Below are 72,089 nucleotides of genomic sequence, written 5' to 3' on the forward strand. Positions count from 1 at the left end.
ATAGACAACCGCCAACATCTCCTTCTCGGTGGTGTCATAATTCCGTTGGGCTTGATTCAGGGTTTTTGATACATAGAATATCACGTACCTTTTCCCATCTATCTTCTGACCCAATACGGCCCCCACTGCATAGTCACTAGCATCGCACATCACCTCGAAGGGGTGATCCCAGTCAGGAGCCTGAATGATCGGTGCAGAAATCAATTTTTCCTTAAGGAGGTTGAAAGCAGCCTTGCAATGCTCATCGAAGACGTACTCCACCTCGTTCTGGAGAAGCCTGGTAAGAGGTTGGGCAATCTTGGCGAAATCTTTGATAAATCTTCGATAAAATCCAGCATGGCCAAGGAAACCTCTTATTCCTTTCTGATCAGTAGGAAAGGGTAGTTTGGATATGACATCCACTTTAGCTTGATCCACCTGGATTCCCTTTTCTGACACCACGTGTCCTAGTACAATTCCTTCTGTAACCATAAAGTGGTATTTCTCAAAGTTCAAGACCAGACTCTTTGCTTGACACCTTCCTAGCACCATGATAAGTCGTATTCTAAGCCTTGGTTACTAGTCAGTATGTCGTGAAATGCATGTATTATCTGCAAAACAGTTGCTCAAGTGTGCAGGATTGAAGGATCCAAGTCAGTAGGAGACGATTCAGGTGACGCAAGTGAAAAGGGCGCCAGAAGGGTGCGATACTGACCAGGATGCATGCCAGAGAAAAGGCTCGAGATGGAGAAGGAGGATAGCTGGGATGATCATTGACAAGGGCAAAAAGGTCAAAACGCGAGAGAAGTCTACCCTAAAAGCAAGGGCAAGCCTCCCTATAAAAGAAGCCACTTGGAGAGAGAGAAGGAGTTTTTTAGTTAGTTCGACAATCACACTTAGTAGAATTCTCTCTAGAAGATCAGTTCCTTCAGCATTATCCTACCTCTCGTTCCTCGTTACAGCCATGGTCACTTGACGTCCAGAGTTTGCCGGGGAAGTCATTAGTCCGTCGTTCCAGCCAGTTATCGTAGCAGTGTAGTAGTATCATCGCCCGGAGTGGCACAAACAATCTTAATCGCTTTCTTAGTTTAAAGTTTACTTGTTTTCATCATTTAAGTTATTTGCAAACACTCATCGCTGTTGCTCTTTTGAAGTACTTGTTATTTTCCAACGTTTACATTATGAAGTTTCTATTTCGCATGTCACTTTGGTTCGAGTTTGCTTCATTCTGCCTAGGAAAGTTAGATTTAGTTATTGCTTTCAATTTCTAAGTGTTTTCTTATCGAGAGTTGTTGATTCAAAGTGTAGCTATGCTTAGTCAAGTTTCGTGCATGAGTTTCTTTTCTGCGTTGTGATTACTACCTTGCATGTCAGTCAGTAGAAGTTAAGTTGCAGTTTCACCGTTTAATTTAAGTTTGAGCATTTAAATCGATGGATCTTAAGTTTGAATTTGTGAATCTGAAGTTCAGTCATGGTGTTTGTGTTTATCTGAATTCTGTTAATACTTGGTGAAGAAGAAAACGTCAAAATCAACTTTATTAGACCACTTTTACTTTTAAGTTACTTTTGCTTTTGTTCCCTACTTTCAGATGTACTTTCAGATGTACTATCCAGACCACTTTTTCTTTTCTTTTTGTTTTCAGTTTATGAGAAGTGGCTCGGCTCCTGGCCAGTGGAGACCAAGGATACTTCCCCGAGGAACAATACTCGTTACCACTCGTTCTGGCCTGTCGACAGCACTGTCCGACCTAGGCACGAGTAGCGACGAAGAAAAGGAGGAGCTAGAGTACCAACTTCCGGAGCTTCCACCCCAACCAGTAAGAACACTAGTAAGGATGGCTGACCAAGGTGAGGACGATCCCGAGCTCGCAACACTTACCGCACACGCCGACGGAGATCCCCCACAAGCCATAGTGGTCAACCCAGGCTAGACCGCCTGTGATGTGAAACCCCACGTAATTGCAATCCTACCGACGTACTGTGGGAAGAGTTATGAAGGACCCTACGAGTTCTTAAATGATTTCTGCAAGATCTGTAAGGCGCAGAGGCGGCCAGCAGGAGCGAGCGAGGATAATTACAGACTGAAGGCCCTACCTTTTGTCCTAAAGGGAGAGGCCAACACTTGGTTCATGCGCCTGCCAGCCGACTCTATCAATACATGGGCCGATTTCAAGTCAGTTTTCTTAGCCGAGTTCTTCCCGTCTTCAAAGACAAGCGCATTGAAGTGGAAAATATCGTGCATAAGGCAAGAATATGATGAAACCCTGAGCGAGTACTGGGAGAAGTACATGAGCCTTCTGGAGTCATGTCCCAACCATCGCATGAAGGAGATAGAGGTGCACCACACCTTCTATGAGGGGATGAACAAGGAAACCAAGGATCTGGCGAATTCATCATCTGGAGGTGATTTCACCCAGTTGAGAGTAAGTGAAGCCAAAAAGGTGTTACGCAAGCTGTTGAATGCGAAGAAGACGTACGACAATGCGAGAGATGGGTACAGCAGAGAAAGGGTAGCGAGTGCTTCGGTTACTGACCAGGAGGAACGGATGGACTTGAAGATGGAGGAATTAAAGAAGGAATTGCTGACTGCAATCAAACAGAACACTCCACCACCTTCTCCAACTGGAGGCCAAGAAGCCCCAGCACTACCATATGATCAGCCGGACAACTCACTGGATGTGGAGCAAGCAAATGCCGCAGGATACTACAATTCCAACGACAATTGGATTCCGGGAAAACAAAGAGATGCACCATGGCGGGACCACCAAAATTTCCGATGGGGAGATGGAAATCAGAATCAGAACCAAAATCAGGCTCCAAATCAACCCAACCCCCAACCGAACCAACATCCCAACCGCGGACCAACAAACCCTGACTACCAGTCTAACTGGGTAGGAAGGAACCAGCATCCTCAGAACCAAAATTCTCAAAACCAGAACCCGAACCCTACCTATGTGCCACCCCATCAGCTAAAACTCACCAAACCAAAACCAGAACCAGAACCAATTTAACCCAGGGCCTCACATAACACCCACCACCAAAACCAAAATCAGTACCAGCACAACCACGATCAGTATAACCCTCCTGCCCAGTATAACCAGTACCCACCAAACCAAAACCAACAAAATTTCTCAGGCTACCAGTCAAACCCACCACCTTAGTATAACCAGCATCAGAGCTCGAACCAATTCCATCACCCAAACAGGTCGAGGAGGTCCATGGAGGACATGATGGGAGAGATGCTTGCCTCGCAGCAAAGCATTAAAAATGACTTGCAGTCCAGTAATGAAACAATGCAAGGAATGCAAAGTGCCCAGAAGGAGCATAGGGAAAATATGAATATGATGAACAGGCAGTTGGCCCAGCTTGCTAACTCGGTGGGCGAAATGAAAGGGAACTCAGGGAAACTCCCATCTACAGTCCATATACCTGAAAAGGCAAATGTGAGCAAGATTACACTGCGGTCCGGAACAGCTTACAATGGACCTCAACTCAAGAATCCTGTTGGGGAGTCTAATAGAGAAAGGGTGCTGAGCGACACCATCTCAGTGGAAGAGCTCAAGAGGCCTCTGCCTCATATGGAGGATCCGTTTTTTCTAAACGAGGGGCCTACCGTGGAAGGAAAGGAGGAAGGAACACAACCTGGAAATGAGCAACCGGAAAGAACATTGCCCACGTCGGAATCTCAAACCCAGGGGGTACAAAAGGAAAGTCCACAAGGACTAACTGGAGAGGCTAAGGGAGAAAAACCGTTTCCATATCGGTTTGTGACGAAGAGGAAGAAAGAAAACCCTGTGGATTTCATGTCGATCTTTGGGAAGTTGGGTCACCATACCATTCCTCCAAGCCGTGAGACTGCCCCCTCTGGGGAAGTTTATAAAAGAGTTCATAGCCGGGAAGGCCCAGGAGGATGGAAAGATCATGGTGGAGGGAATAGCGTCAGCCATTGTACAGGAGAAGCTACCACCCAAGAGAGCCGACCCAGGTATGTTTACCCTACCCATAATGATTGGAGATGTGAAAATCGAGCATGCAATGTGTGATTTGGGAGCATCTATCAATGTTATGCCGTTATCCATTTATAATCGGTTAAAGGGGGTAAAATTGTCGAATACTAGGGTGTTGATCCAACTGGCTGATAGGTCATGTATCAATCCTGAGGGTGTGTTAGAAAATGTATTGGTCAGGATACAGAACTTTACTTATCCCGCTGATTTTTATGTCATTAAAATGAGTGAACCAGAAGCTAGGGAGTCTAGCGGGATATTGTTAGGAAGACCATTTTTAAGAACGGCTAAGACAATTGTGGATATGGCCGAGGGGACAATATGCATTGACTTCAATGGTGAGAAATTTGTCTTTGACATTAATGAAGCCATGAAAAGACCAATAGATTCTGAAAATCTATGTTATGTTGATGTAATTGACCCCCTAGTCCAAGAATTTCGTGAGACCGAATTATTGCAGGAAAAGCTCCAAGCCTTGGATGTGTATGCCCAGGCTGATGTGGAAGCAGCCGCATGGTGTGATCTGATCAGTAGCCGAGGGTTGACTGACGAAGAGATCGAAGAAGCAATTACGGAATTCTGTCAGAAGTCAGAACTAGCAGGATCCGTAGGGGCCGTGGTACCGGCCAGTATGGAGGAAAAATCAGATGCTGAACAGGAACAAGAGGAGGATTCAAAGATGAACCCTCTACCTACGGACACACTACCCCCGCAAGTGGAGTTGAAAAAGTTGCCAGCAACCCTTAAGTATGCCTACCTAGGGGAGGAAGACTCATTCCCTGTAATCATCAACAGCGGATTGACTGAAGAGCAGGAGGCAAGACTACTAACTGTGCTGAGCAAAAACAAGAAGGCTATTGGATGGAGCCTTACGGACCTGGTAGGTATAAGCCCGGACGTCTGCATGCACTACATTAGGCTAGAGGATGGAGCCAAGGCGCATAGGGACTCCCAAAGAAAGGTGAACCCAAACATGCGAGAAGAGATACTGAAGGAAATCTTGAAGTTGCTCTCACTGGGCATTATATACTTTGTGCCAGACAGTGAATGGGTTAGCCCAATCCATATGGTCCCCAAGAAGTCAGGGATCCAGGTGATTAAGAATGAGAGGAATGAACTAGTGCCCACCAGACTAGTTACTGGGTGGCGAATGTGTATAGATTACCGAAAGCTGAACACTACAACCAGGAAGGACCACTTCCCCCTGCCATTCATCGATCAAATGCTGGAGCGACTGGCTGGGAGGAAGTACTTCTGCTTTTTCGATGGGTACAGTGGATACTTTCAAATTTATGTGAACCCGGAGGACCAGGATAAGACCACGTTCACGTGCCCGTTTGGAACCTATGCGTATAGGCGTATGCCATTTGGCCTATGCAACGCCCCCGGTACTTTCCAACGGTGCATGATGAGCATATTCTCGGACTTGATTGAAGATTGTATAGAGATCTTTATGGATGATTTCACTGTCTATGGAGACTCTTTCGACTCGTGCTTGCAACATTTGGATGTGCTGCTAGAAAGGTGTCAAGCAAAGAGTCTGGATTTAAATTTTGAGAAATGTCACTTCATGGTTACAGAAGGAATTGTTTTAGGACACGTGGTGTCAGAAAACGGGATCCAGGTGGATCAAGCTAAAGTGGATGTCATATCCAAACTACCCTTCCCTACTGATCAGAAAGGAATAAGAGGTTTCCTTGGCCATGCTGGATTTTATCGAAGATTTATCAAGGATTTCGCCAAGATTGCCCAACCACTTACCAGGCTTCTCCAGAACGAGGTGGAGTTCGTCTTCGATGACCATTGCAAGGCTGCTTTCAACCTCCTTAAGGAAAAATTGATTTCTGCACCGATCATTCAGGCTCCTGACTGGGATCACCCCTTCGAAGTAATGTGCGATGCTAGTGACTATGCAGTGGGGGCCGTACTGGGTCAGAAGATCGATGGGAAAAGGTACGTGATATTCTATGCATAAAAAACCTTGAATCGAGCCCAACGGAATTATGACACCACCGAGAAGGAGATGTTGGCGGTTGTCTATTCATTCGAGAAGTTCAGGCAGTACCTACTGGGATCCAGAGTCATCGTCTATACTGATCATGCGGCGATCAAGTATCTCATTGCGAAGAAGGAGTCAAAGCCCCGACTGATCAGATGGGTGCTGCTTTTACAAGAATTCGACTGGGAGGTAGAAGACAAGAAGGGAGTTGAGAACAAGGTAGCGGACCACTTGAGCAGAATAATACAAGAAGGAAACATTGAAGATGTAAGGGATCGATTCCCGGAAGAGCATTTATGTGAAGTAATTTTCTCCGCAAGGAAGATCGATTGTGAAGAAGTGATGAGACTCACTGGTCAGGACGCAACAACCAAGGGCAAGGAGAAAGTGGGACAGGAACCCTGGTATGCGGACTTGGCAAACTACCTAGTAACAGGAGAGCTGCCAATGGTGCCAAACGTGACAAAGGCTCAGAGGATGAAGATCAAGAGCGAAGCAAAGTATTATTTCTGGGACGACCCATACTTGTGGAAGGCAGGAGCAGACCAGGTCATTAGAAGATGTGTTCCTGACTGGGAGCAACGGGATGTACTGACGCACTGCCACTCCTTGGCATGTGGAGGATATTTCGGGCTAAGGAAGACTGCCAGAAAAGTGTTAGATAGCAGATTCTACTGGCCGACCCTGAATAGAGATGCATACGAGTTCTGTAAGGGCTGTGACCGTTGCCAACTGACTGGTGGGATCTCCGCGAGAGATGAAATGCCGGAAGTTCCAGTAATAGTTTGTGAGGTGTTCGATATCTGGGGTATGGACTTCATGGGTCCTTTTCCTTCATCTTATGGGAACTCCTACATCCTGGTGGCAGTTGACTACGTGTCAAAATGGATAGAAGCCAAGGCCACAAGCACTTGTGAATCGAAAGAAGTCACCAAGTTCCTCAAGAGTCATATATTCAGCCGATTTGGGATACCAAGGGCAATCATCTCCGATCAAGGGACTCACTTCTGCAACCGAACGGTCGAAGCATTGATGAAGAAGTACGGAGTTCATCACCGCCTATCCAGTCCTTACCACCCTCAAGCCAACGGGCAAGCAGAGATCTCAAACAGGGAAATAAAAAGCAGTTTATAGAAGACAGTCAACCCCTCCAGGAAAGATTGGAGCACAAGGTTGGAAGATGCTCTGTGGGCATATCGGACAGCCTATAAAACTCCTATAGGGATGTCCCCCTATCGCATCATCTTTGGGAAGATGTGTCACTTGCCAGTGGGAATTGAACACCGAGCATACTGGGCAGTACAACAAGTTAATGTGGATGCTAAGGCCTGTGAAGAGGAAAGGAAGCTACAACTTCAAGAGCTGGAAGAACTCAGATTGGAGTCGTTCGACTCAGCCATGTGGTACAAGATGAAAACAAAGATGTGGCACGACAAAAATCTGAGAACCAAGGATCTCCAAGTTGGTCAGAAAGTACTATTCTTCCAGTCAAGATTGAAACTAATGCCTGGGAAGCTCAAGTCCAAATGGGCAGGACCTTACATTATCACTGCGTTACGTGCTAATGGAGCGGTCGAGATTTCAGGGAGTATCCCTAACTCTGAACCTTTTGTCATTAATGGACATAGATTGAAAATATATAGGGAAAACGAAGTGCAGAGGCTGGGAGGCGCGTGAAGCAGGGACGTGACGAGCAACGTCCAATCAACTGCCAGCACTCGCAACCGCCTTCCACACGAAGCGTCTCAACCGAGCGACCGCCTACAACCGGTCAAAACCCTCAACTACCCACCCATCTATAAAACACCCCACCGCCTAATTCCCTTCATTTTACAAACCCTTACCTGCACTCTCTTTCTCTCACAACCACCACCCCACACCGAAAACCACCACCCACTACAGAAACCACCGCAAACCACCACCGGTACAGTCATGGGAAAGAGATAGGCAACCAACAACCCGGCATCTACCACCGGCGAAGCCTCGTCAGAAGTCCAGCCAGCAGCCGAGTCGCGGCCGCCAAGCCCACAACGATCACAACCACCGCCGACGACACAAATTCCGGCGATGGTTCCTTTAGACGCACTGGCGGCGTTTCTAAGGCAACAAGACCCCAACAGAGACTGGGCAACAACCCTAGCCGGATTTAGCCTAACCGGAGGAATGCCGGCGACATCAAACCCTACTCCAACTGCCACCACAGAAAACCCACCCACCACCACCCCAAAAACCTCAATTCCGACGTCCGAAAATATTTCCTCAACAATTGCTGCACAATCAGAACCCTCCCACCCTTTTCCCATACACCAACAAACAGAGCCGCTGGACGTCAGCCCTTTTTCCGCCTATCAAGATCCCAACTGGGGAGAAACAGAAGATAAGGAAAGTGAAAGGAGAGCAAGCGAGAGCGATAAAGGTGAAGCAGAGGAGATTAGGGCCGCCGAAACAAAAATCGATGAAGCGGAGAAGGAGAAGATAGATCTGAACGAGACGGCCAGGAAACAAGGGTTAATGATGGATGATGAATTCCAAGCGGTTTTGGGCAAACGGGATAGGATCGTGGTAAACCCTGAAGGGGTGGCTGAGGTACTGGACCTCGCATCCCAGGCAGTAGGGAATGGGGAAGCAACAGAAGAAGCGGAACAGTCAGAAGAGGTAGTCCACCAATCAGTGGAGGAGAGGACAGACAAACAACCGGAAAAGGCAGAACAACCTGAGGAGGAGGGGCAAGAGCCAGACACACATCAAGGGGAAGCCTCAGTGGTAACTAAACCCAAGCCAGTAAAGAGGAGGCTAGTATTGAAAAACGACCCCAAGGCAGAAAGGCAGAAACTCCAAAGAGTGTCACAGAGATGTTTAGGAAAGTGGACGTCCAACAAGGCAGGAGCAAACACCGCAGCAGATGCAGTGGAGGTTTCGAGTGATGACGAGAAGACTACTCCTACAAAACCTGGGGAGGAGCCCTCGAATGCTAGCCAGGAGGACACCCAAATGGCAACAGGGACAGTATCAGCAACGCCGACTGACCAGGAGGAAAATACTGACAAGGTGGCTGAGGGTCTGGACCTCGCATCAGAGTCAGTAGGTTGGGAGAAGGCAGCAAGAAGTGATACTAGTGCCCGCATGGTGGCCGAGCCTACCGCCCAGGAGGACACTTAAACACAAGCCGACAAGGAAGCAGAGACAATGGATTTCGAAGAAACCAAGCACATTCAAGAAAGGAAGAGGAAGGGGAAAGCCCCTGTCAAGAAGAAACAGGTCATGAAGAAACAGCGCACTGCCAATGCAAGCATAGTGATCAGAGAGCCGGAAGAGAAAGAGAGATCAAGCGACACCGACTACACTTCCAGCGAGGATTCTGACTAAGAGAGTGATATCTCTCTGGAAAGAGAAGACTATCATGAGCAGAAGCTCCCCGACAACCACCTTGAACTAGTCCATCCTCCGGTAGAGAGGATCGTGTACCGGCAGTGGAGGGTAACGCTCACTGATGAGCTTATGGAGGACATGAAGCACTACGACACCAAAAAGCTTCAAGATGCATTTGACGACTAGGATGACAGTAGCAAGCAAGTCAAATGCGGAAAGGTACTCCATATACCCTCTTTGGATGAGTTGTCTGTTCGTGATTCCTTCCTGGCTAGTATGGAAGCATTGGGTTTTGAATGGCTGTTAGAGAATAGGGACCCAGAGATATCTGTGAGATTAGCGAAGGAGTTCTTCACCACTTTTAGGTTCCAACTCACTACGAACCTAGACGAGGTGTCGATTTCCTTTAGGATATTCGGTGGAGAACTGTCGATGAGTCTGATAGAGTGGACTGTGCGATTGGGTATGTGTAGCCTGGAGGAGGCTATAGGTCCGGACTGGAGAAGCCGTGAGAGGGGGGGTACCGAGGCGACATATAGAATTTGAGCCCCAGGAAGCCTGGGAGGAGCTAACACGCCCCAATGCTGGCCAGTTCGCCTCCACTAAATCCAGATCCACCCACTTCAACAATTCCATGCTACGATTGGTGCAGCTCTACTTAGGCTATAACCTACTGGGGCAGAGCAACTCCGCTGCAAGAACGTCCATGACCGAATTGTACTTGGTATGGTGCGCTAAGCATGGAAGGAAATTGCACCTAGGGTTTTGGACAGCCTACCAATGCTACCTGATAGCCACCTACCCAGCCAGAAACTTGTCGCTCTGCCACATACTAGGAGCCTTCGTGCTCAACAACATCATCATAACAGAGGCAGAGGACCTGTCTCCAATGTACATGGTCGACGCTCCTGGCCTATTTGATATACCCTTCTTCGTCCGCACCAATTTGGTATACTACAGAGAAGGTGTACCCCAGTTCTACCCAATGGGAGAAGCCCCTGGAGGAAGGGCACAACAAGGCCAAGAGGTGCAAGTTGCCCAGATCGACCAAGCGCAGAGGCTGAGGCAAGAAAATTTGGAGCGGGCAGTGACTGAGCTGGCTGAGGAGAATAGACAATCGCGGGCAGAAATGGCAAAACTGACAGCCCTAATGGAGAGCGTCCTAAAGGAGTTGGCAAGAGGGAAGGAAAGCAACGGAGCTGGAACAAGCGAACATGGAGGACAGGAAGAAGAACCCACCGGACCTGAGGAAGAAGACGGCGACGGACAACAGGAGGATGATGACAACCAAACCGGACCTACTGAAGAAAGACCAACGGACCCACATGCACAGAACCCTGCCTCAAGAAGGAGCAGGAGGAACATCTGACCGAACCACCCCCAACTGACCAGTTAGTTTTCTTTTTAATTTTTAAGTTTTTCTTTTGTTTATATTTTCGTACTTTTATTAAATAGGTAGATTTATGTGTTTTAATTGTATGCAAACCCCATTCATAACACTTAGCCTATTTAATAGTTTAAGTGTGAGAAGTAAAGGGTTTGCTACTTTGGTGCATGTATGTTTATTATGTTTTTCTTAGTGTTTTTTCGTGGGCATGTTACCTCACACTTAGCCTACTGCGTAGTCTAAGTATGAGGAGTTTATATGTTTATAGTTCATGTTTGTCAATATTTTGCTCTGTTTTGTTTATAATATATCTGAAACTCTCCCACTTAACCTATTTAATAGTCTAAGTGTGAGAAGTTTTTAGATATAATATGTGTTTGTTATAAACGTGTGTCTGACATACTAGCCATTCCCAATTTTCACTTCACAGCCCGTATCTGGGGCAGACACTTGTGAAGTGAGAGGGGGGAGCAAATAGCCAGTATGACATGTATATATGTGTTATTTGAGTCAGTGCATGTTAGTTTTTTTTTAGGGTTTGTTTAGGTCTAGGAATTATGTGTTATGTTTTATGAATGGGCTTAAAACTCAACTGCCTCGAACTGACGATGAGGGGAATTGAGGGAGATAAGGCATGCCAAAAAACAGAAACCACCCCCTCCAGTAACCCCTAGTCAGTATAGATGATGCAAGTATGAAGGAAAAACCCATCCCTTAGGTCAGACACGAAAGCCCTCTTAAAAGGTGAGTTAGAAACCCCAAAGTGGAACTACTTTCCACTAAATACTGAAAAAAAAAAAAAAGAAGAGAGGCTACCACATGATGTCTAGGGCAAGGTGACCGCGTGTAGCAAACCCTGAAGGCAGTAGGGAACCCCCTTGAAAAAGAGATAAAAAAAAAAAAAAAAAACCTACCCTTAGAAAAGTGTGCGTGCAAGGCATGAGGCAAGAAAGCAACTGCTCAGGAGGACATACAAAAGGGACCAACTGAAGAAAAGAAAAGCAAAGAAGAAGGAGAAAATCGATCTGAGATTTCCAGATCCAAAAAATAGAAGAAGGAATAAGGGTGGCGAAGCCACAGAAAAGGAAATTGAAGAAAATGGTCGCAGATACTTGAACACAAAAAGAGGAAGGAGAAGAAGAAATAAGGGTGGCGAAGCCACAAAGAAGCTACTGACCAGTTGGAAGCCGATGTCAGAAATTGTCCAGCCGAAGAAAAAGCCCCAGCCAGAAGCCCGAATGCACACAGTTCTCCCTCATCAAATAAGTAGTTATTGTTGGACCTTAGAGCCTTAGGGACAACTACCCCAAACATTACAAGCCACTAGCCCCATTACAAGCCTTAAAGACCTTCGGGAGCTGCATGTGAGATCTGAGTCTGAAAAATCTGTGGTTTAGCATTGAGAGAAAACAGTCCTAACATCCCCTGTGAGGAATGAGTGACTGAGTGAACCCAGTGTTTAGCATAGAATATCACGTACCTTTTCCCATCTATCTTCTGACCCAGTACGGCCCCCGCTGCATAGTCACTAGCATCGCACATCACCTCGAAGGGGTGATCCCAGTCAGGAGCCTGAATGATTGGTGCAGAAATCAATTTTTCCTTAAGGAGGTTGAACGCAGCCTTGCAATGCTCATCGAAGACGAACTCCACCTCGTTCTGGAGAAGCCTGGTAAGAGGTTGGGCAATCTTGGCGAAATCCTTGATAAATCTTCGATAAAATCCAGCATGGCCAAGGAAACCTCTTATTCCTTTCTGATCAGTAGGGAAGGGTAGTTTGGATATGACATCCACTTTAGCTTGATCCACCTGGATTCCCTTTTATGACACCACGTGTCCTAGAACAATTCCTTCTGTAACCATAAAGTGGCATTTCTCAAAGTTCAAGTCTTTGCTTGACACCTTCCTAGCACCATGATAAGTCGTATTCTAAGCCTTGGTTACTGGTCAGTATGTCGTGAAATGCATGTATTATCTGCAAAACAGTTGCTCAAGTGTGCAGGATTGAAGGATCCAAGTCAGTAGGTGACGATTCAGGTGACGCAAGTGAAAAGGGCGCCAGAAGGGTGCGATACTGCTCAGGATGCATGCCAGAGAAAAGGCTCGAGATGGAGAAGGAGGATAGCTGGGATGATCATTGACAAGGGCAAAAAGGTCAAAACGCGGGAGAAGTCTACCCTAAAAGCAAGGGCAAGTCTCCCTATAAAAGAAGCCACTTGGAGAGAGAGAAGGAGTTTTTTAGTTAGTTCGACAATCACACTTAGTAGAATTCTCTCTAGAAGATCAGTTCCTTTAGCATTATCCTACTTCTCGTTCCTCGTTACAGCCATGGTCACTTGACGTCCAGAGTTTGCCGGGGAAGTCATTAGTCCGTCGTTCCAGCCAGTTATCATAGCAGTGTAGTAGTATCATCGCCCGGAGTGGCACAAACAATCTTAATCGCTTTCTTAGTTTAAAGTTTACTTGTTTTCATCATTTAAGTTATTTGCAAACACTCATCGCTGTTGCTCTTTTGAAGTACTTGTTATTTTCCAACGTTTACATTATGAAGTTTCTATTTCGCATGTCACTTTGGTTCGAGTTTGCTTCATTCTGCCTAGGAAAGTTAGATTTAGTTATTGCTTTCAATTTCTAAGTGTTTTCTTATCGAGAGTTGTTGATTCAAAGTGTAGCTATGATTAGTCAAGTTTCGTGCATTAGTTTCTTTTTTGCGTTGTGATTACTACCTTGCATGTCAGTCAGTAGAAGTTAAGTTGCAGTTTCACCGTTTAATTTAAGTTTGAGCATTTAAATCGATGGATCTTAAGTTTGAATTTGTGAATCTGAAGTTCAGTCATGGTGTTTGTGTTTATCTGAATTCTGTTAATACTCGGTGAAGAAGAAAACGTCAAAATCAACTTTATTAGACCACTTTTACTTTTAAGTTACTTTTGCTTTTGTTCCCTACTTTTCAGATGTACTATCCAGACCTGTCAGAAAGCACCCAGCCAACAGATATACCTTGTAGTCTAAATTTCCTCTTTTAGTAACTGTCCACTTTCCATGTCTCTGATACACCTTGTCCCCTATTTTCACGAACAATCCCACATGTCTGTTATTTTCTCGCCTACTAGTCAGTAGAGTACTACCTTTATTTCCTGTCTAGGTAAAATCTCAACCCAAGCGTGGTAGCTAACCGAACACCCAGGAAAGTCACCGCAGTTATCAAAACGTGTCCATCCTCGTGGGATTCGACCCTTACCTCCATTATACTAACCAGTAGAAGTGGTTTGAGGAAATTTGTTTGAAGTCAGGTCCCGGTTATCGTACCAACGACTCAGCTAGGTCGGGAATCTCTTCCTGATTATTTGGATACACTCCAATTCACATACGAAAAACCAAAAAGGGGGAACAAACCTGACCGTTCACACCACATCCAAATGTTGCAAGCACGAGTCGAAAGAGTCTCCATAGACAGTGAAATCATCCATAAAGATCTCTATACAATCTTCAATCAAGTCCGAGAATATGCTCATCATGCACCGTTGGAAAGTACCGGGGGCATTGCATAGGCCAAATGGCATACGCCTATACGCATAGGTTCCAAACGGGCACGTGAGTGTGGTCTTATCCTGGTCCTCCGGGTTCACATAAATTTGAAAGTATCCACTGTACCCATTCAAAAAGCAGAAGTACTTCCTCCCAGCCAGTCGCTCCAGCATTTGATCGATGAATGGCAGGGGGAAGTGGTCCTTCCTGGTTGCAGTGTTCAGCTTTCGGTAATCTATACACATTCGCCACCCAGTAACTAGTCTGGTGGGCACTAGTTCATTCCTCTCATTCTTGATCACCTGGATCCCTGACTTCTTGGGGACCATATGGATTGGGCTAACCCATTCACTGTCTGGCACCGAGTATATAATGCCCAATGAAAGCAACTTCAAGATTTCTTTCAGTATCTCTTCTCGCATGTTTGGGTTCACCTTTCTTTGAGAATCTCTATGCGCCTTGGCTCCATCCTTTAGCCTAATGTGGTGCATGCAGACATCCGGGCTTATACCTACCAAGTCCGTAAGGCTCCATCCAATAGCCTTCTTGTTTTTGCCCAGCACAGTGAGTAGCCTTGCCTCTTGCTCTTCAGTCAGCCCGCTATTGATTATTACAGGGAATGAGTCTTCATCCCCTAGGTAGGCATACTTAAGATTCGCTGGCAACTTTTTCAACTCCACTTGCGGGGGTAGTGTGTCTGTAGGTAGAGGGTTCTTCTTTGAATCCTCCTCTTGTTCCTGTTCAGCATCTGATTTTTCCTCCATACTGGCCGGTACCACGGCCCCTACGGATCCTGCTAGTTCTGACTTCTGACAGAATTCCGTAATTGCTTCTCGATCTCTTCATCAGTCAACCCTCGGCTACTGATCAGATCACACCATGCGGCTGCCTCCACATCAGCCTGGGCATACACATCCAAGGCTTGGAGTTTTTCCTGCAATAATTCGGTCTCAAGAAATTCTTGGACTAAGGGGTCAATTACATCAACATAACATAGATTTTCAGAATATATTGGTCTTTTCATGGCTTCGTTGATGTCAAAGACAAATTTCTCACCATTAAAATCAATGCATATTGTCCCCTCGGCCATATCCACAATTGTCTTAGCCGTTCTTAAAAATGGTCTTCCTAACAATATCCCGCTAGACTCCCTAGCTTCTGGTTCACTCATTTTAATGACATAAAAATCAGCGGGATAAGTAAAGTTCTGTATCCTGACCAACACATTTTCTAACACACCCTCAGGATTGATACATGACCTATCAGCCAGTTGGATCAACACCCTAGTATTCGACAATTTTACCCCCTTTAGCCGATTATAAATGGATAACGGCATAACATTGATAGATGCTCCTAAATCACACATTGCATGCTCAATTTTCACATCTCCAATTGTTATGGGTAGGGTAAACATACCTGGATCGGCTCTCTTGGATGGTAGCTTCTCCTGTACAATGGCTGACGCTATTCCCTCCACCATGATCTTTCCATCCTCCTGGGCCTTCCCGGCTATGAACTCTTTTATAAACTTCCCCAGAGGGGGCAGTCTCACGGCTTGGAGGAATGGTATGGTGACATCCAACTTCCCAAAGATCGACATGAAATCCACAGGGTTTTCCTTCTTCCTCTTCGTCACAAACCGATATGGAAACGGTTTTTCTCCCTTAGCTTCTCCAGTCAGTCCTTGTGGAATTCCCTTTGGCTCCTCTTGGGCTTGGGGTTCCGATGTGGGTATTACTCCTCCCGGTTGCTCATTCCCAGGTTGTGTTTCTCCCTCCTTTTCTTCCACGGTAGGCTCCTTGTTTAGAAAAAACGGATCCTCCATCTGAGGTAGAGGCCTTTTGAGTTCTTCCGCTGAGATGACGTTGCTCAGCACCTCTTCTCTACTAGACTCCCCAACAGGATTCTTGAGCTGAGGTCCATTATAGGCTGTCCCAGACAACAGTGTAATTTTGCTCACATTTGCCTTTTCAGGTACATGGACTGTAGATTGGAGTTTCCCTGAGTTCCCTTTCATTTCGCCCACCGAGTTAGCGAGTTGGGCCAACTGCCTGTTCATCATGTCCATATTTTCCCTATGCTCCTTCTGGGCACTTTGCATCCCTTGCATTGTTTCATTACTGGACTGCAAGTCATTTTTAATGCTTTGCTGCGAGACAAGCATCTCCCCCATCATGTCCTCTATAGACCTCCTCGACCTTTTTGGCTGATGGAATTGGTTTGAGTTCTGGTGCTGGTTATACTGAGGTGGTGGGTTTGACTAGTAGCCTGAGAAATTTTATTGGTTTTGGTTCGGTGGGTACTGGTTATACTGGTCGTGGTTGTGCTGGTACTGACTTTGGTTTTGGTGGTGGGTGTTATGTTGAGGCCCTGGGTTAAATTGGTTTTGGTTCTGGTTTTGAGAGTTTCGCTGATGGGGTGGCACATAGGTAGGGTTCGGGTTCTGGTTTTGAGAGCTTTGGTTCTGAGGATGCTGGTTTCTTCCTACCCAGTTAGACTGGTAGTCAGGGTTTGTTGGGCCACGGTTGGGATATTGGTTCGGTTGGGGGTTGGGTTGATTTGGAGCCTGATTTTGGTTCTGATTCTGATTTCCATCTCCCCATCGGAAATTTTGGTGGTCCCTCCATGGTGCATCTCTTTGTTTCCCCGGAATCCAATTGCCGTTGGAATTGTAGTATCCTGCGGCGTTTGCTTGCTCCACATCCAGCGAGTTGTCCGGCTGATCATATGGTAGTGCTGGGGCTTCTTGGCCTCCAGTTGGAGAAGGTGGTGGAGTGTTCTGCTGGATTGCAGTCAGCAATTCCTTCTTTAATTCCTCCATCTTCAAGTCCATCCGTTCCTCCTGGTCAATAGCCAAAGCACTCGCTACCCTTTCTCTGCTGTACCCATCTCTAGCGTTGTCGTATGTCTTCTTTGCATTCAACAGCTTACGTAACACCTTCTTGGCTTCACTTACTCTCAACTGGGTGAAATCGCCTCCAGATGATGAATTCGCCAGATCCTTGGTTTCCTTGTTCATCCCTTCATAGAAGGTGTGGTGCACCTCTATCTCCTTCATGCGATGGTTGGGACATGACTCCAGAAGGCTCATGTACTTCTCCCAATACTCGCGCAGGGTTTCATCATACTCTTGCCTTATGCACGATATTTTCCTCTTCAATGCACTCGTCTTCGAAGACGGGAAAAACTCGGCTAGGAAAACTGACTTGAAATCAGCCCATGTATTGATAGAGTCGGCTGACAGGCGCATGAACCAAGTGTTGGCCTCTCCCTTCAGGACAAAAGGCAGGGCTTTCAGTCTGTAATCGTCCTCGCTCGCTCCTGCTGGCCACCTCTGTGCCTTACAGATTTTGCAGAACTCATTTAAGAATTCGTATGGTCCCTCGTAGCTCTTCCCACAGTAAGTCGGTAAGATTGCGATAACGTGGGGTTTCACATCACAGGCGGTTTGGCCTGGGGTGACCACTATGGCTTGTGGGGGATCTCCGTCGGCGTGTGCGGTAAGTGTTGCGAGCTCGGGATCGTCCTCACCATGGTCAGCCATCCTCACTAGTGTTCTTACTGGCTGGGGTGGAAGCTCCGGGAGTTGGTACTCTAGCTCCTCCTTTTCTTCGTCGCTACTCGTGCCTAGGTCGGACAGTGCTGTCGACAGGCCAGAACGAGTGGTAACGAGTATTGTTCCTCGGAGAAGTATCCTTGGTCTCCACTGGCCAGGAGCCGAGCCACTTCTCATAAACTGAAAACAAAAAGAAAAGAAAAATTATAAACAGTATGTACACCAAAAAGATCACACACAATAACAGGTATGAACGCCATCCATCCCCGGCAACGGCGCCATTTTGAAGGGTTTCTTTTCAGGTTTGTTTCCCTACGGTTTTCGTATGTAATTGGAGTGTATCCAACTGATCCGGAAGAGATTCCCGACCTAGCTGAGTCGTTGGTACGATAACTGGGACCTGGCTTCAAACAAATTTCCTCAACCCACTTCTACTGATAGTATAGTGGAGGTAAGGGTCGAATCCCACGAGGATGGATACGTTTAGATAACTGTGGTGACTTTCCTGGGTGTTTGGTTAGCTACCACGCTTGGGTTGAGATTTTACCTAGACAGGAAATAAAGGTAGTACTCTACTGACTAGTAGGCGGGAAAATAACAGACATGTGGGAGTGTTCGTGAAAATAGGGGACAAGGTGTATCGGAGACATATGGAAAGTAGACAGTTACTAAAAGATGAAAATTAGACAACAAGGTATATCTGATGGCTGGGGGCTTTCTGACAGGTCTGGGCAGTACATCTGAAAAGTAGGGAACAAAAGCAAAAGTAACTTAAAAGTAAAGTGGTTCAAACTAAAGTTGATTTTGACGTTTTCTTCCTCACCAAGTATTGACAAAAATCATATGAACACAGAAACCATAACTAAAACTTCAGATTCATAAATTCAAACTCAAGATCCATCGATTAAAATGCTTAAACTTAAATTAAACGGTAAAACTGCAACTTTACTTCTACTGACTGACATGCAAGGTGGTAATCACGGCGCAGAAAAGAAACTCATGCACGAAAACTTGACTAAACATAGCTACAACTTCGAATCAACAACTCCAGATAAGAAAGCACTCAGAAATTAAAAGCAATCACTAGATCTAACTTTCCTAGGCAGAATGAAGCAAACTCGAACCAAAGCGACATGCGAAATAGAAACTTCATAACGTGGATGTTGGAAAATAACAAAGTACTTCAAAAGTGCAACAGCGATGAGTGTTTGCAAATAACCAACGATGAAAACAAGTAAACTTTAAACTAAGAAAACGATTAAGATTGTTTGTGCCACTCCGGGCGATGATACTACTACACTGCTACGATAACTGGCTGGAACGGCGGACTGATGACTTCTCCGGCAGACTCTTGGACGTCAAGTGACCATGGCTGTGGCGAGGAACGAGAGGTAGGATAATGCTGAAGGATTGATCTTCTAGAGAGAATTCTACTAAGTGTGATTGTCGAACTCTCGAACCCTCTCTCCAAGTGGCTTCTTTTATAGGGAGGCTTGCCCTTGCTTTTAGGGTAGACTTCTCCCGCGTTTTGACCTTTTTGCCCTTGTCAATGATCATCCCAACTATCCTCCTTCTCCATCTTGAGCCTTTTCTCTGGCATGCATCCTGGTCAGTATCGCACCCTTCTGGCGCCCTTTTCACTTGCGTCACCTGAATCGTCTCGTACTGACTTGGATCCTTTAATCTTGCACACTTAAGCAACTGTTTTGCAGATAATACATGCATTTCACGACATACTGACCAGTAACCAAGGCTTAGAATACGACTTATCAAACTGCTCACACTTACCACATGCTTGTCCTCAAGTGTGAAGACAAACAAAAAGAAATAAGTCGAATTCGAGCCTGGTTACTCCCTGACCAACTCTACCTAGCTAGACTCAAGACTCTGACGAAAAAGAAAAGAAAACAAAATAACGACACAAACACATAACACATATAGTTAACTTAAACACATAGAACAGGCTATATTTTCAACCACCCTTCCCCTCGAGATCAGGTGCAATCCGGCCTTAGGCAGCCTTGAACTTCTGCCGCCCCCCTTTTCTTCCCCAGTCAGTATATCTGCTTGTCAGGATCACCCAATCCTAGGCCAAACACTGGGTTCACTCAGTCACTCATTCCTCACAGGGGATGTTAGGACTGTTTTCTCTCAATTCTAAACCACAGATGTTTCGGACTCATATCTCACATGCAGCTCCTGAAGGTCTTTAAGGCTTGTAATGGGGCTAGTGGTTTGTAGTGTTTGGGGTAGTTGTCCCTAAGGCTCTAGGGTTCAAAAACTAACTACTTATTTTATGAGGGAGAACTGTGTGCATTCGGGCTTCTGGCTAGGGCTTCTTCTTCGGCTGGACAATTTCTGACATTGGCTTCCAACTGGTCAGTAGCTTCTTTGTGGCTTCGCCACCCTTATTCCTTCTTCCTCCTTTCTCTTTTTGTGGTCAAGTATCTGCGACCATTTTCTTCAATTTTCCTTTCTGTGGCTTTGCCACCCTTATTCCTTCTTCTATTTTTTTGGATCTGGAAACTTCAGATCGATTTTCTCCTTCTTTCTTTGTTTTTCTTTTCTTCAGCTGGTTCCTTTTGTATGTCCTCCTGGGCAGTTGCTTCCTTGCCTCACGCCTTGCACGCACACAGTTCCAGTGGCTGATGGGTTATTTCGGGGTATAAGTTAGGCTAGAAAATGGGGTTCTAAGGGTAGGTTTCTCTTTCTTTTTTTTTTCTTTTTTTTTCAAGGGGGTTTCCTACTGCCTTCAGGGTTTGCTACACGCGGTCACCTTGCCCTAGACATCATGTGGTAGCCTCTCTTCTTCTTTTTTTTTTCCAGTATTTAGTGGAAAGTAGTTCCACTTTGGGGTTTCTAACTCACCTTTTAAGAGGGCTTTCGTGTCTGGCCTAAGGGATGGGTTTTTCCTTCATACTTGCATCATCTATACTGACTAGGGGTTACTGGAGGGGGTGGTTTCTGTTTTCCGGCATGCCTTATCTCCCTCAATTCCCTTTACCGTCAGTTCGAAGCAGTTGAGTTTTAAGCCCATTCATAAAACATAACACATAATTTCTAGACCTAAACAAACCCTAAAAAAAACTAACATGCACTGACTCAAATAACACATATATACATGTCATACTGGCCATTTGCTCCCCCTCTCACTTCACAAGTGTCTGCCCCAGATACGGGCTGTGAAGTGAAAATTGGGAATGGCTAGTATGACAGACACACACTTATAACAAACACATATTATATCTAAAAACTTCTCACACTTAGAATTAATTCGCGCACATACTCACACTTTTAGAATCGAGGGTTGTGGACGGGAAGCATGAACAAGTGCTCGGCTAGAAAATTACCTTGTCGTAATCAGGTGTGTATATATCACACTTTTAATTTTACATATTTTATGTGATTGATTGATATGTGTTAAATTGGAGTAGATTTAAATTATATGATGTGAGACTGGTTATGTGTTATTTAATATTGATGGTGCATTATGATGTGGATATGTGATTTGTGTAACAAATATGTTTATCTATAGTATTGAAGTTAATTGATGGAATATATGGATACGTAATTGATGCAATAGATATGTTTTGCATATGGTATTGGAATTAGCTGAATCATTTGATTAAAGAGGATCTGTGATAGTCATATCTTGGATCTGAAATCATAGTGGACATATTGGGACCTTCGGGTCAATCATAGTGGGACCTTCAGGTCAATCATAGCGGGACCTTCGGGTCAAATCATATTGGGACCTACGGGTCAGTTCACAGTGGGACCTACGTGTCAAATCATAGTGGGACCTTCGGGTCAAATCATATTGGCATATTGAAAATCTCGGGCAGATACCAGGCTTGAACTATCACAGAATAATAAACTGAACAGAGTGGCATATGCATATGTACATGAAATTGTTTTTAACATTTGTTGATTATTGTTGTATATATTGGTTAAAGAATATGTTTGATTGTTTGGGCTGTGGAATTAAAGGTAATATTTATATACACTGAGTTGTGGCTCATATAAACCACTAATATTTTTCAGGAATAAGATATCAATGATGCGTGGGTTGATGTGAGTTACAGTTATTATAAGGGTCGGCGGCTGACGCGTTTTTAGCAACCTTCTCCTCCTCATCATTTTTGCATGTAGATAAATGTATAGTATACAGAGTGGTGAGAGAATCTCACTACCGTTTAGAATGTTGTGAAATATGTACTTGATAAATGTTGGCTTTTGATATTATATAATATGGGTGGATTATTTATTTTAAAATTTTAAAATTTTGAATTTATTTATAGTAAGTGCATAAGTCATAAGGGTTGGAGTGTGACAGTAGGTGGTTGGAGGCATGAAGTCCTTTTAGACTAATGGGTGTCAGCCCCTCTGGTGTCTAAAGGCAACCTAGTGGTTCCCAAAATGCTTGTGGACTTTGGTCCTTTGGTGCTGAGGGATCTGCCTTGTAGGCTGTTGATGTGTAAATTTAGGTCTATCAAAACAAAATAATTTTTCACTCAAGTTCAATTAATTAACCCAAATAGTACCACTTTACTGCAAGATTACAGCTTCGTGTGTAGTAATTTAAGGTGTCGATCCACAGGGAAGGCAAGTTTGTCTAACTCACAAAAAATAAAAGACATTTAAGATGTAGGTTTTTGATTGGAGAAAGATTTTAAGACAAAAGAAACAAAGTTTAAATTTCAAATTACACAAGAGAGAGACGAAAGTTACTCCAAACAATTGTAGACAACAAGAGGATTTATCTTTTATATTCGATTCTATCCCATAACATTCGGGACAATTAAGAGCAAACTATAGTGTAGTCACTAAACATGCTAAACACAAATGGTCAAAGAATAGCTAGACACATATTCTTAAAACCAAGTTCCACAATTCTAAAAAATCCTACGGAAGCGCGAGATTCAAAGAACGATTTCAAAAATGCTCAACAACCAATATCAATTTGTCATCTAAACGTATCCAATTGAAAATCCAAGACTACTTTGATCCATCTTATTTCAAGCTAAAGAGGCATTTAAATAAGATTGCAAGACTATCACTAAAGATGCACCTTAAGAGATAGATTAATTCAAAGAACAAGTAGTAAAAGCGAGTATGAAATAGAAACGAACATAGGATAAATCACAAAATTACATTGTCTAACACATGTTTGGAGCAACACAATATTCTTAGCCTAACATGATCAAACTAAGAACAAAGATAATGGAGATGGAAATCCTTGAAACCATGGAACTTGAAGATGATGATTTTGACTTTGGAGAATTCTTCTTTTTCCAACTTCACCAACAATACACGTAACAATTCCACTCCAAATTCTAACCAATTCTTTTTCTCCCCTAAAATCATACACCACTTAATCTCCCAAACATGATGTGTCGAAAAATCTCCAAATTCGTTCCCCCACTTTTGTCCAATTTCCTCTCTCCTTTTTATCTCCAAATCAACCGCCCCTGCTGTGCGAGAAACTGCTATTTTTCAGTTGAAATTACTCTACCCGGCCGGGTGGATTTTTAAGCTATAAAATCACCCGGCTGAGTGACATAAAATCTACCCTCTCTGGACTCCGAACGCGTTCCGGAACTGACCCGGGCGGGTGTTAAACTGTGCTAAATTGACCCGGGCGGGTGTTGAGCATTGAAATCCTTATGCATTCTGAAACTGACCCGTTCGAGTGGTCGTTGGTGCAAAATCTCGCCCGGGCGGGTTCAATACGCCCACGCCTTGAAGAAATGGCCCGAGTGGCGGTGCGATGGCTGCCTGGACGAGAGGTTGCTGCTGCTTCAGCTCTGAATTTGGAACTCTTTCGCAGTGCACGCCAACTGTTTGGTGAAATGACACAATGAGAAAATATACTTGTCTTTTACATAGCACACCAAGTGTTTGATGGAATGTTTAAGTGAGCTCCAGTCAGCTTTTTACATCCTAAACTTCAATAAAAACATGATTTGATGAGTTATAATTTACATAATAATGTGTATTCCAAGGGGAAAGATATAGAAAATATGCTTCGCATCAAATACCCCCAAACTTGAGCTCTTGCTCGCCCTCGAGCAAGATTAACTTTAAGCACAATAACTCAACAAAGTTTAACCCAAAAGTTTTCATCACAAAGAATCATGTAGGGACGTGAATGACAAAATCTAAAACCCCAACTATTCCAATCAAGATTTCTCATTCTCAAGAACAATCTCTCATCAACCTAGAACTTCAAGTCAAGGTGCACTTCAAAGTAAGTTCAAGCATAAGATCTTACAACTCAAACCGTCGTCGTTGACTCGTCAAGCATTATTCATCACATAGACTCGCGGATTTCAAATCAAACTTCTTTAACTCTACCAAGTTATTTACAAAACATCCACAGTGTATCAACAATAAGGTCCAAGGTCTTAAATTATAGGTTGTAATGGGGCTAGGGATGAGGTAGGATAAATATGGATAGTGAGCTCAAAAGCTACACATTTGAGTGCCAAATTCTTCCCTCCTACAACTTCCTTCCAAAGAATCAAATAACAAGACTTTACAACCAAATATTCACTCCCCCAAACTTGAGATCATTCAAGACAAGATTACATCTATAAAAAAAATAGAAGTTCTATCTTTATTTCATCAAACTTTTTTTTTTCTCTTTTGATTTTCTTCTTTTTTTTTTCTTTTTTTCTCTTTTTTTTTTCTCAAAAAACCTCGACTTTTGCAATTTTGGAGGCCGTCTTTTTCATTTCTACTAAGAACTTTATATTACATCGAGTCTCAAAATCTCTACACTTTTATAGAACACCACCCAACACTCACAACTTAATCAACAAAGCACAAGACTTGTAATTAGCACTCAAAAAGTAGCAAAGATCAATGACGAGGCTAAAGTGTGGCTTATTTTAGTGGCTAAGTGATTGGCTAAGTGTTTGCACAAACAATAGAGATTAAGCTCAAAGTGGCTTCTAAGGGAGCATATGTTGGACTAGACATGTGATCATTTGGCCATGGAGTTCATCCTAGTGCCTTATATTCCCCTATCATTGACACACATGAATGCAAGCACGAAACTCAATAAAGCAAATCGATCCAAGATAATTTCCACAAGACATGTGACTTTCATACTCTCCTCAACTCAAGAAATCGGTTGTAGTCACAAAATGCTCTTTCAAATAAATCAATGCACAAATTCCATTCATCCTAAGCTTCAAAGATCAAGTAAAATCAAGCAAGATTTCCCAACTAGAAAGCCGAAGATAAAGCATGCACCCGTCAATTACATTGATTCAAAAACACATTTGGCAAAGAATACACCTCACAAACATGCTTCATGCATAGAAACTCATTCAAACTCATTCAACCCCCCCAAACTTGAATGCTTCATTGTCCTCAATGCAAGTAAAAAGAACATAAAAAGTAAAGGGAGGAGAAGACTCCCCCAAACTTGGCATGATATCCATAGTGCATTCGGGTGGGTGTATATTGCTTTGCAAGTGTGCTCCCTCACAAGCTCCAATGTGAGTTCTATCTCCATGTTGCTCCTACACACAACAAACAACAACAAAAAAAAACACACAAAAAGAAACACTCAATTCAAAGTAAATGTTAGAGGAAAGAATTGAGCAAACAAAACCTCCAACATATGAAAATAAAAATAAAAGAAAAATTAAAAACTTGGGTTGCCTCCCAATCAGCGCCTTTGTTTATAGTCGTTGGCTCGACTTTCTTCATCCTTGATCTACACTTTCGGTTCCACTAGTGCAGCCACTTCTCTTACTTCCATACCACTTTCACCTCCAACATATGCCTTCAAGCGTTGGCCATTCACCTTCCAAAGATTGTGATTTTTCTGATCTCGGATATCAACAGCACCATAGGGATACACCTTGTGCACTACATAAGGACCCCACCATCTTGACTTAAGCTTGCCCGGAAAGAGTTTTAGCCGAGAGTTGTATAATAGGACCAACTTTCCTTCATGGAAATGACGAGGCTTAACGGCTGCATCATGTATCTTTTTAGCGCGCTCCTTGTAGAGATCAACACTCTCATATGCACGAAGCCTAAACTCATCCATTTCATTCATGTCAAACATTCTCTTCTCGGCTGCAGCATCATAGTCCAAATTAAGCTTTTGCAAAGCCCAATAAGCTTTATGCTCAAGTTCTACCGGCAAATGACAAGCTTTTCCAAACACCAACTTGTAAGGCGAAGTTCCAATCGGGGTCTTATATGCCGTTCGATATGCCCACAAAGCATCATCTAGCTTTTGAGCCCAATCCTTCCGAGACGGCTTTACAACTTTCTCAAGCGCCCGCTTTATCTCTCGATTGGACCACTAGTTTGGGGATGATAAGGGGTAGCAACCTTGTGTTGGACACCATATTTTCCTAGGAGATTTTCGAATAGCTTGTTGCAAAAATGAGTTCCTCCATCACTGATTATAGCTCGTGGTGTCCCAAAGCGGTTAAAGATATGATTCTTGATGAACTTCAACACAACTTTGGCATCATTTGTTGCCGAAGCCACTGCCTCTACCCACTTAGAGACATAATCAACAGCTACAAGTATGTATTGCTGCCCATTAGACTTGGGAAACGGTCCCATGAAGTCTATTCCCCAAACATCAAAAAGTTCTACCTCGTGAATATTATTCATTGGCATTTCATTTCTCCACGAGATATTGCCGGTTCTTTGGCAACTGTCACATCTCTCTACATAGGCTTTTGCTTCCTTGAAGATAGATAGCCAAAAGAATCCGGACTGAAGCACTTTAAATGCAGTTTGACGTGCTCCAAAATGGCCGCCATACTCAGAATCATGGCAAGCCGACAAAATCTGAAGGTGCTCATGCTCTCCAACACACCTTCGAATGACTCCATCACTACAAATACGGAAGAGAAATGGATCTTCCCAAACATACATGCGAGTGTCACTAAAAAATTTCTTCTTTTGGTTAGAAGACAACCCTTCAGGTATAATGCCCGTAACAATGTAGTTTGCCAAGTTAGCAAACCACGGCACATATGTTTCCCGAGCCTCCACTTGCAACACTTGTTCATCGGGAAATTTTTCATTGATCCTTTTCTTTTTCTCATCTTCCGTCTCTTCCATGCCTTCTAATCTAGAAAGATGATCAGCTACCAAATTCTCGGTCCCCTTTTTTATCTTTGATTTCCACATCAAATTCTTGTAATAATAGGACCCATCTCACCAAACGAGGTTTTGCATCTTTCTTGTTCATCAAATATTTGATAACTGAATGGTCCGTGAACACTACCACCTTCGTGCCAAGTAAATATGCACGAAACTTCTCAAAAGCATACACAACTGCTAACATTTCCTTCTCCGTCGTGGTGTAGTTCAATTGGGCATCGTTGAGTACTTTGCTAGCATAGTAGATGGCATGTAGGACCTTCTCTCTTCTTTGGCCTAAAACGGCTCCCACGGCGTAGTCCGAAGCATCACACATCAATTCAAATGGTTTCGACCAATCAGGTGTGATAATAATAGGAGCTTCGACTAGCTTCTTCTTGAGCAAATCAAATGCCTCAAGGCATTTATCATCAAAGACGAACTTGGCATCCTTCTCAAGTAGATTGCAAAGAGGTTTTGCAATCTTTGAAAAATCTTTTATGAATTTTCGGTAGAATCCCGCATGACCAAGGAAACTACGAATGCCCTTCACATTTGTTGGAGGAGGTAACTTGGAATTCACTTCAATCTTAGCTTTATCCATCTCCAATCCCAAGTCCGACACCTTGTGTCCCAAAACAATACCTTCCTTCACCATAAATTGACATTTCTCCCAATTAAGCACTAGGTTCGACTCTTCACATCTTTGTAGCACACGGCCCAAGTTGTGTAAACAACAGTCAAAAGTTGAGCCAAACACGGAGAAATCATCCATGAAGATCTCCATAATGTCCTCATTCATGTCGGAGAATATTGCCATCATACAACGTTGAAATGTAGCCGGGGCATTGCACAAACCAAATGGCATCCGGCGGAAGGCATAAGTACCAATAGGGCAAGTGAATGTCGTCTTTTCTTGATCTTCCGGGGCAATTGCAATCTGATTATACCCCGAATATCCATCCAAAAAACAGTAATGAGAATAACCCGCAATCCTATCAAGCAACTGATCCAAAAATGGCAACGGAAAATGATCTTTTCTTGTCGCCTTATTCAATCTTCTGTAGTCCATACAAACTCTCCATGAGTTCACCAATTGAGTTGCTAAGACTTCATTCTTTTCATTGACTGTCACGGTTATTCCTCCTTTCTTGGGTACACATTGCACCGGGCTAACCCACTCACTATCGGATATGGGATAGATCATCCCAAATTTCAATAATTTCTTCACTTCTTTTTCCACCACTTCTTGCATAAGTGGGTTCAACCTTCTTTGTCTCTTTCTTACCGGTTTAGCTCCATTTTCCATCAAAATTTTATGCATACATATCGCCACGTGGTCACTCACCCGGATTATGGCTTTGAGTCGTTGGATTGTGGAGTGTGTTAGTTATGTGAGTGGAGAGACTCTTGAGTCTCTCATTCAATCTATCTCTCTCTCTCATCTCTCGCTAGACCTAAATCTCTCTCTCTGAATTCCCTTTCTTCTCCGATTGATCTTCCACTGTTCTTGGGTAATCTCTCACGGTTTCTTCAGTGAGTGGACAAGTGTGAGTGGTGTGAAGGCAACTGCTTTGGTTGCTGAGAGTTGTGAAAGACTAGGGTTTCTGTGTGAGGTTTTTCTGTGTGAGTTGGTGTTCGGTGCTTCCAGATCCTGTGTGGTTGAGTTGTGTGGTGTTGACTTCTGCGGTGAGAGGTTGATCTCTAGTCAGATTCAACGGTGCTCCCTTGGATTGGTTTCTGGTTGAATAGATCTGGTTATTGGCGGGTTTCTGAGCCATCTTTTGATCTATTCAGTTTCTCTCTTGTTTCTTGTGTTTACCGGAGTGTGCATATCTCTTTTGGTTCGAGAGGATCTTGTTTGTTATCACTAATCCGTTTATTCAGTGTGCAGGCTTCTTAGGAGAACTTTGTTGATACTTCAAGAACCCTAGCTTAGCATATTGACTACAGTTGTAATAGTTGATAGTTCTTTGGTTGTAATCTTGATAACTCAACAAAATCAGTCGCGTGGTTAGAGTTTGACTGAGCGCTCCTAATGAAGAACAAAGAGTTCTTGGTAAATAGTGAATCCGCACCTAATCTGATCCCTACAGGACGAATGAAAATGGAAAGTGCATATATTTTTACGGGACGAAAGGAATATATATTATCATATCTATATTATTTAGTCTATTAGTATTATATATTTCCCATATACTATTGTTTTCTTGTTCATTAGTTATGACTAGTATTAGAGCATCTCCAAGGGAAGAGGTAAATGGAGAGGTAAACTAATATAACTACCATATTTACCTTTTCTTCATGAAAAATCATTCTCCAAGGAGAGAGGTATTTGAGAAGGTATTATACCTTTTTTCCATTTTGAAGAGGTATCTTTACCTCTCCATCGATGGAGAGGTAAAATCATATAACCACCACATTTATCTTCTTTTCATAAAAAATAATTCTCCAAGGGGGAAGGTATTTGAGGATGTATTAACACTTTATATTTTTTTAATGCTTTTGTACTATTATTTTATATTTTTTAAGCGATATACCTTTCTATATACCTTTATAAAAGGTATATTGCACTTTTTGAGAAGGTATAAACATGCTATACCCTTTTAATTTACCTTCTCCTCTTGGAGTTGCTCTTATAGGAGACATTGTTATTCTTTTCAAACAATCTAGAAATATAATTATCATTATTTTGTATTCAATCATTTATTTCAATTCTGTAACTTTCTGGCAAACATCTACAACAAAACATCCCCAACTACCTTTTATCTCTCCACCAATCAAAATCGCGACGCCAGAATCTTATTAAAGGAATTAGTATCACTTCACAACTTTCTTCTCTTAAGTTCAAATATTTTTGTATCCTAACTTATCGCATTATTAATTTAAAGAAATAATAAAAATAAGACTTGATAGTTTATAATTTTCCATTCTTTTCATGTATTGTGAATAAAATATAAACAGTGAGAAAAATATATGAGTTATCATTTAAAACTAACAAGACAAAAAAAAGTGTTTCCATTAAAAACAAGACATAAACTATAAACGAGTTGATGGGTAAGGGGCTAGGAATTGGAAATGGAATCAGAGGCAGAGAGATAGGATTAATGAAGGGTAAGGGGCTAGGAATTGGAAATGGAATCAGAGGAAGATCAATCAACAATCGAAAATGCTTGATTAGCACATCACTTGAATGGTATCGCTCATTTGATTCAACTCTTGAATGTACAGGCCTCCACACCAAAAATACAACACATTCAGATTATTACATAAAAAAATATTGGCTTCCCTCTCCAGATACGCTGCTAGCAGCACACTTGATAATCTCGCTAGCGATCAATAAACGACTTGTTCATAAGATCAACGGCTGAATCCATGAACTGCCATCACCATAACAAATAACTCTATTAATAACAAACATGGCACACTAGTTTTAAGGTGTTTTTTGTTGAAAAAAGCAGATATCAACACATCCATTTTTCCAGAATAGAAAAGGCTTTATTTTGACATCATGTCATGGCTTCACTAGACAATTAGCAGACACTGGGAGAGCCAACTCATTCACTAATTTCCTCAATTTTATCCATTCTTCTACAAGCTAATCTATGTACTATATAGCACAAAATATGATCTAGTACACATCTTCAGCTTAAATTTTTTACTTTGTGAGGTACACAAATAATCAACAAAAACACTTTTTCTTTTCTTTTTTGTTCATGTTATAATAAAATGTTTGTTGGAACTTACTTTGCCAATTGATTTGAGTTCCCGCCCAACAGGTTCCATAAACTTCAAGTCCACTTCTATTGGCCATACCTACAAAAGTGATAACAAACGAGACTAACATATCAATATATAAGTTCGAATGAGGCGTTCAAACTTCATGAAGTTGACTTAATAACAAAAGCAGTCCCACGGATCATGCAGACTTTGCATGACCATAAATGGATCTAGAGTGAAAGTATAGAAAGTGAAATAATCAAATCAGCCAATAATAGAGCATTCTCCATGATAGTTTATAACAGCATGCGAAAGGGATAGAGTGATGAATATATTCATAGACTGCAAGGTTCTAGCATTATAATTTTGCCTCTTCAACAATCATCTGATAGAAGCCTAACTGCAGACCACAGTGCCTAGAAATTTGTTTGCTACTGGACAATAAACATATTTATTGCAGTAGAAGTTTTAGCTATCCAAAAGGTCAATATTCATAATGTTACTATCGAACATTAAGATATCCCCAGCCAGGAGAATCTGGAGATATTCTATCCACCCAAATCTTTGACTCTACAGCAAAAAGCTATGCATAAAGAGCAGATAAAATTTACTTCATTTAATAGAATGCATGTCTTTTCAACTTAGAAAATCTACTTATCCCTCTTTTCCTCAGCATATGTCCATTTTCCATGTTAGCATTTAGGACTGTCAGGGAAACTTGAGTTAGGAGTAGAAGAGGATGAGTAACACATGCATCAAGGCCCTTTGATACTCTTATGCTTTTAATCGACATTATCCTAAGATATATCAGTCACAGCATAAGAAATATATTCTGAGGCATAGACATAGCACTGCTATATTGTCCATGGCTCCTTCGATTAATTCATGAACAAGATGAGCATGTCCCAGTTCACTGCAAGATATTCAGTCACATTTACACCTATATCAAACAACACACCTATATCAAACAACACACCTTGTTACTGCAATTATGTCATTTTATGCAACAATATGATTTTCCCCCATGGTTTATGTAAAGGCAAGTCTCAGCAATAACAGGTAGAATTACTTAGGATCTTCTATTTAATCTAATACAATCCCACATCAATTAGGCCACACATATGCATGCAAAATGAACAATGAAGATATGAATTCCAAGTTTTAACTTGTACAAGAAAAAGCAGATGGAGAAGGGGGCACCTTGAGACCAAGTAACTTGATGGGTACAGTTTGCCCAGGCACAATGCAGTCTGGCCCTGCAGCTTCAACCACAGCCTCTTTCCCTAGGCCACTCCCAATTGGATCATCATGCTGAGAAATGATATCCAAAATAACGAGGTGTTTATATAAATGTAGAAGCTACCACACCTTTAAGATTATCAAGGAGAACATACAAAGTAAAAATACTTCAGATAAAATAAATCACCAGCATTGCAAATTGGCATAATCTCGAAACATTATCCCCTTCCCCATCCCAAAACAAGGTTGTTAAACAGCATATTGATGAATGTCTAATAGAAAAACTGTAGAGCCCCGCCTCTGGATAAAGATGAATTAGAAAGTTTGGATCTTTCCCATCATCCCTGCTTGTGTTATAATAAGAGTTCCAATGAACATATATAGGGCATACAGGATTGTATTAAAGAATGAATTTTAGGAAAGAAGACCACACAACACAGCTAAACTTGAAGAAAGGGAAAATTAAAATATTAATTAGGCAGCAAAAGAAACCTTCATAACAGAAAGGGCAAATTGAGAATAAGGATTCTGAGGGAGGCGGAGAATGGGAGAGTGGTGAATTTTAGGAATAGGTTTTGCAGCCGTCGACGCCCTCCACGGAACATCTTTCTGCAGGGCTGCTCCTTTCACCGACATCTTTTTGCGTATTGCGAATTTGTGATGAGAAATTACTGGTTTTTCTTGGAGTATGAATTCACGAATAAGATTATCCTCCTAATGTGTTGTGGTTGAAGAGATAAGAATTTGAGTTTTGATTTAGTTGAAGAAGAGTGTCCAATACCGATGGATTGGATTGGATTGGATTGGATTGGATTGGATATGATTTTTTGGTGAGGAAGAAGAAACGGCCTATATCGAATGATTTATGTTTAGTACTAACATAATTTGGGCTTTGTGATAAAACATTTTATATGGTTATTCGGTCCTTATGAAAAGATTATTTTTTAATTAATTTTATTATTAACTTAATCATGTCAAATGAATTAGGATAAAAATATAAATTGAAAACAAGATGAATCTAGTGAATACAAAAATCTAGGTTTAAAATTTGAAAATTAGATGAATTAAATCAAACAAGAAACTTCCAATCGAAAAACAGAAAAGAAAATATTTGGCTTCTTCAATGGAGCCAAGAAGGTGATGAAACTGAAACTGCGTCTCCTCATTTTACTTCTCATAGACATTTCTGGAACACCTCTAACAGATGGATAAATAGTTGAAGAACTTGTTAGTACATTACATAGGCTACTACTAGTTTAATTACAATACAAAAATATGAAAATTCTGCTGCCTTTGGGATCCCCCTTTAGTCGTATTCATTTATCAAAATTCAAGGAGATGCTTCCTTCCATAGTAGATCTTCACTATCAAAGGATTTAAAATATTTAAGCACTTCCTTTATTTGTAGTTGGATTATTGATTTTTTCCGCATAGGAAGTTGTATTGTTATTGCTGCTTAACTCCACACCCTTAAATTTGATCTAATTTTATGCAAATTCACTCAAACAATAAGGAAATAACAAGTTCTATACGTTATTCATCAAACACGTAACTCCCTACAAAATTGATGTAAAAATCATTTGAGTTTGAATTTCATTAAATACAAAAATCTATGTTTTGTTCATGTAACTTTTGTTAACTAACTTTACGTGGAACTACTTGTTAATTAATTTTTAACGAAAAATCTAATTATGTGTGTTTGTGTGTCCCTAGTCCCTACCAATGATTCCATAATTCCATTGAAGTTAGATCTCGTTAGAATATTTCTACATGATGGGCTTAAGTGCGTTATTTATAATACTAATACAGCCTAAGATCACATCTATTTGCTTCATTAGGTACGAGACCTACCGAAAATTGGGTACAACTATGGTAATTTCGTATGATATGCAATTATTGCAATCTTATTTTTGTGGGGGTCTTTAAATTGATTATCGTAATCTTATTTATAGTAATAAAATAGTCTATTAAAGTGCAATACATCACAATTACTATATTTGTTTAAAAAACTAGAATTAAAAAATTATATAGTACACCTTATTTTTGAATCAACTATACTCCATATAATTTTTATTTAATAAAAGTGCCAATAAACTTTAAAAATAAGAGTGAACTACAAAAATAGTCCCTGGACTATGCGTTTATCACGCCAATGAACCCTGGACTTTAAAAATATCCCCAGACAATCCTGGACTAAGCGTTTATCTCGAAAATGATCCCTTTTCACTGTTTCGTGACAAAAATACCCTTTTGGAGGGTTTTGGGAGGTTTGGGCAATTTGGTCTTTTTACATTTTAAATCTGATATTATTTTTGTGATGTACTAAATATAATATTATTTCAATATTTTCATTCTTCTTTCCTTTTGTCATCCTTCACCTTGTTTCTTTATTTCAATATTAGATTTATTTTTATAAAATTAAATTTTAAATTTCAATTTTTAAATATAAATAAATTTTTTAATTATTAAAATTACTATTAAATAACAAATTAATAGTTTTAATCAATATTTGATAGTGTCTAATATTTAATCAATAAAGTACGCAGCCGCCTTAGTTTTAATCAATAATTAATAGTTTTAATAATAAATAGATCATATAACACGATATATTCTGAAATAAATATGCATCTAATGTATAGGAGAATTTGACTAAAAATATTATGAAGTTGACTAAAAATTTGATACTACTGAAATTTGATATAGGAGAACTTTTGTTGAAATTTTCTAGTTAATTTTGATTGTTTTCAAATTAATAAACGAAAATTATATTAGTCTTACATTAGATGCATATTTATTCGGAATAAATCGTGTTATATGATCTATTTATGATTAAAACTAAGGTGTCGTCGTATCTTATTGATTAAATATTAGACGCTATCAAATATTGATTAAAACTATTAATCTGTTATTTAATAGTAATTTTAATAATTAAAAAAATTTATTGATATTTAAGAATCGAAATTTAAAATTTAATTTTATAAAATTAAATCTAATATTGAAATAAAGAAACAAAGTGAAGGATGACAAAATGGAAGAAGAATGATAATTTTGAAATAATATCAGATTTAGTACTATTAACTGAAATAATATCAGATTTAAAATGTAAAAAGACCAAATTGCCCAAACCACCAAAACCCCCCAAAAGGGTATTTTTGTCAAGAAACAGTGAAAAATGACCATTTTTGAGATAAACGTTTAGTCCAGGGACTATTTTTGTAGTTCACTCTAGAAACAATTATATACTAATAAATTCTTGATTCCAACTACAAAGTTGAAATAAAGTAGTACTGTATATAAGATTAAAATTAAAGAAACAGAGAATATGTGAAACAATAAAAATGATACTACATGAAATGGAGCACCAAAATTGGATTCTGATTCTGATTAATTGAACACAAAAATAAAGCAAATATGATTTTTTAAATTTTCTGTCTTCGATTCTGATTATGTATGCTTTACTCTAATTTTCAAATTATCAATTATGATTCATTTTATCCAATTAAGGTTAATAATTAATTTATTAAGACTAGGAGTATACTTTTATAACTCTTCAAGTATGTATGTGGATAATAGCATAAGTACATTTATGGTTTAGGATTCACAAAATGGTCGTGGAGTTGATTTAAGGTTCATGATTGAAACTCCGGCTGGATTTTAGTAACAAATTTGACAGACACCCACCCCACAAGTGGACGTCAATTTCAATTTAATAGTAACACATACCTTATTCACACCTAAGAAAGATCCATATCTGCCTCTGCCTGCATTTTTCAAACTTTTTGAACAAAGAAGCACGCTTTGAAAGTCTAATAGCACTATAGCAGCGTATTGATTTTGGGCCATGAATCCGTTCATAATATTGTTTTGTCTTGATTGAGAACAAGTGGGCAAGACTAGCCGACAACTCTTCACAAGAGTTGGGATAGATTGAAATGGGTGGGGGGCTTTTTCCATCATACACAGAAAAAGTTGAATGCAATAAGCAACTAAATAAGCACTACTGCCCAATCCCTTTCCATTTTCCATCACATGATAACATGCTTTCACTTTTCATAACATTGTCCTACAATTCATTGCTAATTCACATTTCTTGTTTCTTTTAAACTTGGATGGTGCAAGAATATGCTGTGGAATGACAACTCATGGAGTACATTCTTTTGCAATCATCAAAACAAGTATGCCATTGTGTGAAGCGATTATAATCTTGTATCAATTGAGTAAATGATATTTTTATCTACAATACATAATATCCATGATAAAGTAAGTAAGATGAGAAACAGAGGACTCTGTTTCCAATTGTTTAACTTTCGGCAATTTGCTCATCTCTGAACTTCTTGTATATGTCCCCTCTGTAAAACTTCCTAGTCCTCACTACCAAGATGAAGGAAACAATGCAGCCAACCATGGTAGTGGCGGTGATGATGAGAAACGCGAGCTTGTAACAGGCGACGCCGGTGCACGACAGATCCTCCCCATGCCTCCTCGTCAGCCCTTTCGCCGCCAACTGCTTCGTCGCCTCCATGTCGTACAAATGCCCCGTGATCCTCACATTGAGAATGTACGCCCCGAGGGGGCTGGCGCCCCCGCCCAATGTGTAGAGCGTGGAGTAATACTTGAGGCCAAAGATCTCGGATATGATGGCGAAGATCAACGGCCACTGCGCCCCGAAGCAGAACCCCATGATGACCGAGGCCACGTAGAGCGAGTTAGGCACGCCGAATGCGATCAGGAGGTGGCCGGAGCACGAGACAAGCAGCACCAGCGTCAGCATCAGCGGCCGCGGGAACTTGTACTTGGCCAGGACTATCTCCGACACGAATCCCGCTGTGACCCGCCCGAGGTAGTTCCATATGCTGACCAGCGACACGAACGTAGTGATAGTTTTCGCCGGATATCCCAACGCCCGCCCGATCTGCCCCAGGTTGTCGATGGCGGTCAGCGTCCCGCCCACGCCGAACGTGATTGCTGTGAACAGAATGATCATGTCGATGCTGAAAAGCGCCTGGAGTATGTTGTAGTCCTCGCCTCTCTCCGGCGGCTTCAGCACGTCTTTCCACCACGGCGTCGCCTCCACCTTTTCCGGCCCAGCCTCCTCCGTGATCACTTTCACAGCCGTCGTCGAATCGCTCACTTCTTCTTCTTTCCTTCCCTTCCAATTATTGAGCTCTTCTCTGAAGACAACAGCTAGCGGGGCGAAGAGGAGGATGAGGACGACGGTGGCGAAGCCGGCGTATGCTGGCTGAGTGAAAGTGTGCCAGTTTTGGAAGATGATTGCGATCATGAGGAAACCGGCGAGGCCGAGAGATATGTAGAGGAGATGGTAGAAGACGCGGACTTCGTTCTCCGGCTTGGAATCGGCTTTCATCAAACGAACCGTAGGCAAAAACACAAGAGAGACCGCGGCGGGAAGCCAGGCGATGAGCAGGATGAGGGACTTGGAGTCGCCGGCGTAGAAAGCGCGATAGAGCTGGGTCATGATGGCGCCGCTGAGGCCGGTGAAGCCCTTGAGGAGGCCGATGACAATTCCCCTGCTCTGGGGGAAGTTCTTGACGCAGGTGACGAGGGCGCCGGTGTTGGAGAAGGTCTGCGAGTTGGCGCCGACGCAGATGTAGAGGCAGATCTGCCAGACGGGGGGAGGGGAGATGCGGTGGGTGGCGGCGAGCCAGATCATGAAGTAGCCGGAGAAGTTCATGGTCATGCCGATGGCGAGGACGACCCAGGGAGGGGTGAACTCGTTGATGATGCCGGACATGACGCCGATGTTGCCGCCGAGGTCCTTGAAGAAGCTGATGAGGTTGAGGGTGGTCTGGTCGTAGCCGAGGGAGGTTTTGAGGTCGTTGGAGTAGGCGCCGAAGATGTAGGTGGCGCCGGACATTGACAGGATCAGGAGGCACGCGAACACCATGAACCATCGCCCGCGGAGCATCTGCATCGCTACTGCTCCGCCGCCCTCCGCCATTTTGATTTTGGTTGGTTTGTTCTTGGTAGGGGATAAGAATGTTGTTTGGACTTGGGAGTGTTGAATATTCGATTATGAATTTGTGGATAGCTACTTATACTGCTCTCTAAGCTAAATCATTTTCTTTTTATTACTCCTACCTTCTTTCTTGGAGTAGCTAGTGTTTGATTGCTATTGGTGTGGATGGAAGCAAAGATTGACTAGTAGATCTCGCCTTTGCAAATTACTGTTTTAGGCTTTTAGCCATTTGTGTATTTATCTTTTATAAGAAAAACTATTTTTGATAATTAATACTATCGGATCTCCATGTCTCAATAACTATTAATACTATCCGATTACATGCCTCAATAACTATTTTTAACAATTAATACTATCCGATTCTATGTCTCAATAACTATTTTTAATAATTAATACTATCCGATTTCCATGGCTCAATGTCGATGTCATATTTTTCTTTATAATTTATCTCATATAAAATGTCATCTTTATATGAAAAAAGTTTTCCCTATTAATGTATAAAAATATAATATTTTTTCTTTCTTCATTTATAAAATAATACTCCCTCCGTCCACGAAAATTTATCCCAATTTTCCATTTCCATCCGTCCCCCAAAATTTGTCCCATTTCACTTTTATAATTTTTGGTAGTGGATCTCATATTCCACTAACTCATTCCTACTCACATTTTATTATAAAACTAATATATAAAAGTAGGACCCACAATCCACTAACTTTTTCAACTCACTTTCCATTACATTTTTTAAAACCCGTGCCCGGTCAAACCGGGACGAATTTTCGTGGACGGAGGGAGTATCTCCTAAAATTTTGTGTAGTCGCTCGAGTGTAACATCTACCTCGGAACAAATAGAGTAAATTATAAATTACTAAATAGTCTTGTAAGTGTATGTACATCTACTTTCTTATTTTTGCATTGTTGAAAAACTTATTTTCATCGGTTTAATTGTTATATTAATGTGATTATTCTTGAGTTATGTTGTTTGAATTGTATATTCTCAGCTAATTAATTGTTGCTATTTTGGAATTTGATGTTTTTGATGAGTTGTGTAGAGAAAAACATGTAAAAAATGACAAAATTGCGGATTTGGAGCCAAGCAAGACACTCATCCAGACAAGGCATAGGTACTCAAGCGACGCCCGGACGGGTGACAAAAGAACATCATGGAGTGTCCAGAGAGTTTCACTCGTTCGAGTCTCTGGTGACCACATGGTCACCCGGACATATCAATTTCACAAGGAGTAAAGAGTCCAGGGGCATCCACCTGTCCAGGTCATACTATGGTCAACTGACCACCTAGACGGGTATCAGAAACGTACTGTGAGGAGTCTAGAGATATATACTCGGTCGGGTACCCTTTTACCAACAAAGCCACCCAGAGGGGTTCGACGCAAAGATCCATTTTGTAATGCCAAAATACAATTTTTGAAGAGCAAAATAAAGTTAAAAAAATGCCTAGGTCAGAATATTCAGTCACCAGCCGCCTCCTACACTTCCACATACCCCCAAGAACACCTTTTGAGAAAGAATTGAAGATTGGAGACTCCAAAGTGGAAGATTGAAGTTTCCACTCCATAGATTCATTCTACAGGAGTATCTAGTTTGATTTTACTTATGTATTTGATGGAATCCTTTGTTTAAAACTTGGTTTTCGTTAAGAACATGAGTAGCTAAACTCTTTTTGTAGAATTCTTGGCGATGATGATGCACTAATTTCATAGTTTTTGTCCAATTGATTTTGTTCTTACTTGCACTTGTAGTTGTTTGATTTTTTTTTTTTTTTTTGTCACATTCCTTTCATATTCTTGAACATCACCGCTTGAATGTGTGTGATTAATTAGATTAATTGGGAGATGAAATAGTTAATCTTGAATGAAGAGTAAATCACACATTAATTCAATAGGGTGATGTCTTTGATCTTTTTATGCTTTTGGAAGTTAGGGGTTGAGGGTTAGAATGAAACTTCAATCCTAGCACCTAATCTACAGATTTCTCACCTCGGGGATGGATTTAATCTATAATTGTGATCAACTCAATAACTTTAGAGACACTTAAAGGTACTTAAGACAAATAGATTGGATATAAGAGCTAATAATTGTGCATCGGATCCTTGAGTTCTAAAATTTCTCCATATTATCTCCTTCCTTCTTGTTTATTTGTTCTTATTTGTTTATTTACTTTTTATATGCTTGAAGTAGTTGTTACGAACAAAACAAATCTTTTTTTTATGTCTAGATAGTAGTCAACATTGGTTCGTGGTACGTAAGTTGATATAAAATTTTCTCTGTGGGATACGATACTCTTGCTTGCTAATTCTAGCAGGTACACTTGTGAGTACTACTTGTGTTAAAATAAGTTGAGTCAATTGTTTATATGCTTCGTATTGCATAAACTAGTATCTCACCCGTGTGACACACGACAAATAGTATTTCTTTCCAAAATTTATACTCACTGATTCTCTTTATTCCATCTAAGGGTGTGTTCACTTTAGAAGAATTCTAATTTTAACATCTTCAAGAATTGAGGGAGAATTAGGCACATATATAATTCTAGGCCCCATTATTCAGTGTACAAGAATTGATTTCAAATATGGCCCAAATAGTAACCCCAAATGTTGACTTTGACCTAATCGAATTAAGGATTGACAAATTTTAACCCCCCCCCCCCAACGAGTGAGAGAGAAGGTAATGAGGTGGGAAGATGGGGCAAATCTGTAAAATCAAGTCTAATTCTTGGTGGAGAGCCCAATGCACAAACAAATCTTATCTATTATCCAAAACTTCAATTCTTTTCCATTTAGTGTGAACAGGGTTGGCCTCTCATTAATTGGCAGGCTTCAAGGAATTAATTAGTGGAAGGTGAACAACCATAATTGGCATAATTGGGCCAAGAATTTCCTAAGCCCTAAGTTGAGTCATACTTATTCTTTTTTGGGTGTCTCAATTAAGTTGAGTCATTATATTTTTGGCAGTAAAAAAAAAATTTAATCATTCTTACTTTATTCATTCTCTTATTTTAATAATCCCTCTGTCCGCGAATAGAAGTCTCGTTTTTCCATTTTAGTCCGTCTGCGAATAGGAGTCCCGGTTCACTTTTACCATAAATGGTAATAGGGTTTCATATTCCACTAACTCATTTCACTCACATTTCATTTAAAACTTATATATACAAGTGAGACTTATATTCCACTAATTTTTTTCCACCCACTTTTCTTAACATTTTTTAAAACTCGTGCCGCCAAGAAATGAGACTCCTTATGGAGGATGGAGGGAGTATGTCTTTATCTCTCCTATTGTATTTTATCGTCATTTAACTTATTTAACATAGTTTCTTAATTTATGTCTCCAAAAAAAATTCATCAACTTAGTTGGGACGAAGGGATTATCAAATTATTATGCACCAAAAATAAAAATTAAAAAAAAATTATTAAAATTAACTCATAAATAGTTATTAAAATATTTTGGATGTCTGATAAAAAACTACAAACACATATAACCAAGAACATATATTGTTCAATAGTGACTCTAGAAATTGTTGGGATTGGCGCAACGGAAATTGCAAATTAAATAAATCCACAAAAGAATCTATTTAGGAGATTATGTGGATCGATTCAATTTCATGCTTAAACATGTAGAAACATATTATTGTGCAATTAATCACATAATTTAAAATTAAATTATGATGTATACTTACAATTTTGATTCTCCAAATAATCGAAGTGGCTTTCTACTTCTCCACGTGTAGATCTTCAAGCTTGATTGTGATTGCAAGACCAATGATCTTCTAACCTAAGACTCAACTCTATAGATCTAAATTCCTTGTGGGAGGAATCTCTTAGAAATTATAAGGATCTTAAAGGAGAAGACAAGAAAAATCAATTGCACAGAAAGTGGAATTTTCGAGTTCCCTATGAGAAAGAGGGGGCCGAAAATTCTAGTGTGTAGACTAGGATTTCACTTCTTGTAAATGGTGTATTTGTCTCCTCTCCCTTCATCCTTATTTATAGAGTTTATAATGGGTTAGGTGTCACGACCCAATTTTGCTAAGTATAAGTAAGCTCATTGGGTTATGACTTGGGATGGAATAGAAGGACAATATTTGGATAAAAAGGATTCTCACAAACAATACTCACTTAATCAACGCTCGATTATGCAAAATTGAGTTAAGGTTCTTACAACACGACATAGCACACATCAGAGTTTCTTTAGAAATAGGGATCTCAATTTATGGAATAAAACAGCGGAAGCGACTGGAACGCGGTTACATGTATGAAGACATAATCCTCCGAGAGTAGTACACACTAGTAGGGTAGATTTCTTTATTCGGCACACAGTAGTAGGATAAGATACTTGATACAACACATATTAGTAGGATAAGATAGTTGATTCAGCACACTCCACTCCATCATAGTTCAACCTGCACATTTAGAAATACATGTAGGGCTGAGTACAGGGGTACTCAATGCACACGTTGCCGAAATCTACAATATATATAAAAACAAATATTGCCAAGCCATCATACAAATAATACTCGAGGTTTTTTTTTTTTCTGAAAAAGACCCAAGCTTACTAAATTCTTTTACTTTAAAAAGTTGACTGATCAGTCTTAGTTCCTTCTGTAATCCGCCATATCTGAACTTTCCTTCTTGTGCCGGAAAAGTGGCCACTTTCCACGAGCACAGGACCGGCCAAACCTCTCGATGACACACGGTCCACATGTACACTAGTCCGAGTAGGGACTCTCCCCTTGCTGGAACCCGAATTCGATTTCTTACTTTACTTGGCATAGCACATTCAGTATAACCAAACAGATAGGCATCATACATAAAACAAAACATTTAAGGCATGACAACATTATTTTCATAATTAATCGTCATAAAACAATACTTTATATTTTATCCATTGTAGGATAGGAAAGTGCACCTCGTACGCTTCTTACTCCGTATGACAATATTAACTCACTTGGAGTTAAATTCCTTGCGATAGACCTTGTCCAATAAAAGATGGAGTAATAAACTATTTAGCTTCAAGGAAATAACAATAGCGGATGATATGCTCTTAAGATATGTATCCTCTTTTCCTTCTCACTTTCATAAACTCATTTACTTTAATTAAATTCAAAGATTTAATTATTGGTATTAATTAATCGAGAGATTAATTAATTTAATACATTTGATGATTTACTTGAGAAAAAAAAACATACAAACTCACTTACTTAAATTAATTCAAGAGAATTTATTCTCAAGCAATTAATTTAATCATAATTAATAAATTCCAAATAAGAACTAATTAAATTTAGTCCTAACACTCTAAAAATTCAACTCATTAAGTACTTAGAAATGTTACCCATAAAGTTATGGCCCGGACCAATTTGATATTTGAAAGGCAAAGTCAAAGGAGCAAATCATTAGTTCAAGTACATACTAAGTTAAACTAGGCTCCATATACGTGACTTCTTTCTATTATCATTTCTCTCTATTATCTTTTTCTAACTCTCTCTCTCTCTCTTCATGATCGGGAGTCCAAACAATATCCGATCGTCCCGAATTTAACCAAAGTTAGAAGCCTCATAAAGCATCATTCTAACCGAAGGAGATCAAATTTTAACGGTTAGATTTTCTAGAAATAATTTCGGAAGTGGCTGTCGGTTTCTACATTACCAGCGTTGGTTTTGTTACGATCGGAGGTTCAAACATTGTACGATCGTTCTAAAATTTTAAAGGAAGGTAAACAACTCTCCTAACTTCACTTTGACCGAAGGGAATTTCATTTGAACAGCTAGATTTTTCGTTATAAATTTCCGAAGGTGCTGGTCTTTCAAAGAGAAAATATTTAGGAGTTTTTCCTACTTTTTATATGATTCCAAGACTTTACACAAGTAGTACGTAACTTAGGCTCAGCATAAAAATAAATGAATTTGCACATGAATTTGAAGATTGATTATCTAGGAGCATGCTTGGTTGTGATTATATGTTCTATATGAATTCAAGTTAACATGACATGCTTATAACAACTTGAAAAGATTTAACTCGTGGTTTGATAATCATCACCTCGAAAAGATGATAAGAGATTTTTATGATGAGACTTGAAACTCTCCTCCTTAAAGAAAGCTTGAAAACTTGGTGTTGGAAGGTTGGAAAGTTTTCCGTCTACTTGCTCGAAAATAAAAGTTTGGAGGTGAAAGAAAATTTTTGGGTAGGCGTTGGTAATCAGGGACGAATGTACATGTATTGGAAGAGGGGCAATTGCCCCACCTCATGTTTTCCATCCCATGTATTTATATACCTATTTTAAGTTAATTTCTTTTAATCTTCTACTAAATGCCCCTCCTAAAAAGTGTAAAATTCCTTCATATGTAAATTTTCCCCCTATCCTACAAATTCCTGGCTCCGCCCCTGTTGGTAATGGAAGCTGATACCTTCCTTTATACTCTAACTCTCTACACAAGTTATGACTACACATTTTTCTCGGTTAATTATCCCAACATCATCATTGTTTTCTTTAATTTCATCACGTTTGCAGAAGTAGAATTAAGGGGAGTGTTTGATGGCGAAGCTCCCGGGATGGTGCAGGAGGTAAAGAAAGTCAAGTCTAAGTACTATTCCTCTCTTCCTCACTTCCTATTCTTTTGCCCATAGGTAGATATATATATTTTACTCCCTCCGTTCCATAGTAACAGAGGCGTTTCGTTTTAAGCACTCATTTTGAAAAAATAATAATAAATAGTTAAAGTGGTGAAAAAGTAAAGTAAGAGAGAGAATATTGTAGATAAGACTCTTCACTACATTATTCTCTCTCTTACTTTACTCTCTCTCCACTTTAACTATTTATTATCATTTTTTTAAAACAAGAGCTCAAAACGAAACGCCTCTATTACTGTGAAACAGAGGGAGTACTAATTACCTTGGTCATTTTCTCGTGTAGGAGGTTTTTTTTTTTTTTTTTTTTTCTGAAATGGAAGCGGGATTTACTAATCGCTTGCGATGTCGGACTTTCTTTTATTGTTGTAAACATTCAAATACTACTTGTTATTTTACGCATCTAGATTAGTGCATCAATTATGTGATTAGAACGGGGTATCACATTAGGTTAGGGATCTATAGGGTTTGGATTGAGCCTCCCCAATTGGACCTTCTTTACTAATTAAATTGTAACCCATAATTTAATATAAGGCCAATGAAATATTTCTTGTGTCATTATCGAAGAAATACTGGCCGCCCATCCAATCCCTGATTACAAGCAATCCGGGTTAACCTCTTTAATATATTATTTCCTGTGTCTAAGACTTTCTATATCCATTAATTAATTTGTAGTCTGCTATGTACTTTAAATTAATTAATATCTTTTTATTTCCAAGAGTTTATCTAGTACGAGATGTATATTAAAATAATATACTTCACTTTTCTAATTATTCTTGTATGAAATCCAAACCGACCGGGTTTCCGAATAATAGAACTTCTCTTGAACACCTCTTGGGGATATAGTCAAACCACGCAGGCACACGATTCAATGTGACAATAGAACACACCATACTAGTTATTAATTACTACTACCTAAGATATCAGGAATATTGAGTTGCGAAAAACCCGCACCTACTGATAAGTCAAAGCAGCGCATGATTAAATAACGTGTGTCCTATATTATCACAAGGATTAAGAAATATTAAATCTCCAAGGCATCGTCTTTCAGTAGATAGCAAATAAAGACGATGTTTAAACTTTAGATCCATTCAATGATATACCACACCAGTGTCACTAGTCATTCTCAAGGTAAAGACGACTTTCAGATGGACACTGCAACCTTTCGCGATAGGTAGCCAAAGCCTATCTAGGTTGTGAAAAAGTTTTACTTCTACAAGGTTCCGACAGGGCCACCTACTGTGATGACCTGTTCCACAACCCAGCCTTCAATGTAGAAGACTTAGACTGATTTTACTTTCCGGCGTTTTAATTATATAATTATAATTAAAGATGGTCAATACCCATTAAAGTAAAATACACAGCATGAAGAAAATATTTATTTTTCTCATTAAATAAGGAGAGTCCAGTATACAAGCCATTTATCAAATTGATAATAAACTCGAAAAATGTTTTTTAGTATATATGTTCCAATAGAAATAGCATTATACTCCATCCGTTCCTGAAAAGTATGACCATTTGGTTCAGTGCAAATTTTAATGCATATTTGGTAAAGTAAGAGAGAGATAGAAAGAAATAGTAAATAAAGTATTGTTAGTAGATAATGGTCCTACCTCATTAAAGAGAAAAAAAGTTTCCAAAATTAGAAAGTTCATACTTTCCAGAAACGGATTAAAAAGAAAATGGTTCATACTTTTCAGGAATAGAGAAAGTATAAGTGCCCACAGCGAAAGATGGAGTATCTTTAAAAAAAATAATCTAACATGAGCAAGAGATTAACCTTAACTTTTGTTAATTTTCATGGCATACAACACAACCAAAAAACATGTCGACAATGAAATTTGAATGACAACATTGGATCATAATTTATTAATGAGGAATCAACATTTTATGATCTTGATTATCACATCTCAAGACTTTGTCTTATACAACATGATCACCTAAATTTATAATGACCAATCGTGTGCCACTACACAATTCATTAGCATGCCAAGTTCATAAACAAAAGCACAACGAACTTTAACTACTAAAGAAGTTATAAAAGGATGCAGATCATTGATCACTTTCACCTCCATCGTAGAATCGCTCACTGCTTAGGGTGTGAACGGATGCAAAGATTGACTAGTAGATTTCGCCAGCAGTTGCAATTTGCAATTTGCCGACTAGTAGAAACTGGGCAGCAATTTGCAATTTTCAAAGGTGGAAGGACAAGACCGTGGTTTATCAATAAATGAGGGCTTTGTTGACAGTTTCTAGTATTCCAGAGACTGAACCTGAATTTACTAGAAATTGGTTAACTTGAATAAGATTCAGTAGATGTTGGGGTCTATTTTTGCAATGAAATAGTAATTCAGGGATGAAAGAGCAAAAACCTCAAACTAGTTATTTTTTTATTTTTTTTTGATATTATTTTATTAAATTAAAAAACAATGATAAAGCAGATTTTTAATCCCAAACTATAAATAAGTTTATTCTGTTTTTCAATTTTTCCACATTCTGAAATAGGAGAAAAGTTTCCCGCTTTATTGTTCCCTTCTATCGGTTTCATTTCAATGAGGACGCCACAATTCTCAAACCCTAACTCCATTACTCCAACTCCCCTTAGCTATAGCTCAGCCTAAATTGTTCGAAGATTATTAGTATTGATCCTGACTACATACATTACATGGAGGCAATGGCAGGCCACGCAATTGAAATGCTAACAACATCCGATCGCGATGACGAGGAGCGGGATGGAGATGACGTGGCCGGAATTACCATTACGACGCCGGCTCACTTGATCAACGACAATCATGGGAACGAAGTTGTGATTGTTGACGATACGCCCTCTGAGGATGGCGGTGATGATGCTGCCGAGCCTGAACGTGAATGCAGCAGTCCGGAGAAGGGCGTCAGTTGCAATAAAGGGGTTTCGACGGCGTTGGTAAAGGGTGATGGTGATGGTGATGATGATGGATTGTTGGGAGAGTTCAATAGGGGCGAAATTGATGGCCTCTTTTGCCCCATTTGCCTTGAGGCTTGGACCTCTGGTGGAGACCACCATGCCTGGTAATTACTAGTTGTTATTGTTGATCTCATCTTTAATTGTAAAAAGCGAATTTTCTTGTTCACCTTTATGTTCATCTTGCTGAGTATGTAGTTGTTTGCCATGTGGGCACATATATGGGTTATCGTGCATCAAGAAATGGTTGTGTCGTCAAGGCTCGCACAAGGTGCTTTCAGTTTCGTTTGCATACATCAACATATTCATACTCTAAATTCTTTGCTGATTGTGTATTTCTGTGTTGTAGTGTCCGCATTGTAAAAAGAAATGCAGGATAAAGGACATTAGGCTTCTTTATGCAACTCGGCTTGTTGCTATTGATGGACATCTTCAAAAGGTGCAATTTACAGAAAAAAAATTTATTGTTATATTTGGGGTTGGTTGATTTTGGTTGTGACTTGTCTTTTATTCAATCTCCGCAGAGAGCACAATCATTTGAAGCTAAATGTTCGTCCCTTGAGAAAAAGGTGAGAAAGGAAATTGAAGAAACAGTCTTCATAAACCACTTCACACTCTACTTGAAATTTTACTTTTATAACAAAATGCTCTTCAAAACCAGCAATCTTGGATTCCTGCTTATTTTTTGCTGCTACTAGTACCTTAATATACTGCTAAATTAATTTATGTTGAAGAGTATTCTTCACTAATGCTTGCGGACCAGTTAAAGAAAAATTCTGTTTTTGTGACATTGGGGCAATATTTTGTTTAGTTCATTGTTTGTGTTAGACTCATTTAATGTTGTCGTTAGATGTATTAATTATGTATATGGTGGTTATTGAACAGAAAATCCAACTGTAAATCAACTTTGAGCCATGGCTTTTAGACTTTGAGTATTTGTTGTCACTGATGCATTAGCCTAACTGATGTCACCCTTGTAAAACTCAGCATTAATACACATCTATGTTCCATATTGTGCAGACTCATGGTTATCTAAGAGGAGTTCAACTATATGGAATTTATTTGTTTGGAAAATTGGCAGTTTGTCCTAATACTAATTATATAATGCTCCTTACCTGTCCTCAAAACTTTGTAGAGTGCTGACTGGGGCAAAAAGGAAATAGAATGGAAGAAGAGAGAAGCTGATCTGCGCAAGGAAGTGCAATATCTCAAAGAGGTGTGTACATGCATATGTTATTAGCACTATTTTGTTGTATTCACACCAGGTTCGGTTATAGGATGCTGAAACAAACATTTACACGGAATGCTTGTTATGGGACCTTTTACTACATTAGCTTTTGTTATCACTTTGCTTCTGTCCAAGCATTAGTAGCATTACTGACGTTTTGTACTTGTGAAATTATGGTCTTCTAGAGGACTTCTGACTTAGAGGATCTTTTGGAAGATATGGAACGCAGGGCATCTGGGTCATCTGCATCAAATTCGAATTATCCAAGAGGTTTGATTGGTTGTAGCTTTACATCATATAGTTTGGTTGTTAGATAATTAATCTATCTGTTTTAGGTTCCTATTCCTGTATCAATCATCTTTCTGTTTTTTACCTGCAGGAGTTGATTCCATCCCTAGTTTCCACAGTGGAGGATCTCATAAATTTGAAATGCAGGTTTAATTCTTGATTGAATGATATGGTTTTGCAATTTAGTCTAAATTTGATGGGGGAGAACATGTCTAACTTATGCTCTAAAATGCGATGAACTTCAGTGTCTTTTACGTTTCAACTTATTGGTTTCACATCGATGTGCATTGAAGACATTTATATGTTATGAGAGAAGTATCAAATTGTAATGCTTGATGTATATGACCTGAAGACAAATCACTGTAATATCAAAGTCCAATGCAGAAGCTAATTGGGGACAAATATTTGATTATATTTTCTAATGTCAACAAATAGAAAAATGATTGGAGACAAATCACTGTAATATCTTTATGTTCTTTATTATTACCTCCTCTATGGTTTTTGTAAAGATTTAACTTTACCACTCAGCCTAGCAACACTAAATGCATTTATTAATTTTGGAATAATTGTCTGTTGATACTTTCAGATGGACATTCAGATACAAGGTGCCCGCCTCTTTGGTGTAGATTCTTCCAATAAAATTTTAGTATTTGCTCGAAGGCTTTCAGGAATGGGGGGAGGCAATGTGCTGACCAAAGTAAAGTTGCTTTCATGGTCTTCTGGATAATGAATATGTACTCTTAAATGTTTTGTCTACCGATTATGATGCTTTCCTATGTGAACATACTACACTATAGGTAGTTTGTGATGCTTTTCAGTTTTCACATTAACTGGATGTATCAGTATCTTATGCTCGGTTAGTATATCTGTGTAACTCAGTTTTGGGTTTTAATAGGTGAGCTTGATTTTTGACCACGAAAGGGAGGACATTCATCTTGCTGAGAACACCAAAGCTGTTAAGGATCTAAAGGTTTCCCCTCATGGTGGACTTGTGCTGTTAGCATCCCTAGGAAAGAAACTATCAGTTCTTAGGTATATTCATATTCCTCTCTGAGATCATATTTAGTGATTCTTAGAAGTGGTCATCACTGATTATGTTTCTTTTTGTATTGATGTTTCAGCACACAAAGCAACAACACTGTTATTACGTATGATCTACCGGTAACTCACTTTTCCTATGAGTCAGATTTAAGTCCTGATGCTTCTTGGATGTCTGATATCCGTGTAGCATGTTTTCATTTATTTATTTCTTGTGGTAAATATAGCTTTGATGATCAAGTAAGACAATAATATCAAATTAGTATTAGGCCAGGATGAAATGAGTAAAAATTTTAAATCATCTAAAGTATCCTTTCTGCGGAAGCCTGCTATTGGGTGCACTATTTTTATTGAAGCCTCAAAGCCTCAGATATGATAAAATTATTTTTATTATTTGCTTACTTTGTCTAAAGATTATATAATAGGAGTATTCTTTATGTATTTGTTAAGTTTGTGGATTTAAATTTGATGTGTTTATATCTTCAGGCTTCTGCCTGGTCATGCTCTTGGGATATTTGCAACTCACATTATTTTTACGCAGGCTTGCAGGTACTGCTACATCTGTCTTGATTACTTTATAACATTAGTTTGTGGTCTAATATGTAACTATAAAATTGCTGCAGAATGGCACAGTTTTACAGTTTGACATGCGTCAGACTGCGAAACATGTGGGATCCTTAACTGGATTGTCAGACAAGTTAGTTCATACAATACATTCTCTTCAGTCCGATTCATCTTGCGGTTCTGGTGGCAGAAGTATCCTAACTGCATCCGCACTTGGCTTATGCCAATTGAACTTTGGTGGGAGTGAAGAAGGGTATGCTTTCTGAGCTTTTGTCTTTATTAGTGATTATGACATAACAATATGCAGTTTGGGAGAAAAAAGAGTTTGTTATGAAGATTAACAAGGTGTAATATACTTTATCAGCTTAACTGTACAATGTGGATACATATTTGCTCGGTTTTACTCTTCCTTGGCAGCCAAAAAACCTTTATCTGAAAATGAATAAATTTTGCTTGTATGGATCCACTAACCCCTTATCTTGGTTCCAGATCTTATCTGATTCCTGAATCAGATAAGCAAGGAGTTTGTGTATCTCTTGCTGGTTCCAACTACAGTGATTATATCACGGCCTCATTTCGTCCAAAAATCGAGGTACCTTGGGAGATGGGAGTTTCTCAACCGGTGCTTAATGCAGCGGGGCAAGCAACAATGGGAAATCATATCGTGTACACAAAAATGGGTGCAGCATACCAAAAGGTGGGAGCAAGCTATGGCAATGTGAGTGATATCAGAATGCCGATTAGATGTGCAATTGTGGACAGGGTTTACCAGAATCCTGTTTTTGCTTGTGTGGATGAACTGAGGTCTGAAGTTGTAATTCAAGAGTTACCATCTCTAATGGTTTTGGAGCGTCTTAAACCACAAGATACCCCTATTTATGATGTCAAGTATAGCAGCATATCAAGTTCCGGACTAATTGGCTGCTTGAGTGACAACTCCTTTCGCCTATATTCTGCCCGCCTCCTCATCAACCCTTAGATTTTTTGTGATCTTATTTTTATTTTAAATACTAAGGTTCTGTAAATGTATGAGGATTTATGATGTTAGCCTTATTACTCAAGTATTCAGTCACTTAGGAAAGTTGACAAACTGAACCAATGTTAAAGATTTTACTATGATTTATGATAACACTACTCAATGATTTCAAATAAAATTTTAGTAGTCCGGACATGTTGATAGGTTGTGTATGTGTATCTAGTTACAAATATTACAAAACTCGCTCTCCCAAAGTTCATAGCAATTTCATATAACTATCGCTCTCTACTTCCAATATTTGCACTCCCAAAGTTCTTGCTAGCTCTAATCCATGAAAAATGCACCAAACCTCAGCAAGCAAAATAGAATAAATCTTGATAATGGCCACAAATTTGTCTCCAATTACTTGCATCATTTGTAATCAGTCCTCCGCCATAGGCACGGTCAGATGTCTACTCTGGGGAAGCATCCATATACAACTTTAGAATCCTAGTAAAGGTGGCCTCCAACCGACTAAAATTGCACTTCGTGATCACCCCTTCACTACCAGGAGCCGCCAACCTAACATCATGAATATTCCTAGCCGTGATAATGGTTGGTCCTCCCTCTCTCTCTCTCTCTGAGTTATGGTTGGTCCTGAAATAGACTTCCAGTTTTAGCAATATTGGTTGGTCCTGAAAAACACCAATCTTAGCAAATAATTTTGCTGTCACAAAGAGTGGTATCAATTCCGCAACAAAAACTAGTTAACTTTTTATCAATTTTCCTTTTGGCACCTAATTTAATAATTAAATATCATGGAGCGTCATATGGAGTACTTTTTTCAGACAATAATTATTGAAAAGTTTATTTGCATTATTGGATCAGCAAAGACATGAATAGTTACTCGTCCAAAAGTATGATGGGCTGCTAGAATGATTTCTTCTTGTCAGTTTTTGAGCATGAGAAACTGCATGCTCTAGGCTCCGCAAGGGGCGAGGCCTAAGTTTTACATAAATAATTACCTTCAAGTCTAAAGAAAAAAAAAAAAAAATTTCAGCGGCAAACTACAAGTTATAAGCAAAGGTATCAGTACCAAGTTGATTACCCACAAGCAAAAAAACAAACAAAAAAACAACTCACAACAATGTGAGGGATAATACATCAATGGAAATCAACACCAAAGACTAGTCAAACACAACATTAGAAGGCACCTGTAAAAATAATAATCCACCCACGTTGCGAGCTGGATCATCACATTTGTAGAAGCATTGAGCTGGCTGGAACCTGATGTCGTAAAAATTTTAATCATATGCCCTGACGAGAAAGGAAATTCCAACCAACAACCTCTCATCAGAATTCCGAAACACCTGCAGAATAGTCATTTCTTCTCAAACTCCCAATTGAAATGAAGTTATGGAATGCAACCACATTGTGGATGTCTGGTACATGATCATATGAGAGTCATATGACAATAATATAATTATATTAGGGAATTGGGTCATTTTTCATTTTTTGTTAGTAGTACTAGTATAATATTATATCATCAATTTTAGTCGTCAAAATATTTTCCATTACATTGTCAATTTTAATGATTACGACGAAGCGACATACAACAAATTAATTTATAGTACAATATTGAACAAACATAAATTTTACTATAGTTTTGAATAAAATTATATATATATATATTTTTTTTATCTCAGAAAAGAAGTACTATTCTAAATTTATAAATCATCCACAAAATGTAATCAGATTATTATAACTATATTATATTAATATATATACTACGTACTTCCCCCGTCCGACAAGAATATGCACTTTTGGTTTGACACGAGTTTTAATGCACGATTGATAAAGTAAGAGAGAAGTAGAATGAAAAAGTAATTAAAGTATTATGAGTGGAAAATGAGTCTCACCTTATTAGAAATAAAGAAGTTTTCAAATTTAGAAAGTGCATATTCTTGGAAGACGACTAAAAATGAAAGAATGCATATTCTTGTGGGACAGAGTGAATCATATTAGTGGTTTAGATCCAACTCCACACATTATTAATATTTTCAAATTATAATATCCTTATTAAAATACAATCAAATTGGGATCTGTGGCTCAGACGAAAAGTGAGGGAATGAATAGATTCGTCACTACCTATCTGAAAATAGGAAAAAAAAAAAAAAAGAAAAAAAGAAGAAAACAAGATGCAGAAAAAACTAAATAAAGTGACTATAATTGGAAGAAGACGAAGAAGAATGTAGAAAATAAATAAAGTGACAATAATTGGCGATAATGGGATTCCCTAATTATATACTATGTCTGTCTCGTGAAGGCGAAGGCTTACCGATTTATGTTTGATTAACAATTGTCATTCAATTCTCTAAATGAATTGTCATTTGATAATTAATTTTCAACTAACTAATTATGATACAAAGACAAATAAAACCCAACGATTAGATGCCTCACAAGTCTAAAACAGTACATAGGCCAAACTGAAAATAGTTAAAATTAAATATACTAACGTGTACGTTTTTCCTTTTTATTTCAATTATTGAGTAAATTTAAATGGCCGATTGCATACAATTTATATTTATGCTACTCCAATTTCAAATTGTAATTAGTAAGAAACATTATCCAGCATAGATTTGTAAATTTAAGAAGAAATGACACTAATAATACTACTATATATACCACGTAAACTATAAAAAAATGCAACAAATTTGAAAATCAATTCATCAGTTGGAAATGGCACCCTAATTACACGAGCGGAGTGAAGAATACCAAATTATGTATACATGCATGGATTTATTTGGCATTCAACCCATAATTTTATTAAATCACGTATTTGATATTTAGAGATGGTGATGGTTGTTGTGGCAGCACCACCACCACCCCTACATATATCATATATGTGTCTATCAAATTGGCATTGATCACTTCCCTTCCACATCATGACATCAATGAGTATGTTTTTAAAATACTCTATATGTTAGTATATATATGCGGTTTATTGAATAATTATTTGGGAGTAGTATATGCATATACAGAAAATATGAAAAATAACGTTGATTTTAACTTTCCCCAGCAAGAAATATATATACAAACAAAAATTTGACATATAAGGAAGACAAACACTGAAAAAAAGATCTTGCTTTATTTGAGAATTGACAATTGAATATACTCAACTCGATGCGAAAATAGCGTATTATATAGTACCACTTGCCTCACTCATTTTCTTGTTATCGCATCTCACCTACTCTCGTATTGAATTTCAATGTTTTATCAAAATTAAATACATCAACAGGAACCCACAAGAAAATAATTACACAAAATATATAACCTCCTTCCACTACCAAATTTTCCCATGACGAAAAATTCTTACATGCTACGTATCTGCATTTATTGACGTTGTGGATACATGTGCAATTATTAAAGGCGTGGCTAACCAGTTTGATTAGACGATGTCGTTTAATTAATTAGTCGGAAGGTTTTGTTCACAAAGTATTTTTCGTCTGTCACATCATGTACATAATTTTCAAAATTCGAGATTATTATACAATAAAATTATAATATAATCAGCAAATTTTTCCTACTCTTGCAGTCTTTTTAGTTGCAAGAGGGGAGCTAGGAACACATCTCAAGAAATTCAAGAAAATCGAAATCAAGATAGATATCACAAGATCTGGTGTGCTTTAATAATAACAATTCAAATAAATTAACGGAAGCATTCTGGTGTGTGGGAATGGTCCCTTTTATAGTCCTTGCAATAGTCATATACCAAATAGTGACTTCGCACCCATTGCATAGCCCTGCCCTGTTGCCCCGTCAGACGGCCCGACCGGTACGGGGAGCCCGAGACAGGGCGACAACGGGGCGGGGAGTAGGCGGAGCAGCCGCTGGCCTTGAAATTTGTGAATTTTCCAACAAAAGGTTGGTAATGGTAATCGGCCTTATATTTTCCATCTTCTGTAGCCCATGATGATGCATCCCAAATCGACCCATAAACCCACATTGGCCTTAGTGGAAATGTTGCATCACTCTTTCTTGGATACCTCCTTATCGGCACATCATCCACAAAGAATCTGAAATTTAATTTCAATCAAATAATTACAAAGCGCAACGTTACAAAATAGATCACATCATATATCATTATGATATTGTCAATGTCCAAATGGACCTTAGGTATGTATATCTATCCTTGCAATTATTTGATTTAATAGTATTGAAGAATGTCGCATGGATCTTGTTATAGTAGTACTACTTTTTTCGATGCCAACACCTCATATTGTTATGGGCTAGCATTTATTATTAGATGGAAGAAGGTGTTGTCAATAAAGCATATTGAATAGAAAACGAGTCTCCCAATTTCTCCTGAAGCATAATAATTGAATTAGAGTCTTACGTGATCTCCTTAGGGGTCCATAAAATGGCATAATGATGAAAATTCTGTGTGGGATCAAACCATAAATGAAATTTCATCTCCCTCCCAACAATTCTTCCATCCCCACTTCCTCTCACATAAACATTTGTTTGAAGAGTGTATGGCTTCCCGAATGTTGTCCCGAGGAACTCGATGTCCACCTCATCATGGTATCCCGGATGCGCTTCACTATTGGATAGCTGCAAAATTAACATTCAGTTGACCTGATTCAATAAGATGTGTGTGTATTGGCTCAATGGTAGTTAATTAATGTCTGAGATTAAATGTCTAAGATTCGAGTCCATCTTGACGCAATAAGAAAGAAAAAAGTAGGATTAAAAAAAAACAAAAAGCTTACATAGAAAGCTGTAATAACTCCGGCTGTATAGCCAGATTGAAGCTTAATAGAGGCTCCAAAGTAGCCGGAGCGAAATGGTTTAACCGACTTGAACCCACTTCCTAGCATCCCAAAAGCAACAAGCTAGAAATAAGTAAGTGAGTTTAGGGTTAAGTAGTATGGGAGTTGGAGACGAACCGGTAGTTTTATCGAGCCAAATAGTGACACCATTATGATCCACGGTCTGGTGAGCCGGACCCCATAGATTCTTGTAACCTTGGTAGAAGGACATGGTGCGATAACGAGAGCTAGGATAGTAGCCCGGGGAGGGAGGCCATTCACCGGCATTGGCTACACTGGAAATGAACAAGAGAAGAAGAAGAAGAAGAACAACTGCAGAAGCCATCTCTCTATACTTAGACGAGAGTGTTTAATGTGAGAGTATGGAGTGGATATAAATAATGGAAAAAGGGTGGGCCCAACCCATTTGTACGAGTAACTCAGACTATTATATAGGTCAACTTTTGTGGTGGTGAAGAATTACTCTCAAATATTTACAACAAATTCGAATTATATGAAGATGAACTGTGGTCTATTGCATGAGTATGACCCAATTATTCTAATTCCACAAAAAACTTAATCGCACAGACAAGAAATTTTGCCCATCTTCATTTTGTAAAATCATTCCCGATTTGCATATACACCAATTATATGTCTCCACAATGATAGAAAATTTCCTTTTACATGTAGCCTTTGCTGAAAGCAACATGTAGCATTGTCTCATCCTTTAAAGCTACGACTCAGATTACACACTCCACTGTCACATTTTTACCTCTCTCTCAATATTCCTACTTACTAGCCATGACCACACTCGTGGGGTCTGAAATTTTAAGGTTGAGAGATGGTAAATTGCAAAGGTGGAGACCTTCGTGTTACCTAAAACAATAAATACATAAAATTCAACTTAGAGTAAATTTTCTTTCATTTAAGTAGGGACAAGAATATCTTTATGTGATTTGATTTAAAGTACATAGAGAGGTTCAGAGCCAACGCTTTTTTTCCTCTATCATTATTCATCTAAATGTTTTCATCCAAGTATACACTTATACCATAAAAATAGTATAGTCATTTATGCACATTAATATTTCTAATACTTGAATACAAAATATCAACTACATGCGCTTGGGAATACAATTTCCAGCGAAAGAAGGTGGTATAAGAATTTTTCCTACCACAAGCTATTTCTAGATTAAAGAAAATCGGTGCAGCGTCAAGAATTGAATAGAAACAAAATTTAACTAATACTGAGAAAAAAGTAGAAATGTAGTGGCAACCATTCTATTAATTTATAACGACTTTATTTTATTCAAATTATACATTCAATGAATCTGAAATTATATATATTTTCCGAAAATTTCGGATGTATTCATATTATTTTAATAAATGCCAAAATGGGTTTGAATAAGCTATCTCTCAAAATTAATCATTTGGATCAAAATTCTTTTGAGGACCATACTAATGAAATATCGCGTACTTTTATTCGAAGCAATTTTGATTCTACGTAGAAGCTAATGTCCCCATACTATTTATACGGAAATTAAAGCAAAGTATAGTTATTTAGCTTGTTTTATGATTTATTGTTATACTCCGACTACCGTCTCCGGATTTGACATGCATCTTTTGGTGTCCCTAGATTGAACAATGATATAAACGTGCTCAATCACTCGAACGTTTCAAACGATAGAGCTCCAACCAGTGGCGGATCCAGGAATTTCGATCTGGGGGTACAATAATATTATACCGATTTGGAGCGTCAAAATCGATCTTTTATCTTCAGTTTAATATGCTAGTATTATTTTTTCAGTAAGAAGACTCACTATTCAAAATTAATGATAATAATTGGAAAATTATAAAAAATTAATAAACTAAAAAAAAATTAAATACACTTTAAAAAATTTAATGCATGACGAATACTCCTTCCGTCCGCCATTAGGAGTCTCATTCCTTGGCGGCACGAGTCTTAAGAAATGTTAAGAAAAGTGAGTGAAAAAAGTTAATGGAATATGCATCTCACTTGTATATATTAGTTTTAAATTAAATGTGAGTCGAATAAGTTAGTGGAATGTGAGGTCTTATTACCATTTATGATAAAAGTGAACCGGGACTCCTATTTGTGGAAGAACTAAAATGAAAAAATGAAACTCCTATTCGCGGACAGAGGGAGTAGACAATATAAAAAATTAAATATATCAAAAGTATTTAATTTTGTAAGAAAATAATGAAAAGATATCAAAATTTATTATATTAACCGACTATTTAAAAAATTGATATAATAAAAATTAGAGGCATCTTATATTTTAAATAAATGAATTAGTAATGGGTAAAACAATAAATTAATATCAAAAGAGAAGGAAATCAGAAAATGCTGGTATTGGGGCTCCAACCCGAGCCAAAAACTGGAAAGGCAAGGACTCTACCACTGGGCCATTGCAGCTAATTGTTTATTACTGGATTCTATATAGTATTATTTGAATATTTTGGGGGTACAGTTGTACCCCCGTGTTCTATTCTCCCTCCGCCACTGGCTCCATCGATAACATTCACGACCAACTATCGGCATTACATCATAGATTATTATCTCGCCGATGGTATCTATTTAGGATGGCAGACCTTTGTGGAGTCATTTACTTTCCCTCAAAACCAACAATATGTTTTTCTTGCATGAAAGCAAATGTCGAAAGAGCATTTGTAGTTTTACATACACGCTTCACAATAGTCAAAGGTCCAACCCCATGCCGCTACCATTACTCGAAAATACATACATCGTCAGGAGTCGTCTCACGATTCCGCCACCCACGATTCACTACAACAAGATCTAACCAAACTCATTTGGACAAAGTTTGACCACAACAACTATTGATCTTAATTATTATAGCTTTTCATAAAATATAATTTTTTAGGATTTTATAAATTTTGTTTTTTAAATTCAATTGGGACACATAAATTACAATACAAAGTATATGGAAAACGATAAAACAAGTGGGATCCATGAAATGAAAGAATGATGAATTTCTTTAATAAAGAATGAGATAAAAAGTGATATGAGTTACATATAAAGTGTAGTGAATAAATGGTTTAAGGAATAAGTTCGTCGACGACTTAGAATTGTTATATTGCATATGCATTTTAAGTCCGGTGACCATATGGAGATGTAGGAAGTTCTCAAAGAATACATTAATTATTTGTAGTTATTCTAAAAAAACATCTATAAATGAATAACTGCCCATCAATATTTGGACCCATTTAAATTGCAAATTTGCTGATCTATCTCTAGAGTGATGCTAACGCTACAAGTAAATTATGAATGAATCACATAAGCATTATTTTATAACATCGTTGAAATCAATAATTATGCAAAACTGATAAATTATCCCATTATGGGTATACATATTTTGCTCTTTCCGCTTTAGGTGAGACGTGTGCAATAAATAGAGCACCTAACTCACGACACCAAACTAATAATTGTGCACGGAACATTATACAAGTATATGAATTTGAAATCGCATCAATTCGACAGTTTTATTAATGAGGGACCTCGTTCATGCGAATTTCCCTATTCTTCACTTGTAGTTCCTATTTGTATGCGCCATTTTGCAGCCCCTTTTGCACGGAATGACTTAAAATTACTATTCATTTCATTTAAAGTGAAATATTTCTTCTTAGTATTGAATTGTACGGAGCATGAAATACTCTCTCCGTTTTCAAATAATATGCATTTTGAGTTCGACACGAGTTTTAATGTAAAATTGATAAAGTAAAAGAGAGGTAAAAAAAAAAGTAATTAAAGTATTGTTAGTGGAGAATGTCTCCCACCTCATTAGAGAGAAAAGACTTTCCAAAATTAAAAAGTGCAAATTCTTGTAGAATGAACTAAAAAAGAAAGAGTGCATATTCTTGTAGGACGGATAATGTATTATTTAGTACTACTATGATTAGTGTAGATAGAGAATGTAATAAAAAGTAAAATAAAATAAAATATAGAGCATGATGTTATTATTTTTAGAATTGTCACGTTGAATGGATGACTCAATTTATTTTTAATACAAGTATACGCGCAAGTGTACGGGACTAATGTAGCAAATAGTAAGCAAAGAGTATCGTATCCACAGAGACAATCAGTGTCAACCTAATTACCACGAACCAACCTCAACTACTATCTAGATGAATCGGAAAGTTTGGGTTTTCTAAATCTACTTAAAAGCAAGGTAAAAACAATTATAAACAACTGGAGAACTAAAAGCAAATAAGAAAATGAATGTAGATCAAGGATGAGAAGAGTAGAATCCTACGGGATCGATAACAACTATCCAATGCTCAACTAACTTCCTAACTATGCCAACAAAGGGTCTCAAGGGTTATTAAGCCTAAGGTAAAACTATATATTTTCTCAAAGCATATAATTTGTAGATTGCTATGTAGGACCGAAGTGTCCTTCATAGAACTAAGGTAACAACTCCTAAAAGCTCCTAAGATACTTAGCTTCATTCAAAGGCTCAAATCTGTCGATTATATTGGCAAAGACGTCAACTTCTCTTCTTTCAAATTAAACTACTCATCTCCCGAGTATTGTAGTAAAATCCACATGCATTTATAAGGTGATCAGTCAAATAAATGTATAAGCACAAGAGAAGTCAAAATAATCACATGAACCAAGACATAGAAAAAGGAAATAAATTAAACATAAAAATCACTGTATCTCCCCCGTAGAACTCTATGAAGGATTTAGCTACTCATGTTCAACACAAAAGTCAAAGAAATATTCAAAAACATTGTTTGAACAAGAATAAAACTAAAAGTAGAAACTCCTAGAATTGGATTGGGCGGATTGGAGGCTTCGTCTTCAATCTTGCGATGAATACTCGTCCTCTGCTCATTCTTCTCTTCTTCCTAGGTGAAAAAGTGGTATTTTTGGGGTAGGAGGCGTGTAAGTTATGTTTGGAGGTGTTTCCTAGGCATATATATACCTAGGGTTGACTTTGGGCCCGAAATAAACTGTCGGACGAAGCTGGCAGGTCGCCAGGTTGGGTGTGCGTCGAAGCTGGCGAGTCGCCAGATGCTTACGGCATTTTCCTCGTCTTTTGCTGGCGGGTCGCCAGGTTCGTTTGCATGCGAACCTGGCGGGTCGCCAGCTATGTCACTGCTCCGCGCAGTCTTGGTAAAACGATCATAACTTCTTTTACTGAACTTCGATTAAGACGTTTAAGACATCCACGCGAAGCTCTTTCGAAGACGAAGAGAATGATATGCATTATGTGCGAATCGGACTTCAAAATCTCCAGAAAAACTGTCTTGAACCAAAGCTGCTGCGCATCCACCTATTTTGTACATTTTTCTACACGTTCTTCACAAAATGGTCAAAATACCAACATAATAGAGAAGTAGCTATAACCATGTCTCAAAGTACACATTATATGATCAAAACCAAGTAAAACTACCCTCTAAAATCATGTAAAATCCAAGTGAATCAATGAAACATCTCAAAAACTTTATCACTTTTAATGGAATGGATGAAAATATTTTTATTTCATAATTTAAGTACTACTACTTTATTAAATTATGGAGTCAAGTCTAAGGACAAATAAAGTAAGTTAAATAAAAATGTTTATATAAAAAAAAGTTACTCTTTTTTTTTTGCCATTAACTGTAATAAGTTGATTCTTAAGTTTTAAAAAATGTAAAGAAAACTGAGTGAAAGTTAGTGCAATGTGAATTCTACCATTTTACATTAGTTTTATATTCCCTTCGTTCTACTCAAGATGACCACATTCTTGAGTGACACAAGATTTTAGGGAAGTGTTGTTAGGTGGAATAAAATAGAGAGAAAAAAAGGTAGTTGAATATTTTAATGAAGAGAGAGGAGAAAGGGTGTTATTTCCAAAATTGGAAAGTGACTATCTTGATTGGGACAAATAAAAAAGGAAAGGTGGTCATCTTGAATGGGACGGAGGGAGTAATAAAATGAGTCAGTGATATGTGAGGTCTATTACCCAAAGTAGTAGTAAAAAGTAAGTGACAATTATGGAAGATGAATAAAATATAAAACTAGTGACAAGTAATGACATTGACCCATTTAACCACTTAAATAGGTCAAAGGAGAACATTTAAAAACCTACCTTCAGTATAGGAGCCATGCATATTGAGAAAAGAGAGAGAAACATGTGTAGAAGGAAAGAAGAGGAAAAGTGAGTTCTTCACGTTTTAAGCACATCGTAGTCTCGGTATTCATCAGGATCAAAGATCCAAACATTGTCTGATCGTCCTGAAATTTTAATTGGAGGTAGAAGACTTGTCAAGCTTCATTCCGACTTAAGGAAATTGAATTTGAACGGTTAGATCTACAATGAATAAATATTGAAACTAACAGTTGTTTCTTGAGATAGTTTATTTCTTCTATTTTTGAGTTGTGTTGTTAAGGACTAGATATCATTTTAAACTTCTTGGTTGTATTCTCTCCTTGGTGATAGTTGATATGGTAAACTGATGGATCTCGTGGTTTTTAGCTCTACTTGTTGAAGTGAGTTTTCCATGTAAAATCTTGGGGTTGCTATTATCAGTCATAATTTCTCATTGTTATCTCGTTGATTCGTCTACATTAAGTGCTAGTATATTGTGCTCTTAAAATATTCTTGCAAATTGGAGAGGTTTGTTTATCCGTTGTGCTTGGAATTAGATCAATCCCTTCCAATAAGTTTTATAATATAATACGAGTGAAGTGAGTTAGTGGAATATGAGATCCATTACCAAAAGAAGGATGTACTACCCTATCCCAACTAATTCAAAACTTTTGGGCACATAGATTAAGAAATTGTGTTAAATGGATTAGATGAAAATAAAATAAAGTAGGAGAGATATTGAAAATAAATAAAATAAAGTAAAAATAATTAGATGTTTTATTTTTTTGTCAAAATAGGAAATGACTATAAACTTAGTTGAGACATAAAAAAAATACTATGACTCAACTTAGTTGAGAGGAAGGGAATAGTAAAAACTAATAGTTAGTGTGTCTAATATAGGAAGACGAATCAAAAAGAAAATTAGTGACAAGTAATGATGGACAGAAAGAGTAACCCAATTGAGACCAACCGAAAATAACACAATTTGATAATACTGGTTGGATTGCGACCTCCTAAAGAGAGTTCCCTCCAACAAAGCCGGCGAGGTCACGCCCCTCTCTTCCGCAATCCCCCCTTTGCACGTGTCATCCTCCTTCCATCTCAATTGGTAAGACAACTTTTCTATATTACGTGTCGGTGATATTTTAGCCGAAATTACTATGTAAGAATTGTTTGAGGGCGTCTTGAAAATAACAATTGAAAATTTTATATTGTAATTGGAATTGGAGTCTGGAGAGGACCCAATAATTTGTTCCCCTCGATCAATTTGAGATGAAGAAGAAAAAATTGGACTTACAATTAGGATTATCTGGACTTACAATTAGGATTATCCTAGGTAGTCGAGCAAGTGACATTTCTCTTTCAAGCCCTAAAAAGCAGCATCTGGGCTCCAAAATGTTAAAGACAATCTCTTTGTCTTTATGATCTTACATTAAATCCTCATAAACAGAAAGGACAATATCCCAAAATAGGGACAATACATGCAAATTTAATACTCCTTGCTCTACTCAATTAATTATCGTATAAATTAACTTTTGAAATTAAAGTAAAAAATTGTATCTCAGTTTTATATTTTGACATACAATTTATAACCAACGGAGTCCAAAGTCGACTAATTTGGAATACAGGAACTGCAAAACTGTTGCAAATAATTCATTAAACTGTAGTATAATTTTATGCGAATAATTTCACTGATCAATAGTAGTATAGTACTAATATTTACTATTGTTTTGGCTAAGGTATATTGTACGAGTGGGGCAAGTACACGGGATCTACAAATTTTGATATCTACCGACAATATAGGGAATGATTTATTATGCTGCCAGCTGTCAATATTTTTACTACTACAATAATTTGATAATTTAATACTCTGCATATATCTAAATTTGTGCCCACTAAATTGAAACATTTATTCATATTTTGTGAGTTTTATTAAAAAAAACTAAAATATGAAAGAAAATAAAATAAACATAATAGTATTATTTTCATTTTAAAAATGTCACTTTAAATAGGATAATCTAGAAAAGAAACACGTCATAGTTAATGAGATGGATAGAATATATCCTAAGGTAAATTCTAAATAAATCACCTGCTCAAATTCTTATCGATTCCATTCTTTTTAAAGTGGAAATATATATATCATTAAGTTTCACAAAAAATTTTTAAAGTGGAAATATATTATATCATTAAGTTTCACAATTTTCGAATAATCATTTTTATGTAAAATCAACGCTGATCATCATCAGAAAATGTCTATGTGGACAAAAAAGACATATTCTAGTAACACTAAAAAAATAAATTGCTAAATAATTTAATCAAAACTTATTCAATCTCATACTTTTAAAAAACGGAACTACTATTATAATAGAACTATAAATCACCAAATTTGAAAGATGTGCAACTACTAATTCGAGCGATCGAGGTTGATATATCAACAAAAAATATCTATATGGACAAAATTCGAGAGGAAAAAATGAAGTCATAACACTCTAAACGACATCTCATTATTGAAATATTTTTTTTGTTTTCCCCTCTCTTTTTGTTTTTGTCCTTTTTTACTTCATTCTTCCTGAATATCTCTATCTACCCTTTAGAGCATCCCCATCCGTGCTCTTAGCTAAGAGCACGGAAGTGGGCCCGGACCCACTTTTACTCCTTGTCCTTAACTAAGAGCACAACACCCACATCCGTGCTCTTAGCTAAGCACAAGCTCAAAGGTCCCACCATTCCATTATTCAATTTAAATACTCCAATTATTGAAAACATTTCTACATTATAAAAATACATTCAAAAATAAAAATTACATAATTAAAATCTTTAAAAGTAAAAATACATAATTAAAATCCTAGAAAATAAAAAAAATACATAATTAAAATCCTACAAAGATGAGAATATGAGAAAAAAGATGAGAGAATGTAGATGATAAAAAAAAAGATGAGAGAATGTGATTTTTTTTGTGTTGAAGTGGAGGTATTTATAGATGAAAATGTGAATTTTGGTGAAAATAAATTGAAAAATAAATTAAAAGTGGGTAGAAAACGAATATAATTTTTTGGAAAGTGGAAAAATATATTTTTTTATTTAAAAACATTTTTTTAAATAAATTTTGAATTTTAAAAATAAAAATAAAAAATCGAATTAGCCGTTGGCCAATTAGACGTTGCCACGTATGGGTGCTCAGCGGCACGGACGTGCTCTTAGCTAAGAGCATGTCCGTACCGCTGGCACGGACGGACGAACTGCAGCGGCGGACGGACGACGAGTGCTCAGCGACACGGACGGACGGACGGTGCTAAGAGCACCGCTGCGGATGCTCTTACTTTTCTTTCTACTATGTCGACAATGTTGACTGGCTAAACTAGAAGAACATGAGAAAGGGACGTCTGGCGGTGAGTGTATGAGGTTAGAGAGAGATGAGGAGGGAGAGAGATACCAATTTTATTGAGATAACAGAAAGGTAAATATTAAAAAAATATATTTATTTTAATAAAATAACATCATATTATGCATAATCAAAGACATTATTTGACACGAATGAGCAAATGAAAAAAAATTAAAACTTTATAACTTAATAGTATTTAATTTTTAAAACTTTATGAAACATGCCAAAATCTGATCTTAATTTATGATTTAAATAATTATTTATTGTATATATAGGTTCTACTTCTAATCATATTAGCGATATCATTTCAATTAGTATATGTCTCGTCTTTTGGTTTGCCCTTTTGTAATTCGCCGTTTTATGATTTGAGCATTTGTTTTGCATAAAAAAAATGTTGTACAAGTAGGCCACCACAAAAAATTAGATGAGATAGATACTTTCAAAATTTTCAAAATTAATATTTATAGTTCCATTTTTAAATAGTATGAGATGAACCATAACTGAACGGAAAATATTGATTTATTTAACAATTTGTTTATAATCTTTCTTTCAACATCAATTTATAGGGGTACCAAAAGTAGAAATTAATGAAAGTTTTTTTGACTTGCACATAGTTTTGAATTTGATTTTATAATTATGTTATAGTTGCGTATACATATAATAGTATTATAATTTATTTGGATTTCATACGATTTTAAACTAATACTCCTCTGTCCATAAGAATATACAATCTTTCCTTTATAATCCTTCCCACAAGAAAATACGTTCTCTAAATTTGAAAACTATTTTCTCTCTATTGAGATGAGACTCATTCTCTACTAACAATACTTTAATTACTTTTTCTCTCTACTTCTCTCTTATTTTACTAATTATACATTAAATTTCGTGCACAATTAAAAGTACATATTCTTGTAGGATGAAGGAGTATAGGATTTCCGTTTCTAGAAAATAATCTCATTTGTTATTTAAATCTATTAATCAAAATCAATCTACTTTTATTTTTAAAATTCTCCACCACACATTCCACCACTAAAATTGTAAGTTCCCTTATTTTAACTATATTTTCTCTGTATCTCGTGTTTTACCAATTCATACTAAAATTTATACCATCCCTAACATTTTTACTTTAGAAGATTAAGAGAGTATAATTTTTTATAGCGGTACAAATAATTTTTTATAGCGGTACAATCTTTGTCCAACTTTTTTAAGGGATTTTTTTAAACAAAAATAAAAAGTTTTGATTTAATAGAGAAAGCCAAAAATTAAGGTTGAAAAGATATTCTTATATAATTGTGCGATTAAGAAAGGCAATAACTTTAATTAGACAAAATAAGAAGAGAATCTTGACATGCATCTACTATGCACGACTTCTCATAAAAATTGGCCCAATGAATTCCTATAGTTTTCAATAGTATCTTTTTATTATTCTATTAAGGCGGTAAGAGTGATGTGATTTTACGCGTATTATGATTGGTCTACAAATTATAATATCTCCTGTGTTTTAGGAATAATTTATTACTATTTTTTTTTATTTTAATTCATTTTATAAAATAAGTAACTTTCTATTTTTTATAACTTTTATCACATACTCCCTCCATCCTATAGAAATAAGTTATATTTCTTTTTTCGTCCGTTTCATACAAATAGTCCATATCTATTTATAAAAATTTTTTAACCCTTCTCTTTTACTTTATTATTTATGGATCCCACCGTCCCCTATATAAATTCAACTATTTTTTCTTTTTCTCTTTTACTTTACCAATTACATATTAAATTCGTGCAACCTTAAAAAACATTTCTATGAAAATGAGTATTATACTTATATAGTAGATCAGACTGTTCATTATTATTGTTTCATTTATTTTTTTTATTTTCATCTTATACTTTATCAATTTCACAATAAAATTTTCATAATTTCCAAATTCTTGTTGGCATTAAGTGATGAGTAAGTGATGAGGTATAAATGGTTTGAGACTAAGGATGACTAAAGGATATTGTTGTTGTTCCTCTTGCAACACAAGGCATGCAACAAAAGAAGAAGAGATCCGGAGAAGGAAAGTTTAGGAGAAAAGAGTTGTGGACGGGAAGCCAAGAGTTGTGGACGGGAAGCCAGGAAGTGATGTGATGCCACCATTAGCTCCAAAATCATAGAAGAAGTATATTAGACCTCACGGATTTATTTTTGGATTACTTCTAAAAAATCTCAAACTAATTGGAATTGGACAATATTTATATATTGCTTCCAACTTCCACAATTCTCCTACGTGGGATGATTTTGCTACCCAAAAAACATCTCCTCAAACTAAGTTCACATTGGGAACACAGTCCATCGAGTCATTATGGGCCCAACTCTAACCTGGGTCATCTTGGCCCCGCTGGGATTTAGTGCCCCTTGCACAGCGGAAGACATGCATAAACAAATAAATCAGATCTACAGATCTATTTGACCGATTATGTGATCAATTGATTCACATGTTAAACACAAAATTGCATACAAGAACGCAAATAAATCATGCTTAAGGAATTAAAACCCTAATTCATGATAATCTACGGATTAGGATTACCAAACAAATTCTCCTAAGAATAGACGATTGCTTGCGCCTTCTCCACGTGATGTTCTTCGTACTCAACCATGAACGTTCTAATCTGTATCCCAAACTCAGATAATGACCTTTGGGTGAGCAAAGTTTGTCAGAATCGAAAATGGCTTGATTAGAAAAAGACAGAACGAGGAGCACGAAATTTTAATGTTAATTCACATTTAATCTTCTTTTATATAGAGTTATGATGAGCCAGATTATGGATTTATGGAGGTTGACCTTGAGCTAAACTTGTTGGACTTTTACTAATTAAATTGAGGCTCAATTTAATACAAATTCAAACAGAATATTATTAGCATTCACTATAGTATAATAATATTAACTGCCCATCCAATCCCAAATAGGAGTAATCCATGTTGTACCTCTTTAATTTATTATTTCATGTGTTTAAAATATAAATACTCCCTCCGTCCCAGATAATTCGACCCAGTATTTCATTTCGGGCTGTCCCACATAATTTGTCCCACTTCACTTTTACCATTTTTGGTAGTGGACCCTATATTCCACTAACTCATTCTTATTCACATTTTTATTATAAAATTAATACTTTAAAAGTAGGACCCACATCCTACCAACTTTTTCAACTCACTTTCCATTAGATTTCTTAAAACCCGTGTCGGGTCAAAGTGTCTCAAATTATCTGGGATGGAGGGAGTATCCATTAATTAATTAGTCTACTATTTGACTTTAATTAATTAATATTTTTTTTCCAATAGTTGTTTAGTTCAAAATCTTTATTTATTATTTTGGAATAAATTCCAACCGGCCAGGTTTCTGAATAATAAAATATTTTTCGAACACCTCTTGAGGATATTATCAAACTGGACTCACTCAGCACACGATTCATCGTAATAACAATACTAGCACCTCTAGACATTGATCACCACTACCCAAGATATCAGGATTCTTGAATTGCGAAAAATCCGCACCATTTGTAAATCAAAGTAGTGCATAATCAATATTGTATGTTCAATGTTATATCAACAATGATTAAGAAATAACAATCACCAAGACATTGTCTTTCAGTAAATAATAATAAAGACTTATCTCAACTGTTAGATCCTCCAGTGCTATACCACACCAATATCGTTTATTTCCTAAGGTAAGGAAATATGCGAACAGACACTGCAACCTTTCAGGATATGTATCCAAAGTCTATCTAGGTCGTGAAAAATGGAACAAATGGTCCGTTCACTTTAACTCTACAAGATCTAATCCCAAATTAATTATCACGGGAAAAAGTAAGTAAATTCATAAAAAAAATCACGCTGGATTTAGGCCATTGGAGCCCCATGATTTATACTATAACCGATATGGACGACACTAATACTCCGTGAATATGCAACTAAGAAGCCTGGACCGGCCCAATGACCATCTGGACGAATCTATACCGCAAATTATTTTAACCTGATCGGCTCTTCATGTAGTCTAGTGGGCTTTGTCCAGTTCGCCCCAATACGCCTATTTATTTAGGGCCTGTTTACTTTAAAAGACTAGATAGATATGGATAGATTTTATGATTATGTTTGGAGCATATAAAATTATCTTTTTGATGAGAAATGCTAATTATGAATTAATACATGACAAATTCTCAGGCCTGAAATTGTTTCTAAGACCCATTTAAAATTATAACTTGCAAATGAAACACCACTAACCTAACTTATATTATCACAGTTCTTTTTAATGTGACCTCACCAGAATTTTACTAGGGTCATTTCAATACACATTAACTAATTAGTAATCAAAAGGACCAAGAGAAAGAGTTATAAAAATAATACTTGTAGTTCGAAAATTAATGATCCTTTTGTATTTTGCCTTTGAATTAGTACTCCGACCACTTTATATAATCGAGTATACTGATAGTGAGTTCATCAGGCACATTCATTAAAGCTTGACAAAATTAGCAACCATTACAAGTTGGTCAAACAAACATGTATAGTATGTCAAATAATTAATAGACTGGCATTCAAAAAAAATTTGGGTGGGGGACCTATCAATTTGACAATGGCGCCGAGCCCTAGCTACGACTTGACTCATAAATAAATGTTAATTAAACTACCAATCACTAAAAAAAATTGAAACTTTATGTGACTAATCTTTTTCAGCTGTGAATAGCATGGCACTAATTTGGCAGCATATATATGGATCCAATGGAAGGAAGATAACAGTGAATGTCTTTGTGTTTGCACATGGGATAGATGGTTAAATTATTTAAGCTTTCTTTTTTCTAATCACACAAGAGAGATGATTATTAGTACACCACTTGTTAATTGAAATTTAAGTGCATCTACTTTGACTTGTGTGTATCTCTCTCAATAGGATATAATATATACATACATCATCACATTGTTCCAAAGATCAAGTCTTATAAACAAACAACACATAATTTCCTAGAAAGAGAGAGAGAAAGAGATGGGAAGAGCTCCATGTTGTGACAAGGCAAATGTGAAGAAAGGGCCATGGTCACCTGAAGAAGATGCAAAGCTAAAGGCTTACATAGAGAAGCATGGCACTACTGTTAGCAATTGGATTGCTCTCCCTCAAAGAGCTGGTATTTATTTATATGTTTGTTTTTCTCACAATTTAATTAATCATATTGATTAGATTCTTTGGGTAATTAATTGATTAGTGCTTCTGAATACCTAATTAGTGCTTTTTTCCATGTTAAAATTAGGTCTGAAAAGATGTGGGAAAAGCTGCAGATTAAGATGGCTCAACTACCTCAGACCAAACATCAAGCATGGAGAGTTTTCTGATGATGAAGATAGAATCATCTGCAGCCTCTACACTCGCATCGGAAGCAGGTAATCTCTCTTCATCTTCCTATCTTTTTTGTTAAATCTCTGATGAAGGAATTAATATATATGAAGTGGTGAGTGCAGGTGGTCAATAATAGCAGGCCAATTACCGGGCAGAACAGACAACGACATCAAGAACTACTGGAACACAAAGCTGAAGAAGAAACTACTAGGAGGAAACATTAGGCCAACACCAATCTCTCCTTTCCTTCCAAATCTCACTTCCCAAATCTCATCACCATATGATCAATTGCAATACTCCACCAACAACTCTTTTGGGGCTTTCTCCACCACCACCACCACTGCTGGAGACAAGACCCCGTTGCACCGGAGTTACAATAATCAGGTCATCTTCGGAGGCAACGAAGCCAGCTGCAGCTCCTCAGACACCAGCAACCAATTAGGGTTTCATCATCAAAGCTATTTAAGCGTCGATGATGAAACTCAAAACTTCCTCATCACAGCTAATGGATATGATCACAGCAAGGGAGATGTAAATGGGAACAGTTTCGGCCAAGAAAATCCACTGGATTACAGCATGGAAGATATTAAGCAGCTGATTAGCACTAATCACATTTCCACTAATCTCAACTTCTTTGTGGATGAGATTAAGACAGAACAAGCAACAACATTGTACTACTAATGTCTTTTCTTTTTATTTATCTGGGAGAAAAAAACTTTGTTTTGATAGTACATAATCGAAATTAAAATGCTTTTACTCTCTGCATTTGCCATTGGAATCAAGATTCATTAAACATATGAGTACTAGTTTTTTAATGAAATTCGAGTTTGTTTGAATTTTTTATCCAATCCAACATGTACACCTGTGCAAGGAACCTGTGTTTTTTTA

The 72,089-nt window shown here is 38.2% G+C and overlaps 5 protein-coding genes across 5 annotated transcripts in view; 2 read left to right on the forward strand and 3 right to left on the reverse strand.

Annotated features, from left to right (window-relative positions):
- Positions 1-30,109: 30,109 nt before the first annotated feature.
- LOC125219282 (uncharacterized) lies at positions 30,110-32,746 on the reverse strand. Its single transcript, XM_048121218.2, has 4 exons — positions 32,403-32,746; positions 31,872-31,982; positions 30,699-30,767; positions 30,110-30,331 (listed from the first exon to the last, which is right to left on the reverse strand). Exons 1-4 carry the CDS (start codon positions 32,544-32,546, stop codon positions 30,281-30,283), a joined length of 375 nt encoding a protein of 124 aa, XP_047977175.1. The 5' UTR covers positions 32,547-32,746; the 3' UTR covers positions 30,110-30,280.
- A 3,347-nt stretch (positions 32,747-36,093) lies between these two features.
- On the reverse strand, positions 36,094-38,004 carry LOC125185340 (protein NUCLEAR FUSION DEFECTIVE 4-like). The gene has a single exon (XM_048081864.2). The coding sequence runs from the start codon at positions 37,867-37,869 to the stop codon at positions 36,211-36,213; it is 1,659 nt and encodes a 552-aa protein (XP_047937821.2). The 5' UTR covers positions 37,870-38,004; the 3' UTR covers positions 36,094-36,210.
- Positions 38,005-47,040: 9,036 nt separating this feature from the next.
- Positions 47,041-51,641, forward strand: LOC125223808 (Transducin/WD40 repeat-like superfamily protein). Its single transcript, XM_048127102.2, has 13 exons — positions 47,041-47,569; positions 47,661-47,733; positions 47,812-47,901; positions 47,987-48,031; positions 48,598-48,678; positions 48,876-48,960; positions 49,070-49,125; positions 49,565-49,675; positions 49,874-50,010; positions 50,100-50,139; positions 50,503-50,565; positions 50,640-50,833; positions 51,070-51,641. Exons 1-13 carry the CDS (start codon positions 47,187-47,189, stop codon positions 51,557-51,559), a joined length of 1,848 nt encoding a protein of 615 aa, XP_047983059.2. The 5' UTR covers positions 47,041-47,186; the 3' UTR covers positions 51,560-51,641.
- A 3,420-nt stretch (positions 51,642-55,061) lies between these two features.
- LOC125219984 (putative xyloglucan endotransglucosylase/hydrolase protein 32) lies at positions 55,062-56,718 on the reverse strand. The gene is made up of 4 exons (XM_048122081.2): positions 56,485-56,718; positions 56,308-56,408; positions 55,932-56,149; positions 55,062-55,611 (listed from the first exon to the last, which is right to left on the reverse strand). Exons 1-4 carry the CDS (start codon positions 56,690-56,692, stop codon positions 55,245-55,247), a joined length of 894 nt encoding a protein of 297 aa, XP_047978038.2. The 5' UTR covers positions 56,693-56,718; the 3' UTR covers positions 55,062-55,244.
- Positions 56,719-70,623: 13,905 nt separating this feature from the next.
- Positions 70,624-72,089, forward strand: part of RAX2 (Duplicated homeodomain-like superfamily protein) — a 1,473-nt gene continuing 7 nt past the window's right edge. Inside the window, exons 1-3 of the mRNA XM_048125041.2 lie at positions 70,624-70,992; positions 71,116-71,245; positions 71,324-72,089. The exon at positions 71,324-72,089 is cut by the window's right edge and continues 7 nt beyond it. Of these exons, the coding sequence (XP_047980998.1) occupies positions 70,854-70,992; positions 71,116-71,245; positions 71,324-71,882 (828 nt within the window). The 5' untranslated portion in view covers positions 70,624-70,853 and the 3' untranslated portion in view covers positions 71,883-72,089. The remainder of the gene's footprint in view (positions 70,993-71,115; positions 71,246-71,323) is intronic.

This window comes from Salvia hispanica, chromosome 1 (assembly GCF_029641045.1).
Source record: "Salvia hispanica isolate PSC_SH4W2 chromosome 1, Shi_PSC_v1, whole genome shotgun sequence".
NCBI classification, from domain to species: Eukaryota; Viridiplantae; Streptophyta; class Magnoliopsida; order Lamiales; family Lamiaceae; genus Salvia; species Salvia hispanica.

Excerpts from the sequence above, each read along its gene's own strand:
- LOC125219282 (XM_048121218.2), bottom strand. The coding sequence starts at position 32,546 with ATGTCGGTGAAAGGAGCAGCCCTGCAGAAAGATGTTCCGTGGAGGGCG. Across the intron at positions 31,983-32,402 it reads TTGCCCTTTCTGTTATGAAG|CATGATGATCCAATTGGGAG; the intron begins GTTTCTTTTGCT and ends ATCATTTCTCAG. Across the intron at positions 30,332-30,698 it reads AACTCAAATCAATTGGCAAA|TTCATGGATTCAGCCGTTGA; the intron begins GTAAGTTCCAAC and ends TGGTGATGGCAG.
- LOC125185340 (XM_048081864.2), bottom strand. The coding sequence starts at position 37,869 with ATGGCGGAGGGCGGCGGAGCAGTAGCGATGCAGATGCTCCGCGGGCGA.
- LOC125223808 (XM_048127102.2), top strand. The coding sequence starts at position 47,187 with ATGGAGGCAATGGCAGGCCACGCAATTGAAATGCTAACAACATCCGAT. Across the intron at positions 47,902-47,986 it reads TTGATGGACATCTTCAAAAG|AGAGCACAATCATTTGAAGC; the intron begins GTGCAATTTACA and ends CAATCTCCGCAG. Across the intron at positions 48,961-49,069 it reads AAATTCGAATTATCCAAGAG|GAGTTGATTCCATCCCTAGT; the intron begins GTTTGATTGGTT and ends TTTTACCTGCAG.
- LOC125219984 (XM_048122081.2), bottom strand. The coding sequence starts at position 56,692 with ATGGCTTCTGCAGTTGTTCTTCTTCTTCTTCTTCTCTTGTTCATTTCC. Across the intron at positions 56,150-56,307 it reads GAGTTATTACAGCTTTCTAT|CTATCCAATAGTGAAGCGCA; the intron begins GTAAGCTTTTTG and ends TTAATTTTGCAG. Across the intron at positions 55,612-55,931 it reads TGGACCCCTAAGGAGATCAC|ATTCTTTGTGGATGATGTGC; the intron begins GTAAGACTCTAA and ends ATTAAATTTCAG.